Source organism: Hoplias malabaricus, chromosome 6 (assembly GCF_029633855.1).
Source record: "Hoplias malabaricus isolate fHopMal1 chromosome 6, fHopMal1.hap1, whole genome shotgun sequence".
NCBI lineage: Eukaryota > Metazoa > Chordata > Actinopteri > Characiformes > Erythrinidae > Hoplias > Hoplias malabaricus.
In genome coordinates, this window is record NC_089805.1 from 4,410,862 (window position 1) to 4,482,950 (window position 72,089).

At 39.8% G+C, this 72,089-nt stretch overlaps 3 protein-coding genes and 1 long non-coding RNA gene across 6 annotated transcripts in view; 1 reads left to right on the plus strand and 3 right to left on the minus strand.

Annotated features, from left to right (window-relative positions):
- Window positions 1–21,847, minus strand: part of LOC136699811 (protein shisa-6-like) — a 120,000-nt gene extending 98,153 nt beyond the window's left edge. Inside the window, exons 1-2 of the mRNA XM_066674818.1 lie at window positions 21,811–21,847; window positions 19,049–20,111 (exon numbers count right to left, since the gene is read on the minus strand). Coding sequence (XP_066530915.1) covers window positions 19,049–19,623 — 575 coding nt within the window. The 5' untranslated portion in view covers window positions 19,624–20,111; window positions 21,811–21,847. The remainder of the gene's footprint in view (window positions 1–19,048; window positions 20,112–21,810) is intronic.
- Window positions 21,848–38,105: 16,258 nt separating this feature from the next.
- On the plus strand, window positions 38,106–47,119 carry LOC136700143 (uncharacterized). 3 transcript variants are annotated; one of them, XM_066675390.1, is made up of 20 exons: window positions 38,106–38,143; window positions 38,939–39,036; window positions 40,182–40,242; window positions 40,743–40,857; window positions 41,139–41,253; window positions 41,342–41,395; window positions 41,475–41,546; window positions 41,751–42,128; window positions 42,206–42,307; window positions 42,423–42,655; window positions 42,745–42,923; window positions 43,004–43,097; window positions 43,172–43,522; window positions 43,624–43,741; window positions 43,882–43,973; window positions 44,088–44,205; window positions 44,718–44,822; window positions 45,522–45,686; window positions 46,102–46,284; window positions 46,573–47,119. In XM_066675390.1, the coding sequence occupies exons 4-20, from the start codon at window positions 40,753–40,755 to the stop codon at window positions 46,779–46,781; spliced, it is 2,673 nt and encodes an 890-aa protein (XP_066531487.1). In that variant the 5' UTR covers window positions 38,106–38,143; window positions 38,939–39,036; window positions 40,182–40,242; window positions 40,743–40,752; the 3' UTR covers window positions 46,782–47,119. The 3 variants fall into 3 exon arrangements, with proteins under 3 accessions (XP_066531487.1, XP_066531488.1, XP_066531489.1); XM_066675391.1 differs by lacking the exons at window positions 38,106–38,143; window positions 40,182–40,242 and adding an exon at window positions 38,391–38,609; XM_066675392.1 differs by lacking the exons at window positions 38,106–38,143; window positions 38,939–39,036; window positions 40,182–40,242 and having other exon boundaries at window positions 40,799–40,857; window positions 41,131–41,253.
- Window positions 47,120–49,753: 2,634 nt separating this feature from the next.
- Window positions 49,754–52,376, minus strand: LOC136700362 (uncharacterized). Its single transcript, XR_010803729.1, has 3 exons — window positions 52,090–52,376; window positions 51,692–51,835; window positions 49,754–51,606 (listed from the first exon to the last, which is right to left on the minus strand). It is a non-coding gene; the product is annotated as an uncharacterized lncRNA (long non-coding RNA).
- Window positions 52,377–52,650: 274 nt separating this feature from the next.
- LOC136699414 (uncharacterized) lies at window positions 52,651–56,191 on the minus strand. Its single transcript, XM_066674116.1, has 6 exons — window positions 56,040–56,191; window positions 54,085–54,492; window positions 53,636–53,683; window positions 53,250–53,329; window positions 52,929–52,972; window positions 52,651–52,702 (listed from the first exon to the last, which is right to left on the minus strand). The coding sequence occupies exons 1-6, from the start codon at window positions 56,062–56,064 to the stop codon at window positions 52,651–52,653; spliced, it is 657 nt and encodes a 218-aa protein (XP_066530213.1). The 5' UTR covers window positions 56,065–56,191.
- Window positions 56,192–72,089: the final 15,898 nt, after the last annotated feature.

A 72,089-nucleotide genomic window follows, 5' to 3' on the forward strand; every position in this document is an offset into this window, starting at 1 on the left:
ATGAGAACTATGTGGGGCCATACCCTGAAAAGGGTTTTTATGGTTATGACACTATGAACGACAAAGGTAAAAAAGAGTTTGACGAATGGTACGACACAGTCTCAAACGGTGTTTTTGACTTCCAAAAGGAGTTGTATGTTTACGGCAGGAACGACGTTGTTTTACTGCGCGAAGCATGTATCAAGTATCGCGAAGAATTCATTCAGTGCACAAAGCTAGACCCGTTTAATTATACGACATTAGCATCATGTTGTATGGCAGTATACAAAACACATTTTCTACCAAAAGACACGCTGGCGCTGACACACAACAACGCATACATTAACCAGCACAAGACATTCTCTAACGTCTCTATTGAATGGCTTGAGTATGTTAAGCATGTAAGAGATGTTGATATGCACCACGCTTTAACTCACGGGGAAATGAAGTTTGGCGCATATTATGTGGATGGTTATTATGAAAAAGATGGTGTGCGAAAAGCTTTAGAATTTAATGGTTGCATGCATCATGGTCATGAATGTCGTTACAACCCGAACCAGTGCCATCCTATGTCAAAGGTCTTGTATGGAGATTTGCGAATGCGGTTTGATACCAAGGTGGAGACGCTTGTTCGTGCATATGGTCTAGAAGTTGAAGTGATGTGGGAATGTCAGTGGGCATCTGCTAAGAGGGATGATTTGGATGTTGCCACGTTCATTTCTAATTACACAGCTCCTGAAAGGCTCAAACCAAGAGACGCACTTTTTGGTGGTCGAACAAATGCGTATAATTTGTATTACAAAGCAAAGGAGGGTGAGAAGATTAGATATTTGGACTTCACCAGCTTGTACCCATTCTGCCAGGCCCGGAAGAAATACCCAGTAGGGCACCCCCAAATATTTTTCAAAGACTTTCAACCTCTTGAGGATTACTATGGTCTAGTCAAGGCAACAGTATATCCGCCAAGAAAACTCCTTCACCCTGTTTTACCATACCGTTGTAATGGAAAGTTAATGTTCCCGCTGTGCCGCACATGTGCCGAGCACGAAAACCAGTTGCATTCATGTATGCATAGTGATGAAGAGAGATCTATAACGGGGTCATGGGTCAGTATTGAACTAGTGAAGGCTGTTGAGAAAGGGTATGTAGTTGCAAAAATCCATGAAGTTTGGCATTTCCCAGACAGTTCAGAGACATTGTTCTGCGAGTATGTAAAGACGTTTTTACAGTACAAGCAGGAGGCCAGTGGTTATCCAGCACATGCTGTCACAGAGGAAGAGAGGGCCGAATACATCAGGGATTATTTTGAAAAGGAAAATATCCAACTGAATCCTGAAAAGATATGCCTTAACCAGGCGCGTCGCTCTATTAACAAATTGTTGTTAAACAGCTTGTGGGGCCGTTTTTCAATGAGGGAAAACCTGCCCGTGTCTGAAGTGTTAACGGACCCTGAACAGTTTTCACAACACATCTTTGGTGACGGCTATGAGGTTAAACACTTTTCATTTGTGTCCGACACCGCAGCATTGATTCAGTGGTGCTATTCGGCTGGAGACAGCTGTCCAACACGTGATATTAATGTATTCCTCGGCGCATTTACAACAGCGCACGCTCGTTTAGAATTGTATAATCTAATGGATAAATTGGGAGACAGATTGTTGTATAGCGACACTGACAGTGTTATTTTTGTTTCTCGTGAAGGTGATTGGGAACCCCCTCTGGGGCCTTATTTAGGCGATTTGACAGACGAGATTGGTGGTGGTGATTACATTACAGAGTTCTGCTCGGGAGGTCCTAAGACGTACGGTTATCTTACAGCTGGCGGTAAAACATGCATGAAAGCAAAGGGCATTACGCTAAATTCTGAAAACTCAAAAGTTATTAGACTCGACACACTTATTGACCTTGTTGATAATTATGTGACGAATCGCGATACTAGCCGACACATACTTGCTCGCGCTGACGGCATTGTGAGAAATAAAAAGAACCTCACGCTGAAAAACAAATCAGTAGTGAAGCGGTTTAAAGTTGTGTACAACAAACGTGTCCTGTTGCCTGATTTTTCAACACTTCCTTATGGGTACTAAAGACGGTCGAGGTGTGATAGATGTTGACGGGTTTGATTTTAGATTACAACACCCATTTTCGTGTGTAATAAGCGGACCATCAAATTCCGGAAAAACTTTTTTTGTAAAACAGTTGATTGAGCGTTCTGATGAGTTGATTTCAAATAAAATAGAAAATATAGTATACATTTATGACTGCTGGCAACCCCTTTATGATGAAATGTTAAAGATAAGAAATATTATTTTTGTTCAAGGGATACCAACGTCGCTATGTGACGACACACTTTTACCGCTTAACAGAAATAATTTGTTAATAATTGATGATGTTATGAAAGATGCCAGCAATAATGCCGAAGTGGAAAAGGTGTTTACACAGTATGTACATCACAGAAATTTAAGCGCCATTTACTTAATGCAAAATTTGTTTTTTCAAGGAAAGTCTAGTAGGACAATTAGTTTGAATACAAACTATCTCATATTATTTAAAAATCCAAGAGACAACAATCAGGTTTGTGTATTAGGTAGACAGATGTACCCCGGCAACACCAAATTTTTCATGGAATGTTTTCAAAATGCTGTTAGCAAGCCGTTCGGTCACCTTTTAATTGATTATAAAGCTAAGACTCCTGAAAACTTTCGTCTCAGAACAGATCTGCTTTCAAACACGCCTGTTGTTTACATTCCGAAAATACGCAGATAGATCAGCATGTCGGACAGACTATATAGAAACCTGCCGCTTCTTAAACTTTTATTTAAAGCCACACCAGCACAGAGACGTGTTATTTTACAAACGGCGTCTAATGAACTTATCTTAACTCTGTGTGAGGTTGCCCTTAATGTTCTTAATGGCACTGTACCTCTCACATCAACGCAATATCGAGAGTTAAAGAAGAAGAAGTCTGAAATTAAATTTATCGCTGATAAAAAGGTTGGTGTTTCACGGAAAAAGAAAATAATTAATCAGAAAGGCGGCTTTCTTTTACCATTGTTAAGCGTTGCTTTACCATTTATAGCAAGCTTGATAGCGGGGAGATAAACTGAAGACATGGAGTATGCTGAAAAATTATTTTTGGTACCTCAGCACCAGTTGGATAAGTTAAAGAGTGATAACAGTCGGGGCGCTGTCCGACAAATTGTAGAAAATGATTTGGACGTGTCGATCAGAGATATTTTGGCCAGGAGGGATCTCGACCCCCACGAGAAGGCCAAACTTTATACATCCGTGTTACAGAGATATTTAACCATCGCTAAACATGGTGATATGGAGACCAATACTTTAACATTGTCATTGCCGCATGCGGATACTGTTAATAAGGAAATAAATGTTGTCGATCAGACTGGTAACAAACATTCCATACTCGATGATGTTCTTAGAAATGTATCTTCGCGAAGCAGACAGAATGTTCAGTATGTTTTAGATACAATGTCTAAATCAAAAGATGTGTCTTCCTGGAATGAATTAGGAGAATTTGTCTTAAATGGACGTACGATCCCAGGGTCACATATTCTGGACTTGGTGAAAAGCATCACCGCCGCACACCGTGTTAGCGATGATCGTAGACCTCAGGGGTGGAGCGAGTTTCTAGAGGCTTTTGCTGTTTTAAACATCCCTCTTTCTACCATACCAAATAAGTTTGTCAGACAAAAAATTAATTTGTTAAAAAATAAAAAGTCTGCTGATTATGCTACACCAGTGAAAGGCACTTTGCAATCGCCTGTTAAGAGTGTTGAACACCCCAGATTTCACTCCCCCGTTTTAGACAGAAGTGTTTGGTTAAACTTCTAATTGTTATATATTTTATTTTTATTTTATTTGATGTGTGTGTGATTGTGTTGTTTAATTGATTGTTTTGAATATTTTTCACATTGTTTGAAAACTGTCATTTGTTGTTTTATTATTGTTACATGTATATTGTAAATAAACGAACCAGAGTTGAAAATCTTTTTTGAAAATCAGTGTTTTTATTCGTCAGCTTTACACTACACAGGGTTATACAATAAACATCTCCCCTTTTTGAACATGTTGTATACAAATAAACGACCTGTTCTTACAAACACACGGATACAAATGTTTCACAAAGGCTGAAACCATATTGTCATTTTTAGTTAAATTAAAACCATATTTTGACATCACTTCTTCATAATTACACAGTCTAACCATGTGGTATAGAAAAAACACACAATGTTGACCGCATGTAGTTGATGTAAAATCTTGAACTTGTCTGGTAGAATACCTCAAAGTCGTGCAAGTTGTTTTAAGGAAATCACTAATAATTTTAGGGAACTTGTCATAGGTAGGTGCATTTCCAAAACTGTCAAAAAAACACCCGACACGGTCTTCACTTATGTAGATAGCAAGCCAATGTTCGCCAGGAAGATCAGATGAGTGTGTATTGACAATAGCCGTCACAGGTAATTTCCATATACCATTTGTTGGTAATTGGTCACATGCTAACACACCGAGAAAATGTGTGTTAACAGCCACTTTGTCCATTACAGCAGACAGCTCCAACGTATTCATTAGTAATAATCCACTAAAACTTGTCTTCGGTTAGAGATTTCAATGATGCTGTCAAAAACAGCATACACAACCAAATTTACAGTATGCGGGAGCGGCTGTCTGAAACGAACCTCCAGTCTAATATTACCTGATTTGACCAAAGACACGTGTTGACCGCATTCTTCATCAGGTGTGAGGTTAAAAGCATACAGAGTGTAACCCTGTAGGAAATCCTGCCTATCAATTGGCAATGCCTGGTTTTTCAGATGTCTTCCAGATGCAAGCGCTAACTGGAAGAATTCGCGCACGGCGGAACCAGTGTGGAAATCGGGTTGGTGTGGTTTGGCTGGAAATTGTTGGCCGTCTAAATAGACCGCAAGAAACTCCAAGTTGTAATGTTTAAACGCGAAGGGGTTTTTATTATAGGCGCCTGTGAATGCATCATTATCAACCATGGCTATTATCATAGACTTAGGTAGAGTCCCCAAGAACAAATTTTCTTGGTTAGAAACACGTGTTCCAGCAGGTATGGAAAAATTTTTTAGACACACTCTGTCAATGGGGTATTTAGCCGTTGTTGACAACAATGTCTGGGCATGACCCAACCTTACAGCTGGTGACACAGATACTTTTTTGACAAATAACGATGCAGAGAGAATATTCACTTTGTATGCTAACGCGTCATGCCGCATTAGACAGAAATCATCCTTATTACGAGTCATGCGAATTTTTATATCAACACCGTTAAGCATCAATTTCTCCTGAAAAAATATGTCGCTATGAATCGGGGTCAGCAGTTCTACCACATTACTAGCGTTTGTAAATGCGGCCCTCTTTGCCAAACCGCGATTGTTCCTTGCGGGGTTTGTTTCATCCATATGCCCTGCAGTGTCCAGATAAAAGAGGCCTGCAGAGAAGACAGTTTCCAGGGTGTCCCGACCATAGTTGGCGAGACATTCTATCATGCTACGGTATGGGTAGGTACTTGAACTCTGTGATACCAGCCTGTCTCCTAGGGACACGTCGACCTGTGAAAATATTGTAGCTCCAGGATAGTTTATCAACCCCACAGCGGCTCCGTCATCAATGTCGCTTCCGTCAGGTTTTGTGATTTTAAGACGAAGGTATAATAGTGTGTTATTTAGATCCATATAATCTTCACCATGGCCGGCTATGAAAAACTCCAGTGGGGCAGTGTCGGATATTGCTGACAGCGGCGGAATTTCGACATAAGTGTTTTTCTCAATAGCGGTTTGTGTTAAAGGTACTGTAAACAAGTCCAGTTCTGATTTAATACACTCCTCAGACATGCGATGAAGTAGAGCCATGATCAGAAAATGGTTTTAACAGGTTTCCTACAGGTCGAGGTTGTTGTCTGCTTCCCCTTACTCTTTCTTTTTGACACTATGTGTTTTTTCATCTCAAGCTTGGTTTTCTTAGCAGGACGGCCACGCCTCTTACCAGGGGGTCGTTTCACAGATTTTCGAGCCATCACCAACATACCCGACCCATCTTGATTGTGTGCCATCATACGCGTCAGACCGTTACTGACAACATCGCTTACAATGTTTTTAGCAGCTGTTTTTAGATGTGGTTTGGCTATATTAAAACCCTTCTTGAACAACGGTATAGCCATTCTGAATAAATTTCTAAAAATCCCACCAAATCCCGCACCATACATTGTTGGGCTACCTGTATAGCCGGGCATGTGGCCTCCGGCCTGACTTTGATAGTAAGAAACGTAACGTTCAGGATCCATGGCCAGTCTGTTGAAAGATTCCATTTTCAAAACCTAATTCCTTGTTTTACAGGTCTAAAGTGTAGCTTTACAACCACTTTCCCATAAGAAAAATTTACATGCTGGTTCTGATCGGTTTTCACTTCTATAGCGATATCGTTTATCTGTGATTTTGTTGTCGACACGTAGTGTGGCTTACTGTATCTAACTGTGACAATATCATGGTTGTTCCCTGATATATGTACACATCTTAACAGAGGTACAAAACTGTCACCAATTAATTGGTAATCAACAATGTCTGTGTAAACAAACATTGAGTAGAAACCACCATAGATGTCGACAGGGTGTGGCGCGTACTCTTTTTGTACGACATCCGGGTCATTTGTTTTAACTACACACTCTAGTATCACACCCGGTTTAAAACCCAAGATGATGGCTAGTTTACCATTAAATATCAAACCGATATCAGATAACGTCTTAATAAATAACCTGTGACTTATTTGGTCATAAACAAGACCTATTGAATGGTCTGCTAGATGGATATTAATCTCAGCAACTAATGCCGGTATATGGTTATAATACCCTGTAGGTAGTGTTATTTGTGTTGTTTTGCCAGATTTTTTATCAATTACGCTAAATGTGGCATCTAGCTCACAAAAGGTTGTCCACGTTCGTGGGTATTGAAACTCTATCACCCCTACTTCCCAGTCACCTTTTAGATCGATTGGTTTTGCTAGTTTTGTTCTATAATTAGAAATTTGATTATCGGGGTATACCGACATAGACGAATTGCTCGGCAGTGTGACGCAAAAACCATTGTCCCCCATATTTGTCCTTTGATGTAAATGAACTAGTTCACAAAGTACAACACCTTTTAAGGCCTTTGTATGTCCACAACATCATTTTCAGGAACCCAGCTGTTAAATTTTGACGGCCAACCTAACCATTTCACTAAAACCATTGTTTTTTTACCCTGTTTTTTTTTATCCAAAATCTTTTCAACTTTGAATGCTTTTTCTGTAGACATGCGTATTTTTTGCAACTCTTCTTCATAGAAACGGCCGTGTATAATGTCACCGTCATAATCTTTCAATTTATAAACGGGTGGTTGTCGTCGGATACATTCTGATATAGTGAAAAACTCCTGTGTATAGTTCTCCTCATACCCCTTTGTAAACGGACCCCTGACTTTAGAAATACGCACAACGTCACCAGTCTTGTACTTAAATATGGTTTTCTTGTCTAATTTGTTTCTCACACCATACAGCGTTTTAAACACGCTAGATTCGTTTTCTTTCGTCACATCAGCTGGCTTGGTTTTGATACTACGGTGGTAACTATTATTGTAACCGCTCATAATATCTTGTAAAACATCAATGTACCTTTTGGAGTTTACAGCTGTTAGATAACGCCACATACGACTTTTTAGCGTTCTATTAAACCGCTCTATGACACTGGCTTTTAGCTCACTACCTGTAGCAAAATGTGTGATTTTGTTTTTTGATACTAAATTTTGAAAATGTTTGTTGAAAAACTCTTTACCCCTGTCAGTCTGTAACTTTTGAGGAACTCTGCCTTCTTCTAATATGTTCGCAAATGCCTTTGAGACTTCTATACCAGACTTATTTTTTAACAGTCGAGCCCACGCATATTTGCTGAACACGTCAATACATGTCAACATATATTTATATCCGTCATTTTCCCTAGAATACGCACTCATATCAACAAGATCAGCTTGGAATTGAGCGTCAATGCCATATACTATAACCCGGTTTCTTTTGTAATTATGTCGTATGGGTTTGTGGAGTGTGTATGCATCCTCTCCAGATAACCAGTCTGAAACCTGTTGATCAGACAGACACAATCCTGTATTCTCTAAAACACCCCGTTTCAAACGATTTTTACCGCCTAATGAACCAGAATTAGACGGCGTGTAATATACCGTTCTCATAAGATTTGATGTGTCGATAGATGACATTGTTGAAAATAATGACCCCAGATTTGTTTGTTTGACTGTTTTATTCACAATGCATCGATGAAATCTAAAAAGTTTGCACACACATCTACATTTTTCTCAACTAGATATTCAACAAATGTTTCAATCACTTTACAAACATCAATCGGTTTCTTTGTTGAAAGTTTTATCACACAAATGTCTATTATATATGTACATAGACAAAGCACATAACCAATTTTTACCACATTTTCACTCTTAGGCATGAGAGACAGTAATTTACTAATAGTCACAAGGGTTGTTTCGTCAGAATCTATACATAACTGTGTCAAATGACACCAATCATGCGATGTTGATTTAACAATATTCATTTGGTTCTTGAAATTTTGTAAACGTTTAACATTGACATCATACACACTATTAATGAGTGTAAAATCATCCACACTATCGTCAATACATTTATACAACAAACGTGTCAATTCGCAGTTCACACGGTGTTTCAGCACACGCTTTGACAGACTTTGGTGTCCGCAAACTATCCCCATTTTCACTTAAACAGCTCTGCAAGTCTTTGAATCACCTTCCCAACAGTCAACGGCATCGCTGACAAACTGTTCAGAGGTTTGATCAATCAGACTTTCTCTTAGTTCCTGCAGCTTTTCCACAATGTACGGCTCGCATTGTAATTCACAGACGACTGTTTCAACACATCCTTGAATTTTTAGAAGGGGTAGTTCTATTCCAAAACACTTTAGAAGCCCAGCTATGGCATGTTTTAAGGCGGGCGTGAACAATGTCCTTGTTATATCTTTATAGTATTTTTCAAAAAAGAAGATATCAGGTTCAAACAGACACGAATGTCGAAGTTGACTAGGGTGATCCACTTCACAACCAAGACATGTTTCCTTCAGCTTGTTGTTTATGATGTGTTGTAGGATTACAATGACAGTGGACTTTATCAGTTTTAGCGCCGTAGAGCTTACTTGCCCGTCCACCACATCAATCGGAGCAGATATAGCGTTGTCTTCAGGAGCTTCAGCGATTGTCAGTTGTCTAGCCATCAACGTTGCCAAATCATCCACCGGGTCTTGTCGAAAAACATGCGGGTTCGCAATGTCCACACAACTGAGTTCATCACCATATTGACCCAACAAACTGTTGTCTGATACCGCTTTGGCAACCGCCGTCGATTCACCATAGCTGTAGTTTACAACCCCATGACCCGTGTCAATCGGCGTATATTCAATGTCCGACAGTCGATAATTTTCACACCACATAGGTCCACGGGTGTCGGGATGGTCTGCTGGAAGAATGTCCTCAAACATGATGGCTTGCGTGTTGTTCGTGTCTTGACTTCGTGTGGTTTCAGTGTCGGCTTATGTTTCTTTTAACAGACATCACTGGAAGGCGTTGATCCACTTTTGACCATCCCACAAACGTCATAAGCCCGAGAATCAAACAGGTTAATTTTAACATCCCTAAAATATTCGCGAGGGCTGCTACCAAATGCTTTACCACGCCGTTTCTTCCTTGGCGCAAAAGCAACGTTGGTTTCAGAACTAATAGTTGGTGTAACTGCAGATTCTCTTAAAAGAGACTGATTTACACACACTGTAGACATTTTAAAAAGCGTTTAGCCATAGAAATCCACCAGGGTCATTTTAAATACATATGCAAGCACAAACACCCCCAACATGTTGGGGGGGTGAGAGGGTGTCAGGGGGTGGGTGTAGGTGTGAGGGGAAGCCCATATAAGGACATCCTGTACTGACCTGTCACCTGGGTCATAAATCAGGGGTCATAAATCAAGGGGTCATAAATCATTCACAGAGGTGTTTGACAGAAGGTGTAGGATATATACTACTCATGCTGTTGTAACATGTTGTCGGTCTTGTGGTTATGTTTTGTTTTGTGTGTTTGTGTCATGTGATTACCCTTCCCTTGTGTTTCTAGTGTCACGTGTATTGACTAGTTCCCAGGTGTTTCTTGTCTGAGGGATCTTTTAATAGCCCATGGTTCCTGGTTCCATCACCAGGTTTGTTTTGTTTATTGTCTTGGGTTCCTTGTTTAGCATCTCTGTTCAGTGTTTCTCCCCTTGTTCAGTGTTTAGCCCTGTGTTCAGCCTTGTCGCTCTATAGTCCCCTTGTTGATCACTGTCCGTTTTACCTCCAACTTTGTTCCTTGTCCCTTGACCCAACCCTCAACATAGGGTACTCTGCTCCATAGAGTTCATTTATTCATTCATTATCTGTAACCCTTATCCAGTTCAGGGTCGCAGTGGGTCCAGAGCCTACCTGGAATCATTGGGCGCAAGGTGGGAACACACCCTGGAGGGGACGCCAGTCCTTCACAGGGCAACACACACACATTCACTCACACACTCACACCTACGGACACACTTTTGATTCACAAATCCACCTACCAACGTGTGTTTTTGGACTGTGGGAGGAAACCAGAGCACCTGGAGGAAGCCCACGCAGACACAGGGAGAACACACCACACTCCTCACAGACAGTCACCCGGAGGAAACTCACGCAGACACAGGGAGAACACACCACACTCCTCACAGACAGTCACCCGGAGGAAACCCACGCAGACACAGGGAGAACACACAACACTCCTCACAGACAGCCACCCGGAGGAAACCCACGCAGACACAGGGAGAACACACCACACTCCTCACAGACAGTCACCCGGAGGAAACCCACGCAGACACAAGGAGAACACACCACACTCCTCACAGACAGTCACCCGGAGGAAACCCACGCAGACACAAGGAGAACACACCACACTCCTCACAGACAGTCACCCGGAGGAAACCCACGCAGACACAGGGAGAACACACCACACTCCTCACAGACAGTCATCCGGAGGAAACCCACGCAGACACAAGGAGAACACACCACACTCCTCACAGACAGTCACCTGGAGGAAACCCACGCAGACACAGGGAGAACACACCACACTCCTCACAGACAGTCACCTGGAGGAAACCCACGCAGACACAGGGAGAACACAACAAACTCCTCACAGACAGTCATGCGGAGGAAACCCACGCAGACAAACTCTGTGAGAGTGACCTGATATATGTCGTTTTTTTATTTAATTATTTCCATGTGGGAAAAGGCCGATTCACATTATTTAAATGAGGCGCGATCGACCAACGTGGACGGTGTTATCGGCAGGTGGACTGTGATTGATGAACTTGGTCCCCCTGTTTAAGGTTGATATTGTTGAAGGCAAGGTTAGCTATGTATGTGCAAGACAATATGCCCATAAACTTTGTGACATCACAAAAGTGACATATTAATGATGCGGGATCTCTAGCCAAAGCTTTTATACTCCCTCTACCTCTCTTTCTCTTGGGGGTATCTGATCAATAACGTATTCTTGAACGCCCCTCAGATACTCTTGGCTTCCTTCATCTCCTTCAAGGTCAGGACTGAACTGAGGCCACATGGAGCTCGGCCAGTTTCCTCAGCGCTATAAAACAGCTCTTATACAGCGACGTTGTAGCAGTGTTTAACACTTCAGCCTGGTGTTAATACCCTCGTTCTTGTCTGACGGTGTTACGGTCTCCACTGCGGTTCCTGGAGATGTCCTGCTTCCATCAGCTTACCACAGGGATGGGAAAGTCCTACACCTTTCCAGAGGCACGCTGAACAGCTCTGGACTTTCCCTGCAGTCCATCCACACCACTGAAGACCACTTAAGAAAGTAGGACAGCATGTGGTTCTCGTTTCTTCTGAAATTAATAGATGTGAATAGGCATCACACCATATACTGGAACATTTCTCTGAGAATTTGATAGCACCTTGCCACAAGAACTTGAGCTGGGTCCATTCCAAGTCATTCCACGTTTGTTGGACAGAGGTGGAACACAGTTCTATTGGACTACAGTGTATGAGAAAACCTTTCAAAACCACTCTAAACAAGCCACCAGCAAAATATTCCAGACATTCCTTCATTACTGTAGCATTCTCACACCTGAGCCGTAAGTGACTACTTTTGCGTGGCATTCATTAGTGTGGAATAAGGCAAGGAGCATGAAAAAGCCTCCCGTATGTGATGGAAGTGGTTTGTGCCAAAGCTGATTGGAGTGTAGTGGTTTGGACAGAGGCCCAGATTTGGATCTCATTGATTAGTGCCTCTACAAGGAGCTTTTAGTGCATCTTCAAGGTCATTATACTGATACCTCAGTAGAGCTAAGCAGCCAAGACACAAGTTACAGTCGTACAGAGCTCATCTGGTGATCTCATTGGGGTCCTGACCATTGAAGAACAAGGGGAACGTGGGCTAAGATAATTATGCAACAGATGGAAGCCGGTAATTATAGATCTACAAAGTGCAGCTGGAAAAAAATGGACAATGACTATACAAACAAGGGGGTGGTTTTATTGTTATGGCTAATGTACAGCTAGTGAAATCTAACTTTGCCATTTCTCTTTGTGTATTTCACACCTGCTGCTCCAGCTGTTGTCCCAGGCAGAAGAAGCAGCGTCAGATACTCTGACCAAATGCTTGCCGCAGCAATAAAGCAGTGTGATTTCACACAAATCCATGGTTATATCATTGCTGGATGATCTGAGTTTCAGGGTGTTATATTGTCTGAGAGCTGGGAGGCTGCTGGCTAACGGAATCCTTTGATGACTTTAGCGAGAAGCTAAAGCTTAGTAGGCCAGAGGAATATAGTGCTGGTGGTGGTGGTGGTGGGGGGGGGGGGGGGGGGTAGAAAGGGGGTAAATGTAGGACTCCTCATTTTAATATAGCAAAAAACAAACAAACAAACAAATGAATGAATTTAAAAATAGCTAGTAGGCTTTATTAAATTAGTCTGCTCATAAAGCAAGTTGGGGGGAGGGGGGGGCAGTCACAGCGTGTACCATGTGAGAAGGGGTCCTAGAGAAGTTGTAATTTATCCTAAATACTTTGTCTAGGATTATTATTGTCTGTTAGCATACTGTTTAAGTTATTACACATTTGTTACACACTTATTACAATGTAGTTACATATTTCTGCAATAAAATCCAATTTAAAGTCATTAAACTGTTCATATTTGCACTGCTGTCGTAAAAAATAAACGATAAGGTCTGTCATTGCCAACACTGGAGTAGCCACACGTGTTTAACATCACCTCGCCATCCTGTAACATGCCTTTCCGGCCGATTTCCTTGGGATGGCCATCATCTGTGCTGCACTTAACTATGTTTCCTGTACATGGCTGAATGTATAGTATCTGAATGTATGAATCAGACTCTGAAAGCATTTAGAACAATAGAAGGGACAAACAGAGATAAACTAGCTGCCGGGTCCCATAGCTTGGCCCATATAGTGTACAGTCTGAGGTCGAGCTATAATCAAGCTCTGGAATATTAGAGAAAGCAGGGACAGTCTTTAGGGACAGTGATGTACAATAGCCGAGCGAGCGAGGAGAGGACAGAGGGACGTAGTCAAGCAGCTGCTTTGATTGATCTTCCTAATGCGCTTCTCTCTCAGAAGCAAATGCATCTCTGCCTAAACCGGAGCTCACGCACCAGCCAATATCTCATTACCATTAAGAATGCACACAAGCCAGGCACTCCCAGGGGAGACAACATATCAAACAGGCTGTCTTACAAATGAGCTCGACTTAGAACACACACACACACAAAGAACAAACAAAATGCACACACAGGCACACGTTAAATATCCCAGCTCACACACACCACATTCTTACACTGCTGGCATGACAACAGCCTTGGCATTAGGCCAAGATCAGAGAGCGATCCCTCTATTGAAGCGTTTGATTCAGCTGCAAGCGTAGCAGCGATGTAATATGTATAACAGCGACACTGTCCCCTGACGAAATACTAACACACACCAAGTGCCAAAATACGACTACTGCCTACGAACGCTTCTCAGTATTCATGAGAGATGCAGTAAGTACAGGTAAACATAGGTAAATGAAGATGATATGTAATCAACATTTAGGGAACCACTGTTGTACCTTTAGCGTGTACCTTGTACAGATTGAGCCACATGAATACAGGTGAATAAATAAAAGTGCAGGTCAACACAGGTGAGGGCAGGTGATTGCAGGTGAAACAGGTGAGTTTAAGGGAATACAGGTGACAGCAATTTAGCACAGGTGATGAGGGCAGGTGAATGCAGGTGAGCAAAAGTGCATGCATGTAAAGGTGGGTGTATAATGGTTAAGTGCATTATGTACAAGTAAACAAAGGTGTGTATAGGGAATACAGATTCATCTACACAGATACACATGGGGCACAGGTAAAGCACAAGTAGACACCTGTGAGGTTAAGCGAATGCATGCAATACAGGTAAGTGCAGGTGAGGGCACTTGAATGCAACTAAGTACAGGTGAGGGTGAACAGGTGTATACATGTGTGTACAGGTGAATAAATTATGTATGCAGGTGCATACAGGTGTGTACAGGTGAATACAGATAGCTCTAAATAAATGAGTGAGGCACATAAAAAATTCACACACATCCTACGGTTCTCTACCCATAGTTAAAGGTTTTTGTATTTTTGCATTATGCATGCAGGTGAGCTCAGGTGAAGTAAATACAGGTGTGTACAGGTGAATTCAGATAGACCTAGACACATGTAACTGGAGGAACATGAATACAGGTTGGTGTTAGGGTTGGTGAAAACATGTAAGGTGATTGTAAATGAGTGCAAGTGAGTACAGGTGAGGGCAGGTGAATACAGATAAGTGGAGTTGAGGGCAGGTGAGTACAGGTGAGTGTGGAAGAATATAGTTGATTTTTGAAATATAGAAGGGAATGCAGGTGAATACACGTAATCACAAATTAGTGCAGGTGAATGCAGTTGTATGCAAACAATTCCAGCAGAGTGCAGGTGAATGCAGCTGTATGAGATGGTAAACACAGGTGAAAACAGGTGAATACAGGTAAATACAGGTGAATGCAGACAAGTATTCTTGAGAACAGGTAGAAAAAACACAAACACAGGTGAAAGCAGATGGATCCTTGATATGTGAGTGTGAGTAAGTGCAGGTAACGGCAGGCGAGGGAATTTGAACACAGGTGAGTTCTGACAAGTACAGGTGAGTACAGGTGAGTGTGCATTAAGGTAAACAAATACAGGTTATTGCAGGAGGAAACCAGATTGATGTTGAGTGGGTGTAGCAAGAGAACTCAAAATCAATCAAATACCAACGCAAGCAGGTGATGAAATGTTAAGTCATGTACATACAGGTGATGAATACAGGTGATAAACCCAGCTGTGCTCATTCTGTTACAAGAAATATGTCCAAATAAAAACACCCCTCACACTGTTTTGCTGACGCTGATTCAAAGCAATAATTCACAGAGCTTTAAAGGAACAACTAGACCTGAGAGCTACTCCTGTTCTTCATTCGTTCTGATATCATCAGCCGGAATAGATTCACAGATCCATTCATCCATTCAAGCAGAGCATGTCTGGGCACTCAAGTGCAGCATTCACAGCATTTCCTTCAAACCATCAGCAACTCACAAAAGAATCGACAGCTTTATCTGCCAGACGGGATCTAAAATAAAAATAGAAACTACAAGAACTCTGTGAGTAATGTTCAGAATAGAAGACAAATCCAACGTATGGCTGTAGAAATCGTTCCAAAACATATCATTGTTTTGTCAGGTTTCTTCCTGGGATTCTGTACCCAGAGGAACTCGAGTTATTACATTCATTCATCAATAACATTAAAGCAGCCTGGTCTCAAGGTGAACTGGGATAAAAGACCATATCTAGGGAAGTTAAGGTGGATTCCCGGCTAAGTCTGAAGTCTAAACGTAAACACCAAACTAGTTCTTGAGTAACACGATTAACTAAGTCTATCTTTAATGCGAAACTTAAACCTAGCCCTCACTCTAGACCTAAGCCTAAGCTCCTAAAGGTTGAAACTGACTGTGTTCTGTGCAGTATTTAAAATAAATAAATGAATAAACAAATAAATAAAGTATTAATACATAGATATATAAAGATTACAGTGCTGTATCCATAGCTTTTCTTCTGGGTTTGAGTGAATTTAATGAGAGCTTGCTTAGTGAACTTATAATAATTATAAATTATAATGAAAATTGTGATTTTTTGTGGGTTTTTTTTTTCATCTAGGTACTATTTTTCTTATTCAACTAACCTGCACTTGTAATTACATTGTAATAACATTATAATTACACTATTACACAGGTAATTACACAATTGTGTGTAACAAACTGCATTTTTTTATTTTTCCTCTCATTTTTGAGCTATATCAGTTTTACAATGAAGCAATACAACATGCAGTCCATGGATGTATATATTTTGTGATGCCCCTACATTTGTTCACTATTTTGTATATACTCTGTATTATGTATTTACATGAACAACAATGTAGCAAAGAAAAGGTCCAACTGTATTAGCCATCTCAGCTAAGTAGCCCTGACCAAACTCAATGTATGGACTAGATTGCTGCAACAAACTGGCCACTTTTCTTTAGTAAAATGAGAGCACTGGAGCTGTGTGTAGTGTGGCCTACTTCTCCAAACTTCTGACTATACACTGCTGGCTTTATCCCTATAGAACAGGTCATGTATCGTGCTGCTAAAAACACCAACCACTGCGTTCTGCCGCAATCACCCCATTTAGCCCTGCGCACCTGCAGCCCGCAGTGGGACGAGTAAGAGAGAGAGAGAGAGAGAGACACAGAGAGAAAGAGAGAGACAGAGAGAGAGAAAGAGAAAGACAGAGAGAGACACAGAGAGAGAAAGAGAGAGAGAGACAGAGAAACAGAGAGAGAGAGAGACAGAGAAAGAGAGAGAGAGAGAGAGAGAGAGAGAACGAGAGAAAGAGGGAGAGAGAGAGAGAACGAGAAAGAGAGAAAGAGGGAGAGAGAGAGAGAACGAGAAAGAGAGAAAGAGGGAGAGAGAGAGAGAGACAGAGACAGACAGAGAGAGAGAGAATGAGAGAAAGAGAGAAAGAGAGAGAGAGGGAGAGAGAGACAGAGAGAGAGAGAGAGATGCTCTGCATACACTTAAACCTGCCTGCAACTTTATCAGCAACAGAAACTGACCCTCGAACACAGGATGTGAAATTCCAACACGACTGGACCTTACTTTTAACTTTATGTGAGTTTAAAACCTTCATCAACACAATTGATGTCTTTTAGTTAACATTAGTCTTTAGAATGGATGAGGGAACACTGCTATTTTATATATTTATTTACACCACATTCTCTATGAACCCGAAGAACCATTTCAACCTGCAGAACTCATGGTTCTAAGTAGAATCACTGCCTTTACTAACAACCTTTGGGGTCCCACTTACCTGGACCACTATGGGTAGGTACTGACCATTGCATTTACCCCAACAAGTAACACCCCTCAGGATATAGCAATAAAAACCTTGACCATGATCAGGGTCACTCATATCCTAAAGACTGACCTTTTCAAGAACTTCAAGAAGCCATTGTTCACTTTCCATCAAATACAGCCTTGACACGTGCCATGGCAACAAGATAATCAATGTTATTCAATTCACCGATCTAAGGTTTTAATCTTGCGGCTGGTCATCTTATACAACAGCAAAGGTCATGGGGTCAACTTTCCCAGTCTACTTCGCATTATCCCTCAGGGTCTGTTGTGATGGAATGGTCAATAGTGCAATACTCCTTGGTTTGTAAGTAGTAATACGTGCAATCGGATTTCAATGAAACCTTGGGCTCGTTTAACCACTTAAAGTGGGTGTTTAATATCCAATCACTGACCATAGGTTTTAAGGGCATCATGAATAAATAATAATGAACTCTTCTCCATTTTTTATATGTAAACGAATTACAAAACGTATTGTTCACTTTCCCACATTACAATGCCAAAACAGCGTGTTTAGAGTTCATCATGGTAGTGATGTCACAACCATGACTACATTTACATATGACCAGTAATTTTGTTACCTACATTGATTTAGAAATTAATGATTTTTTTCATTATTAACTGATCTTATTACTAAGTAATAGCTATGTATTTACTATGTAACTACTATGTAATTACTAAAAAAAAAATAGGTATTTGTTACAGTGAGGAATTCTGGGGTAAAAATACATATCTATGATTATGCCCCACCCCCACCCCCCCCCCCACACACACACACTTCACTCTCTTTGTTGTTCATCTCTCAGCATTCATCCCTTGGGGCAGCATTGTAACATTAGCCATCATTCACATATTACACATTACTTATTAACTACTGTACATCTGATGTGTAACATATGTACGTGAGGAATTCAAGTATCTTCAAGGTCAGTTTCTGACAGATTAAACTTCAAGGTGTGTTACAATTGTCTTTTAATGGTCATTCACTGTTTCAAAGGATTATCTGTACCAAAGGACTCTACTATCAGAACATTGCGCATTTTTCATTAATTACTATGTAATTGATCTGTAATAACTAGTTATTAAACATATAATAAGAGGTAAGACTTAAATAATGATAATCCTTCGAGGGTTCTTCATTAAAGACAGTAGTTCTGTACAGTACCAAGAGCCTTTAGCATACCTTGAGGATTTCTGCATAATGAAAATGTTCTTCAGACGGATAGAAAATGTGTTGTAAATGGATCTATGTCGAATCCTTCTATAAGGCGCAAGAATGGATTGTCTATACCCAAGCTCAGGGTTGTAACTATAGCAAGAGCAATGTTGGTGCTGTACAGAATCCTATTCAGGACTTTGTATATTGAATTTGAATCTGAAGAATGCTTCACAATGCTAAACATTCTTGTCTTATACATTTTCATGGTTCTTTACCATTTACCATTAGATTCCTCACCTGTGGACGTTCATCTCCTGCGGTGGTCTTGTCGCCTTGTCATAGGCCACCTTAGCAGAGATGCCCAGCAGGACAACAAGGGCGACCACTCCACAGGCAATGTAGACGGTGGTGTTGGTGCGGTCCTTCGCTGGGTCGTACACATCTCCGGTGGGCACTGGGGTGGGCGGCTGGGTTTTGATCCAGTCGGGGGTGTTGTAGTTGGTGCAGGCCCGTTGTTCCAGGCGCTTGGCACGAATCGGGCAGCAGAAGCGTAGGAAGCAGGAGCCGCAGCAGTAGCGGTGGTCAGTGTTGTTGCAGGCAAACTCTTTGTCATACTGACCACTGACATCGTAGTAACCAAGGCATGTGTCGTGGTCTCCTGCTAGGTTGGGTGGTGAGAGTTGCGTCACTCGTCGGGGTGCCGTGCCGGTGCCGCTGCCCGTGGTGGTTTTGAGGACCGCAGGGGCCACGGTGCCGTTCACTTCCCTCACTTTCCCGCTCTTTCTCTGTGGACTCTTGTTCCGTTTGCCCACATTCGAGCCACACAGTGGGTCCAAGTAGATGAGGAGCAGAAGGAGGTGCTGGATGCCCATGTTTTCTTCACGCTCAAGAAAGGAGGCATTAATTGACAACACGGCCACCACTATTTTTGACACATGTTGTGTCAGGCCTTAAAAACAGCAACAAGCTGTAGACATCTTACATATGGCTTGATCAAAAGTCACATTGAGCTTAACCTGGGCATAAAGATGTTGCTTTCAACACATGTGGTTTGAGAGTATACTCTCCGATCCCATTCCTCTACGTCTTGGCTTCACAGGAGAAGACACAGACATGTAAAATGCTCTCCATCTTTCTGCAATCTGATGGTCCATCATGCTCTGGGCTCACTCAAAAGAAAAAAAAAAGAAAGAAAATGGGTTGTCTTTCCTCAGACCCTAGATCAGGTCAGGTCAGATGAGTGAATATCAGACAGCTGAACATGCCTGGGTATTTCTTGTACTTTCTATGTTTTTGCAGTGGCTTCTTTGAGCGCCAAAGTCATCCACTGGGTCAGTTCTCTTCTGTATGTGGTTCTGACCTGTGAAAAATAAAATCTGATTTAAAAAAAATCGAGAAAAATAAATACATTTTCCAAATGTAGCTTTTCATTTTAGGAACTATTGAACATAATAAAGCAAAATTCTATGGAGAGATTTTCTCTGTTTGCTGTGTTAGAGCACGTAGACTACAGGGATTCCAATACAGACCCGTGAAAACATGCATAGACTGAGTCAGTTTGATAATCATGAAACCATGGACAGCACACAATGACTGAGAAAGTTACATTGCACATTTCCCAGCTTAGACAATTGTATAATGCTCTTGGGTAAATTGTGAACTGCACACTCTGCTACTAATACTACCTGCATGTTTAGGATAAGGGTCATGGTTGTATTTAGGCTGCAGGTTAATGCTGAGCTTAGGTTACGGTTTAGTACTTGATTGAGAAATACATTTAGGATTTAAACTCATGTTTGAATTTAGCAATATTGTAGCGCTGTGTGTATTTCAAGCTGTAGTGGCATAAATGCAATTCTGGCACCCCACTTAAACCCAATTACCTGTAAAATCCCATAACACTGCTCATAGCTTAATATCACAATACTGCAGGCATTCCAGTATATGAATAAAGATTTCAGTGTCATGGTAAAAATGAGGAAATTCAATATCCTTTTATTTGTTCAATCTGAGATTCGCCGCAGGCAACAGTGGTAAAAGAATACTCCCTCAGAAAAATCAAGCTTTCAAAAAGTGGATTCTATCCTGCTCTGATTGAAAACTGATTAAATGCACTCTGCACCATGTACAGCACTAAAGGAAAAAATGAAGACTGCCAATGATTTCAGCACCTGCACAATGGACAGCACACTGTGGTTGTCTAATCTACGCAAAGTTTCACATGTACAAACCTCACTACACTAATGAGCACTGAGAATGATTTTGTCACACACTGTGATCTGCGTTGTCTATGAGAGAATGGCTTATAGTTTAATGCCAGGATCATGAGAATGCTGGGAAAAACCACAGCTGAGATTAGTGAACATAAGTTCCCCACCTTTGACAGTGCTGTGGTTTGTGAGAAAGCATGAGATGAACAGCACTACAGTTTTTATAAGGTTTATTAAAAGATACAAAAAAATCTCAATTTAGTACTAATCCAACGGCTATATTATATGTGAAGAAACGTTCAAGTCAACTGACATCAAGTTATAATGCTAACCACCTATAATCTGTGATTATAAGTTGGTGTCAGCACCTTTGCCAACCAACACAATTTATAAGTGCATATGAAATTATTTCAGGACCACGGTCAGCAACACCATTTGTAAGTACATAGAAAACAATTGAACAGTGGAAAACACCAAATGTTAAAGATGAACGTGCGATTATGTCAGGACCTTGGAGAGCACCAAAGTACCCAACTGGATGTCTGGTAATTTCAGTACCACGGACAGCGCTACATTTATCCATATGATTCAAAGCCAACTGAAATCATACTGAAAGCAAATTCAAAGCATTTTTAACAACTATAACATGAGTAAAAGTCTTCACCCAAGTGTGAAAGTAGGGTTAGAAGTGGGAATAGAGAGTTCAGTAATGCTGAATCAGCCAATTGGATTTATGCTTCTCTACAATGTTGTTTTTAAAAAAAACAATGTTAGCCAAATCTAATAGGAAAGAAGTGATAAAAGAGAGGTGGAGTGAAGGATGACGAATGAGAAGAAGGCAGCACTTACTGGCGGACGCGTCCGGCTCTGGGCTGTTCCATCTCTGCCACCGAATGCAGCGCAACTTCACTAACAGGGACGGAGAGAGTGAGCGAGCGAATGAGAGAGAGGGAGTGAGAGAGGGGGAGAGATGGGGAGGCAGAGAGAGGGAGGGAGGCGCGTCAAAGTGGAGAGGAGATTTCTCTCTCCCTCTATTTCTCTCTCTCTCTCGTTTGATTTTTATTTCTCCCTCTGCTTCTCTCTCTCTCTCTCTGTCTCTCTCTCTCTCTCCGTCTTTCTCTCTCTCTTACACACAAACAAGTTACACCAGTTACTACAACTGGCTACAAATTATTCTCTTGTAGCCGAAACCTGGTCATAGCTTGAGGCTCAAAGACAAAGAGAGAGAGAGAGAGAGAGAGAGAGAGAGAGAGAGAGAGAGAGAGAGCTGCTGTTTGATAAAATGAGAGTGTCAGTGTTGCTCACAGTAGAAGACTCCTGCTGATTGCAGGTTTTTTTTTTATTAATGGCCAGAAATCAAACAAGAGGAGAAGGGGAAAAGGAATCACTCACTATCTAGTCCTAATTAGAGAAGCTCATAAGGGTTAAGCCCTAAATATAAGGTCTTATTACTGTGTTATTACCAGGAATTACTATCAATTATTCAGAAAGTGCTGTGAATTATTCAGTAATGAATGCTGTTGCTAGAGCATTGGAGCTTCAAGGCCTTAAACCAATCAAATCAACTAAAACACACCAACCAATTAACCCAGCCACACAATCAAACTGTCCAAACCCAACAATCAATCACTCAACACAACTGAACACAACAAATCATAGACATGAATAATCAAACCATCAAACAATCAAACCAGTCGTATATATATATCTCATTCAGCCAATCACGTTCAAGATTCAAATTCATAAGCCAACAAAGGGTTATATTCAGAAAACTAAGGTCTCTTATTCAAAGTTTCAATCGTGCTCCTCACTGAAGTCTTTACTGCAGCAGTTGGAATATTGCTGTGAGGATCTGATGGTATTCAGCTATAAGAAGATTAGTTTCGGGGCTTGGGGATTTGTTATGGGTTACATAGTGCTCCAATATCACTGCTCCACAGCTCTAAATCCCCCCGGGGGGGGGGGGGGGGGGGGGGGCTTTATACCCCTCTAGCTGACACTTGGCATTGATCGTGGTGACCTTAGGGTCATCAGCAGTGGCTCTAGAGCTTTCAGGATGGATTCACTTATTAACAGGGCTGTGTAAACTATGGAAGATTGAAAATTGTGTTGTTGTTGTTGATTAGAACTAAATCTAAAACCATTTAGGAAGACATTTTTATTATTTATTATTTATTATGTATGTTTTCTTTGTCAGAACTCTGGCCCAGCTTGGATCAGCTCATATTTCCAGCACTGATATCCAATACTGGCCATTTCCAAGCAATCCACCCTGCAGAAGATTTAACCCAGATGTTGTTAAAGCAGTGGGTCAGGGAGAGACATGGAGAACATGACCTGAATCCTGAAAATGGAGAGCAAGCTGAAGGTCGAACTGACTGAAACATGACCTTTTAATCCCAGGATAATGAAGGAGGCTGGGCTTGGAGACCAGAGAAAAATGACAAACACTGGAATGATCTTAGGAAAGACAGACATGTGGTTATTAAAGCAGAGAGAGAGAGAGAGAGAGAGAGAGAGACATGTTTATCTTTCTCTGCCTCTATCTACATCTCTCCTTCTCTCATTATCCCATCCCCATCATCCATCTCTCTCTCTCTCTCTCTCTCTCTCTCTCTCTCCTCTTTGTTCCTTCCAAAGGGAATATTTAAAGCAGTGGGGTCTCTGCTGAGATGGTGCACTACTAGGTTACGGCTTTGTAAGGACAAACGTCAGTGGAGACGTACTGGGTGAGGGTAGGGAGTGGTTTGTGGAGTGATTATGTGAAGTGCCTGTGTGGAGTCATAGCATGAAGAGATCATGGACAGTGGACAGTGTCTGTGAAGATTAATTATGTGGACTGATGGTGTGATCATGCAGTGGGATGGTGCTGAGTTACTGTATACTTTGTGTATCTTTATAGTATAGACAGGGTGGAGAGATGGTGTAAAATGATGGTGTAAAGTGAGATGGTGTAGAGTTTGATGGTGTAGGGTTAGTTAGTGTAGAGCGATGGTGTGGACTGATCGTGTAGAGTGATTGTGTAGATTGATTGTGTAGAGTGATAGTGTAGAGTAGTATATACAGTGATTGTGAAGATTGATTGTCAAGATTGATGGTGTAGAGTGATGGTGTAGAGCGATGGTGTAGAGCGATATATAGAGTGATGTGTACAGTGATTGTAAAGATTGATTGTATAGAGTGATGTGTACATTGATTGTGACGATTGATTTTGTAGATTGATTGTGTAGAGTGATTGTGAGGATTGATTGTGTAGATTGATTGTGTAGAGTGATGGTGAAGAGTGATGGTGTAGAGTGATGGTGTAGAGTGATTGTGTACAGTGATGTGTAAATTGATGGTGTAGAGTGATGGCGTAGAGGGATGTGTACATTGATTGTGACGATTGATTTTGTAGAGTGATGGTGTAGAGTGATTGTATAGAATGATGGTGTAGTGATGTGTAGAGTGATGTGTACATTGATTGTGACGATTGATTGTGTAGAGTGATGTGTACAGTGATTGTGAAGATTGATTGTGTAGAGGGATGGTGTAGAGGGATTGTGTAGAGTGATTGTGTAGAGTGATGTGTACAGTGATGTATACAGTGATGTGTAGATTGATTGTGTAGAGTGATGTGTACATTGATTGTGACGATTGATTTTGTAGATTGATTGTGTAGAGTGATTGTGAGGCTTGATTGTGTAGATTGATTGTGTAGAGTGATGGTGTAGAGTGATTGTGTACAGTGATGTGTAAATTGATGGTGTAGAGTGATGGTGTAGAGGGATGTGTACATTGATTGTGACGATTGATTTTGTAGATTGATGGTGTAGAGTGATGGTGTAGAGTGATTGATGGTGTAGAGGGATGTGTACATTGATTGTGACGATTGATTTTGTAGATTGATTGTGTAGAGTGATGATGTAGAGTGATGGTGTAGAGTGATTGTGTAGAGTGATTGATGGTGTAGAGTGATTGATGGTGTAGAGTGATGGTGTAGGGTGATTGTGAGGATTGATTTTGTAGATTGATTGTGTAGAGTGATGGTGTAGAGTGATTGTGTAGAGGGATGTGTACAGTGATTGTGAGGATTGATTTTGTAGATTGATTGTGTAGAGTGAAGGTGTAGAGTGATTGTGTAGAGTGATTGTGCAGAGTGATTGTGAGGATTGATTTTGTAGATTGATTGTGTAGAGTGATAGTGTAGAGTGATAGTGTAGAGTGATTTTGTAGATTGATGGTGTAGAGTGATGGTGTAGAGTGATTGTGAAGATTGATTTTGTAGATTGATTGTGTAGAGTGAAGGTGTAGAGTGAAGGTGTAGATTGATTGTGCAGAGTGTGAAGATTGATGGTGTAGAGTGATGGTGTAGAGTGATGTGTACAGTGATTGTGAAGATTGATTGTGTAGAGTGATGGTGTAGAGTGATTTTGTAGAATGATGGTGTAGAGCGATATATAGAGTGATGTGTACAGTGATTGTAAAGATTGATTGTATAGAGTGATGGTGGAGAGTGATAGTGTAGAATGATGGTGTAGAGTGATGTATACAGTGATTGTGTAGATTGATTGTGTAGAATGATGGTGTAGTGATGTGTAGAGGGATTGTGTAGAGCGATGTATAGAGTGATGTGTACATTGATTGTGTAGAGTGATGTGTACAGTGATTGTGAAGATTGATTGTGTAGCTTGATTGTGTAGAGTAATGTGTACAGTGATTGTGTAGAGTGATGGTGTAGAGTAATGGTGTAGAGTGATGGTGTAGAGTGATGGTGTAGAGTGATTGTGTAGAGTGATGTGTAGAGTGATGTGTAGAGTGATGTGTACAGTGATGTGTACAGTGATTGTGTAGAGGGATGTGTACAGTGATTGTGAGGATTGATTTTGTAGATTGATTGTGTAGAGTAAAGGTGTAGAGTGAAGGTGTAGAGTGATGTGTACAGTGATTGTGAGGATTGATTTTGTAGATTGATTGTGTAGAGTGATGGTGTAGAGTGATTTTGTAGATTGATGGTGTAGAGTGATGGTGTAGAGTGATTGTGAAGATTGATTTTGTAGAGTGATTGTGTAGATTGTGAAGATTGATGGTGTAGAGTGATGGTGTAGATTGATTGTGACAATTGATTGTGTAGAGTGATGTTGTAGAGTGATGGCGTAGAGTGATGTGTACGGTGATTGTGAAGATTGATTTTGTAGAGTGGTTGTGTAGAGTGGTTGTGTAGAGTGGTTGTGTAGAGTGATGTGTACAGTGATTGTGAAAATTGATTGTGTAGATTGATTGCTCAGAGCAATATATAGAGTGATGTGTAGAGTGATTGTGTAGAGTGATTGTGTAGAGTGATGCGAAGAGTGATGCGTAGAGAGATGTTTAGAATGATAGATCTATCTATTTATGTGGTGTTTATATGAGCTTGTTTTCTCTCTGCAGCAGTAGTGCAGGAGTGTGTGTGTGTGTGTGTGTGTGTGTGTGTGTGTGTGTGTGTGTGTGTGTTTGTTCTCCAGTCTGGAGCTGAAGTTCAGTGTTTGTGAATACAGATCAGCTTGTATATAAACATCACACTTTGAGCACAGCCGCCACTCAAAGCCTGAAAGAAGCTTTTCATCTAAAACTGACCTGAATGTGAGGTCAGAAAAGCTACTGCTCCATATTTATTAACCACAAGTAATGGACTATCTTTGCAAATGAGACCTGTACTGAGATCAGTGTCACTGTTAAACCTGTTTCCTAATATGTAATCCTAATATTTCTTTAGCTCCCTCAAATAAGCTACCCCTAATTGTCTCGTATTTGGACACTAAAATATATGTTCAATATTAAACAGATACTGAACCTTCTGACCCAGGGCTTCCAAAATAAAATCAACTTGGTTTCTAATTTTTGAGAAACTAAATTAATATATTGAGGGATACTATGTCGTTATTTTGAGATACTAAGTTGTTATTTTGAGATACTAAGTCAATATATTGAGATACTAAGTTGTTATTTTGAGATACTAAGTCAATATATTGAGATACTATGTTGTTATTTTGAGATACTAAGTCAATATATTGAGATACTATGTTGTTATTTTGAGATACTATGTCGTTATTTTGAGATACTATGTTGTTATTTTGAGATACTAAGTCAATATATTGAGATACTATGTTGTTATTTTGAGATACTATGTCAATATATTGAGATACTATGTTGTTATTTTGAGATACTATGTCAATATATTGAGATACTATGTCAATATATTGAGATACTATGTTGTTATTTTGAGATACTATGTTGTTATTTTGAGATACTGAGTCAATATATTGAGATACTATTTTGTTATTTTGAGATACTAAGTCAATATATTGAGATACTATGATGTTATTTTGAGATACTAAGTCAATATATTGAGATACTATGTTGTTATTTTGAGATACTAAGTCAATATATTGAGATACTATGTTGTTATTTTGAGATACTAAGTCAATATATTGAGATACTATGTTGTTATTTTGAGATACTAAGTCAATATATTGAGATACTATGTTGTTATTTTGAGATACTAAGTCAATATATTGAGATACTATGTTGTTATTTTGAGATACTAAGTCAATATATTGAGATACTATGTTGTTATTTTGAGATACTAAGTCAATATATTGTTTTAGTATCTCAATATATTGACATAGTTTATGTCCATAGTATTTCAACATATTGACTTAGCATCTCAAACTAATGAGATAGCATCTCGAAAACATGAGATAAAACCTTACATATTAATGAAAAAAGAATTGGTGCATTTTTAATTATTATTTTATGTGGCAGAAATTCCATACCAAACACTAAATATACTAGCTAGCTTATAGCACATTATATCTCTTGTCATCTGTATAAAGGATAGTATGAACTCCAGGTTGAACACAGTTTCTTCTTAAGCCAACAAATTTATCCTTAGCCCAGCAACTAACTCATAAAAAGCACAATGTTAGTTCCAGAAGCAGCCACAATCCCTGAGGAAGAAAGAGCAGTCATCTTTTTTCCTGATACATACAAGACAAGGTGAACCCCTCAAAGTAAGTGTTTAATGTGTGATTTAACTCCCAAGAAACCATTTAATGAAAACTTCAGTAAAATTACTAAAGAAATAAAGTTAATAAGTAACTGGGTAAATGCATTTAAATAAAATATAATGCAAGTCACATGTTAATACCAGGATAAATAGCTAATATCAGTTTGTTCAATTAGGCAACCCCCACTCTGGCATTACAGCAAGGTAGTTTAGGTATTTTAGTCTCGTCAGAATACTTTATGTTCTTGTCCTAATAGAGCTTTGATCAGGATGAGGAATGGGTGCTTCAGGGCGTCCATTTTGAGGTTTTTCCATAATGGCTCAGTGTGAAGATGCTTCATTCAGCACTGAAAATGCATGGCTCCATTTGAGTGTGTTATGTTTGGTTATTTTGTCCAGCTCATCCATGGTCATTAAGCACAGCTGCATTCGGACTACATTCTCTGTGTGTGGACGACACACACACGCATAGGTGGCATTACAGTATCCATTCATTTTGCTGAAACATTCACTTATCCATAATTAACAGCAGCTTAAGCCTAACCTTAAACCCAACTATAAATAAACTTGGCACATAAAGTTTGAACATTTGTGTTTATTCCTTTGTTGTAACAGTGCTTTTTGGCAATAAATCTTATACTGTTGGAAAGCCTGTTAATTTCCCTTTTAAATGGTAGTCAATGAGTCAATGGCAGAATAAGCTGTTTGGCTTTGGCAGAGAGGATTTGGCAAATTTTTCATGGACGCAACCCACATACTCAGGTCTACTGCTCCTCCCCCAAATGCATGTTCCTTACAAATGTGGGACCATTTAAAAGGGCAATTAACAGGCTTTCCAACAGTTTAAGATTTATTGCCAAGAAGCATTGTTATAACAAAGAAATAATCTACCAATCACAAATGTCCTTACTCTTTGTGCTATGTTAATAACCCTAAATGAATATTCAACACCAGAAATTTCATTTCATATGTGATTTTTTAACACAGTGGAACCTTCATTTTGTCTCAACACTCTGGAATCGAAGGAAAACACTGGAAGAGGAAGAGGAAATTGATTCACTGAGTGGGAACGATCATTAATTTATCATATTACTTTAAGCACTGCAACTAAACGTCTCACACACACTGAATCCCAGTCTCCAGAACCACACGAGGAGTTCAGCAGTGCCTTCGAAGGTCACTGGGGGAGTGGGAGGCTCTGCTTCTGCTTGTTGCTCCTCCCATTAAAAGGGAGGCAATCATGACAACGACGCTCTGATTGGTCAGTCTGATTTAAATGCATCCATGAAAAGAAAAGAAAAGAATGGATTCTAATACAAATCTGATGCAGCGCCGGAGTCCGTCAGTTTCAGATCGGAGAGACACCATTAAAATACGTGTTTGTTTTCAAAACCTTAAAATGTCATTATTTATATCACAGAGATCAGTTTGGGCTCCTAAAGGAAGACAAGTTCCTACAAGGTTAGTGTGTCAACATGTTTAAGTCCCCACATCTATATATATATACCTGGCACACACACACACACACACACACACACACACACAGGCCCCCATCAGTAAATGCATCTTGTTGAAACGTCACGCTGGAGCCCACATGAGCATTGGGAAATGAGTAGATTTTATCATCTACTTATCGACTGCAATAAGACCCCGTGTGTGTGTGTGTGTGTGTGTATACCAGTGTACCATGCAAGAACAAGAAAACAGGATCAGCGTAATACTGCACAAACTTGCATTATACTCCTTTTAGAGCAAAATTCATTATCTGTAACCCTTTCAGGATCGCGGTGGGTCCAGACGCTACATAGAATCATTGGGCGCAAAGCAGGAATACACCCTAGAGGGGGCGCCAGTCCTTCACAGGGCAACACAGACACACACACACACATTCACTCACACCTACGGACACTTTTTGAGTCGCCCATCCACCTACCAACGTGTGTTTTTGGACTGTGGGAGGAAACCAGAGCACCCGGAGGAAACCCAGGCAGACACAGGGAGAACACACCACACTCCTCACAGACAGTCACCCGGAGGAAACCCACGCAGACTCAGAGAGAACACACCACACTCCTCACAGACAGTCACCCGGAGGAAACCCACGCAGACTCAGAGAGAACACACCACACTCCTCACAGACAGTCACCCGGAGGAAACCCACGCAGACTCAGAGAGAACACACCACACTCCTCACAGACAGTCACCCGGAGGAAACCCACGCAGACACAAGGAGAACACACCACACTCCTCACAGACAGTCACCTGGAGGAAACCCAGGCGGACACAGAGAGAACACACCACACTCCTCACAGACAGTCACCCGGAGGAAACCCACGCAGACACAGGGAGAACCCACCACACTCCTCACAGACAATCACCTGGAGGAAACCCACGGAGACACAGGGAGAACACACCACACTCCTCACAGACAGTCACCCGGAGGAAACACACGCAGACTCAGAGAGAACACACCACACTCCTCACAGACAGTCACCCGGAGGAAACCCACGCAGACTCAGAGAGAACACACCACACTCCTCACAGACAGTCACCCGGAGGAAACCCACGCAGACACAAGGAGAACACACCACACTCCTCACAGACAGTCACCTGGAGGAAACCCAGGCGGACACAGAGAGAACACACCACACTCCTCACAGACAGTCACCCGGAGGAAACCCACGCAGACACAGGGAGAACCCACCACACTCCTCACAGACAGTCACCCGGAGGAAACCCACGGAGACACAGGGAGAACACACCACACTCCTCACAGACAGTCACCCGGAGGAAACCCACGCAGACACAGGGAGAACACACCACACTCCTCACAGACAGTCACCCGGAGGAAACCCACGCAGACACAGGGAGAACACACCAACTCCTCACAGACAGTCACCCGGAGGAAACCCACGCAGACACAGGGAGAACACACCACACTCCTCACAGACAGTCACCCGGAGGAAACCCACGCAGACACAGGGAGAACACACCACACTCCTCACAGACAGTCACCCGGAGGAAACCCACGCAGACACAGGGAGAACACACCACACTCCTCACAGACAGTCACCCGGAGGAAACCCACGCAGACACAGGGAGAACACACCACACTCCTCACAGACAGTCACCCGGAGGAAACCCACGCAGACACAGGGAGAACACACCACACTCCTCACAGACAGTCACCCGGAGGAAACCCACGCAGACACAGGGAGAACACACCACACTCCTCACAGACAGTCACCCGGAGGTGTAGCACCTTTGTTCTTTTAAGAGCGTAACCCTAAGCCTACATTATACAGGTTATAATCTAAAAGTTCTAATTTCTTCTCGTCACAATCAAAGTAATGCCAACTGGGGGCTTGGTTCAGCCTTAGTCAAATGACGCGGGCTGATGTGGAAATACATATAAGGGCACGATAGATGCCATACATCACTGTTGATGAAGGGAGGTGGATACCTGAGTGGGCTGGACCCTATGTGAACTGGCATTAGTGATTTGAGATCATACCCTGTGTAGAATGACAATTAGTCTCATCAGTCCATTACACTTTACTCATTTCCCTGATGTCCGAGTTCAGCGATGAACTACACCAAAAGATTTCCACCAAAAGATTCAAAGTGAAGAACACCACAATCTATGGACTGCGACATATCCACATGCCCCCGAGCCTCCCTGTAGGAGATGCTGAAACAGTTTCCATGAATATGGATGCAAAAACAGCAGAAACCCCCACTCCGGCAGCGAAAAGGTGTTATTTCTGCACATCTTTGAGTGGGTCAGTCCACGTCTATTCATGAGTGTTTAAAAAAACAGGAACACGCCACTTCGACAGATTCCCCTTGTTAAGTAAACATTAACATCAAAGCACTAACAGGTGCTGATTAGCTCTCTGCGAGTGTGTGTGTGTTGCCATGGCACTGGAGCTGAAAGAGCACCGTGGGAGGGTTGACGTTGCTGTGTGTGTTGAGTTTAGAAGTGTGTGTTTTGTGACAGGGCTTGCTGAATCAGAAAGCTGCCAAAAGAACGGCTCAGTGAAAAATAAGAAAGAAAAAAAACACGGGAATTGCGTTTCCCCCCCCCCGAGTAGAAACTGGGTAAACGCCTAGACACATTTGACGGAATGTATATCTTTCATAAACTAACAAACACTGAAGCTAATGTTTATTTATGAACTAAGGGCAAAACTATACCTCTACATTGCTGTATAACATTGGTATAACCGTGTTATAAATGCGTAACGACAGATGTCATCTCCTGACTTGTCATGTTCTGTAATGTCTTGAGACCACCACTGGTAACTGTCACGACAGCTGCCAAAACGTGATGTCATGACAGTTCATGTCATACTAATTGTTGCTAAGTGTATTCCAGCTAGCTTCTTTATTTATTGGTTCTCACAGTGACAGCTGAGTCTGACTGGGCCACAAGCCAAGGACCTTCTCCCAGCAGTGGTGGGGTTGACTAGGCCTGAGTCAGGTGATGTTTTCACTATGTTGGCAGAGTTCATCCAGAATTCCAAAAGAGCTGTTGCTTAAAACAGTGGATTCAGACTGGAAGACTATCTCTGTGGTAGCAGAGTTGAAGGCATTTGAGCTTCTTGAGATCTTTCTATTTAGGTGATGAAGCTAACTAAGGTTTAGGCCAGGGACCTTCTCACACTAGAGGTGGAGCTGATTAGTTGACTAGCCACATGCTGAGGATGTTCCCACCATGGTTGCAGAGTCAATTAAGCACATGTTGGGAATGTTGCCACTTTGTTGTAGAAAGTACCAGACCTATGCTGAGGATTCTCCATCCACATTAGATTGCTAAACCTATGCTGACAATGTTCCTAATGTGGTTGCAGAATTGACTAGGCCCTGGCTGAGGATGTTCCCACCATTTCTGAGATCACAAGACCTATGCTAAGCATTCTTGCATCATACTTGCAGAGTATGACTAGGCCTAGTCCGGGGAGCTTTTCCATTGTGGCAGTGTGGAGTCGACTACAACTGGGTCAGGGACATTCTCATCAATGAAGCATAGCTAACAAGGTTTCAGCTGTGGTCATTTTCTCCATGGAGGTGGAGTAAACTAGGCATGCCCCAGCAACTTTCTTACAGCAGCAGCAGAGTTGACTGGCAGAAGGCTAGGTGATATTTTTCATCATGGCAACTGGCCCAGGATCTTAATCACTTTTGACAAAGCCTGGACAGGGGATTTGACTTGCCAAGCCTGGTTTACTTTTTCACCATGGCATAAGTAATGTTGTCCAGGCCTGTATTGAGGACTTTCTCACAACAGAGGCTGAGGCAAGGTCTGAGCTGGGGATTGTGAAGTTGGCCTTGAGCATGAAGGAATTTGTCCATGTGGTAGAAGAAAGTTTGCTAGGAATTTTTACCAAAGTAGGTTTTCAGGTGGGGACCAAGTTTCTCACTATGGTAGATCAAAGTTAACTAGGCATGGCTGAGGGACTTACTTATAGCTGTAGCAGAGCTGAAAGGGCATGGACTGGATGAGTCAACTATGCTCTGCCCTGGGACTTTCTCACAGTGGTGGTAAGTCTTCTCACTGTGGTAGATCAAAGTCGACTGGGCACATGGAACACTCTTAAAAGTAACTATGCTACAAATGTTTTTTTAAGAACCAAATTTGGTTCCATAGGGAAAATTATTATAATGCTCCACTAGCCTGTTAAAGAAGAACTGAGCCTCTGTCATAGCTACACCGGGCTCAGCACTGCAGAAACTGCACTATGTAACTTTTGGAGGACACCAGGGAAAATTCGTACCTATTGTTTATTTAAGAAATTCCTTTGTGAGTGTGAAAAACCTTTTAAAGATTTGAAAAATCCATCACTTGGTCATTTTTACCAAATGTTTCTTTACGGAATCAAAAGTGGTTCTTCTATGGCATCGCTCAAAGTACACTTTGTAACACCGTTATTTTTAAGAGTGCAACAAAGATAGCAGAGTTGACGAGTCCTACTCACTTAAAAATTATTGTTCTTCAAGGTTCTCTAGTTGTGGTTCTGTATAGAGTCCTGAAATCTCAAAGAAACCATGCTTCTACTGTTATTGTCAAGTGAATCGTTTTTGGTGCCAAATAGAACCATTAAAGTATGACATTCTCCATTAATCTGAGGTTCTTCAAGTGTTCAGGGTTGTAGAAGAACCTTATAGAACCATTTTCTTTACTAAATTATCCTTGTAGAACCATCATTTTTAAGTGTGTACTCTAAAAACTTTCTTACCGTAGCGGTTGTAGAAAAAAAATCTCTAATTATTACGGAACTGTTACGTTAGTTGGTGGTTGTACAAACTTTAAAAAGTTTCTTAATATAAACGATGTCTTAAGAAATATTGTTCTTCATGCCACTGTGCCAAAGACCCCTTTTTATTTTTAAGAGTCGTTCCTCATGCTGTGGATTTTCTCAGTGCTCCTGAAGCTTTATTTCTTGCTCGTCCCTCATCCCTCCGTGACCTGTGGTTTGAACCTTCCTCGACAAACTCCCCAGCTGCTGCAGCTTTGGAGGTTTAAGGTGCAGATGCTTTTTTTTTCTCTCTCTCTTTCTCACCAAAGCGAGAGTTTAATAACCAGCTGAGCTCAGGCCTGCCACAGATCTTCCTCTAAAATCCAGGTCAGCCTATAATCCCAGTGATCAAATGGCATATTAACCCCACCGACAGGTCCAGCCTTTAGACTTCCACTGTCCACTCATTTTCACACTCTTCTTGACTATTATCTCTATGGTTTGTGATGAATGTGCTCACAGAAATAATTATAGATTTCGGGGTTGTAGTAGTTTATCTAAGCTCCAACATTGTTAAGAGCAGTGCATCAACCAGCATTAGATGCACTGGGGCAGTGCAGATTATGGGTAGAGTACAGTGTCATAGTGGAAGAGTGTTTGTGAGTGTATTCTACATATCAGACCAACTACTCATTGTTGTCTGCCTTTTATCCACTGCAGGGGCGTCCAAACCCTGGGTAACTGCTCTAGCTTCTTGCTAGAACTCTCTTTCTCCACCACAGTTGCCACAGATATGTATATCATAGGTTCAAACATTCAACAGACAAACAAAGGAAAAACAAACAGAGAAACCAGAGAAATCTGACAGATTGTCCTGAAAGTGCTTCAGCTTCTCTCTGGAAGTTCAACCTGTCCACACACTGTGGTTTGTGGCAGAGCAGAAGCTTGTAAATTATTCAGCATCATGTGGAGGGCATGGTGTGACAACTACTTCTTTCCCTCCAGAAATCAACAGCCACTCTCCACTGAGATTTCACAAGAAATATTAATAATAATAATAATAAAAACAGCCTTTATTTAAATAAAGAATGTTAGTGTCTTAAACTAAACTTAAACTAATGAGACAAAGAATGTTGACAGTTCAATGTAAATGTTCCTATATCTAGAGTAAAGAGAGGAATTGGGGGGTGTGGGGGGGGTGTTGTTTAAGTGGTAATTGGTGGGTGAGTGCTTGGGGGACTATATTTGAATGTGCTTAATTGTGTTTACATGAATGTGATTGCGCTGCTGAATGATAACCCTCTGTTTATAAACATATTTGTAACATTCATAATGAACAGAGTTAATGTACTGCATTCATTTGGAGTTTGCATGCGCTATGATTGCTGTGACATTAGCACTGAGAACTAAAGCATGGCTCTATTCACAGTATTAGCTTCATAGCTACGAGTCGTGTGCAACACTGATCCAACGACATGTTTTGTTGACTTCCTGTCTGAAAATACGCATACGCATTCTGTACAGAAATCAGGCATATTGGGCTTTGTATTGTTTTGATGGATAAATTAGCATTAGACTTTTCTCAATACTTGTTGTTTAACCCATTAATCTCCATAGTAACACACTAACACCCAACAAACTCATCCAAATATGTTCATTTTAGTTTGCATTCAAGACGGACAGTGCACCAATACACACAGCAAGACTGGTGAAAGACTGGTTTGATGAACATGAAAGTGAAGTTGAACATCTCCCATGGCCTGCACAGTCACCAGATCTAAATATTATTGAGCCACTTTGGGGTGTTGTGGAGGAGCGAGTCAGGAAAGGTTTTCCTCCACCAGCATCACGTAGAGACCTGGCCACTATCCTGCAAGAAGAATGGCTTCAAATCCCTCTGACCACTGTGCAGGACTTGTGTATGTCATTCCCAAGACGAACTGACGCTGTATCGGCCGCAAAAGGAGGCCCTACACCAATAAATAAATTACTAATAAATTACTGTGGTCTAAAACCAGGTGTTTCACTTTCATTGTCCAACCCCTGTATATATATATAATTTTATATAAAACAGTGCACACATATGTATTGTTTGCATTCTTGTGGTGATCTAAATGTGAGGGGGAGAAGCCTGTCACACACGATGCTCATTAGTTTCTTACTAGTTTCTTTTTGAATTTGACATTCCACCTTAAATGGTGTACCAGAACAAATCTGTCACTCCATTTAAGGTGGAATTTCTGACATCTAACCAGCATTAAAAAGAAACAAAACAATCTTAAAGCTGATCCCCAACTCTACACCTGTTTCTAAGCCTAGCCCTAATCACAACCCTAATATTAACCCTAAATGTAACCATAAATCTAGCTGTAAACTTTTTAAGGCTAGAAAACAAATATATGTTTTTCTTGTGGAACACTCTCACAAACAATTTGCAGCACTGTTCTTTAGTTACATTCATGTGGATTCAGTGAAACAGTGTCACCAGAAAAGAGCTCATTTAGTGAACCTAAAATAACTCATAATACATCATAGTATACAAATGTTAAGAATGATAGTTGCCCTGTGAAGGACTGGCGCCCCCTCCAGGGTGTATTCCTGCCTTGCGCCCAATGATTCCAGGTAGGCTCTGGACCCATGCGACCCTGAATTGGATAAGGGTTACAGATAATGAATGATAGCAAATATTAACTGTAATAACTGGGATATCTTAAAGTCCCCTGTTTCACCCGGCTTCTTTTCATAGCCTTTTCCAAATCAAGTACAGCTTTAAATAGGTTTGTTCTATCGATAATGTTTGACTAAATAAAAAGTGCATCAGAGGCCAGGTTCTGAGAATGAGTCTTGCACTAAACCGACAGGATCACAAAGTAAAATGGGCACAAAAGCCAATTTGGATGCAAACCTGCTGAAGTCATTACTCCACCACTTAATTACTAAAGTTTATGTTGCATTACAATGTTGTTACATTGCTATTACAGAGTTATTGCCAATTATGTTCACTGTTATCTGTCTCTGCTTTACATTGTGCCCCAGAATGCAATTCGGGATGTTGTATAAACCTGTAAACCCACATTTGAAATGTCCATCAACATAAAGTCTGATCTGAAAGGTACTGATAGGGAGTGGCTTTCCTTCAACTCATACAGCAAGTGTAAGGGGTTAAGCAGTAGAGCTTCTGACTGGTTGCCAGATGCTCCACACTTCAGCTTGAACCTGAGTGACGGAGCTAAGATTTGACAGATACGTGCTTTTCACTTTAATCTCTTTAAGTTGCTCAGGTTTCTCCACTGTGCTCCACTGCCTCTTGGAGACTTTGAAACTTCAGCTCAGTGAAGCCTGTAAAGACGTATTGCATTCAGACAGCCCCCGAACGGACATCCAACCCTTATATCGCTCAGTCTCTCCCTCTCTCGGTCTCTTTCCATCTCTGTCCGTCTCTCCTCGTCACTCCTTAAAAGTTCTATCGCTCTCTTCGGGCTGATTAATCAAAAGTGTCAGTGCAGGACTTCCGCTAATAAGCTCAATTAGGCATGAAGGCCTGGACTTTCTCACCTCTCACTGGACAGGACAGATAAAGAGATGGATTGGGGGATTGATAGATGAGTGAGATGGCAGTGGATGGACAGAAAGGTGGGTAGGAAAAAAGAGACAAATTGGAATCAGAATAAGAGAGAAGAGTTATCTGTCTGTCTTCCATCTTTCTTCACCTTATTCGTTTTTCATCCTACTTTACACAGTCCAGACTTGTTCAACAAGATCTCTGAAAATTAGCTCCTTTCCACTGGTGGCGCTGTTTCACTAAATACACTTAAGCTCTGTTATGTAGATGAAGAAGAGCTGCAAAACCAGCACACTTTCCTGATAGTGACTACCCACAAAAACACTGCAGTTTCTAATATTTTGGGGCTTACAGGTTGGTTTTTGGTTAGGGGTTAAGTGTTAGGGGTTAAGTGTTAGGGGTTAAGTGTTAAGGGTTAGGTGTTAGGGGTTACGTGTTAGGGGTTAAGTGTTAAGGGTTAAGTGTTAGGGGTTAAGTGTTAGGGGTTAGGTGTTAGGGGTTAGGCAACCTGGTCTCATGGGTTATACGTACCTCTGAACACTTTTTTGCAGAGGACCAAATACGTACTGACTGGTACATTTTGGTGCCGATTTTAAAAGCAAATGTCCACAGGGGGTGCTAAAGAGAAACGCAGACTAATGAAAAACTGTGATGGTTTTTCTATTAAAACTCTGGTTGGCGTTAGGATTTTTGAAGCTGTTAATCGTCTCTGTTAATTTTTTGTTAACGTTTAGAATAGTTTGGGATCGCCCATGATGACTCTGTTCTGTTCTTGAGTGAGCAAATCAACTAACTATTGCCTCCTTTAACGTAGCATCTGGTACGTGTAGGTGAAGCTATATCGTTTAGTCTGGTTGATGGAGCAGATTGTGCACTTTTTTGCTACCAAACTAAAGGTTCCCATAACCTTTTACCTAGACATATCAGGGAACGAGACGTGCTGTCTACTGATTAAATTATTAAATCGCATGAGTGACTTTTTAAATTACGTGTCTTGTCGTCAGGCGACACCTGAGCAGATACGTAGCTTTAGATACGTTTTGTAGCCTGGTGGCTAATGAGTTGGCGCTTGCTAAATAAAACGGTCAGTGTGTTTCTGTGGCCGTAACGATGTACTTTGTAAACACCATCGCTCTTGTTATGTTACAGGAATGTAAAAGATATCGTGGCTCCGTCAGTGGAAAAATAACAGCGTACTTCGGTTGCTATGGTAACAACGAGTCTATGGCTGTGTCTGAAACTTGAAGGTATGTACCTTGACCTCTTGTTGCCTATGTAGGGCCTTAGAAGGTAGCATTGAGATAAAGGTATTTGAAACCAAATCTCTTTTGGGACACATTCAGCAGGCATTAATTCATTAACAATATTCCAACAGCTTACATCTAGCTCTCAGTGTACATTTAAAAAGTGGCCAAACCGAGTTTTAAAATGCATTAATTAAATATTGGATTTGGGACACTACTTCATACCGTCCTGCTTAGCTTGTGTTGGCAGCATTTCTTCGTCTATTTAGTATTATTATTATTATTATTATTATTATTATTATTATTATTATTATTGTCATTATTATGATTAATGATAATAATAATAATAATAATAATAATAATAATAATACTTTTGTCGCACATTTATAAGCAAATAAATAAACTACATATTCCATTTAAAGAAAATAAGTTAATAGGAAAAAAGAAGCAGAATCTTTTGAAAAAATAAATTTCTTTAGAAATGTAAAATTGAGGCTGTACGGAGTTCCGCATGATTGGTTTTAAGTAGGCCGTTAATCAGTGCAACACCGTGCTTAACGGGAGCAGGAGTGAGCGAGTGTGTAAAACTTTGTCACGTTAGTAATGAATGGTACACATTTATATGAGATTAGTAAGAATTATTAAATGTGTGCTGAACTTTTCTACGCTGTGTTCAACTTAAATACGCTGTTAATGTTACAGCAGTATGTTTACACACGGGACCGATTCCCTCCAGTCCACCTTAAATTCAGCCTTTAAACTACTCGTTTTTATCCATTTTCACATGCTTTATTGTTACGCTCTTTAAATGTTGTGTATAACTGATAACCACATCTCATAAACTTTTCCTGCCCTCAACGTCATATGTAACGTTAACTTAAAATACTTTAAAAACATAATTTAGTGAGTAAGGTGGACATGATTTACTTTTTGCGCGTTTTCATAGACACTTTCGGTGTGCGCATGTGTGAAAATGTGCCTGTGTCTGCTTGTACTTTTGTTTGCGTGTTTGTATTTAAATCGCATGAGTGACTTTTTAAATTAGCCTGGTGGCTAATGAGTTGGCGCTTGCTAAATAAAACGGTCAGTGTGTTTCTGTGGCCGTAACGATGTACTTTGTAAACACCATCGCTCTTGTTATGTTACAGGAATGTAAAAGATATCGTGGCTCCGTCAGTGGAAAAATAACAGCGTACTTCGGTTGCTATGGTAACAACGAGTCTATGGCTGTGTATGTTTGTGTGTCTGCGCGTGCTTGTGCGTTTGTTTGCGTATGTGTACATATACGCCTGTCCATTTATTCGTGTCGTGGATGTACGTACGTTTGCTCATGTTTGTACCTTTGTTTCTTGTGCTCTTGTTTGTGAATGAGCCCGTATGTGTTGAGAGTTGCTGTAAAGTAGTCTCTATATATTTATCCGTATTAAAACCACAGATCCCATGAATCTGCCAAACTATTCGGTACTGTAGTCATAAGAATGTCATAAGAATTAATTGTTTTGGCAGATGATGGACACACAAATCCACTAGTTAGATAAGGTGTGTGTCAGAGGACAAATTTTTATTGTCCCTTGGAAAATAAACGAGGCTTTGTAATCCAGTATTTTTTTAAATGCTGTTCACAAGTAGGAAGTTAATAAAAGTAGGAAGTATAAAATCCACTACTTAAATATTTTAATTTAAAATGTAATTTATCTTGTGACCCTCAGGTGTAAAAACATGGCTGAAAAGAGATCATCTGGTAAACCTGCACAAGAGGACAGAACGGAGGAGGAATTACAACTTGATATTGATGAGCTAATGGCTGATTTGGAAGAGATGAAGGTAATTTGTATGAAAATAATTACTGCATCAAACAGTATTTCACAACTCCTTCTCTGCATGGTCATTTTATAAGTATGTTGTTTCCTTGTTATAATCATTAATTTTGTTCTTGCAAGTATTTGAGGGTCACTAACAATGAAATTACTGCATTCAAAAAAATTATTTATGAATTATTTAGGAATTTAATAGCACTGTTATTAAGTATTTGTGCTTTATGCAAAATGCTATTTTCTGAAATACCACATTGTTCTACCTCTTAAATGTTTATATGAGTAATATAGAATGAAGAAGTAGTTGAACCACCTACCAAAAAAAAGCATGTTGAGCCAAAGGTGCGCTGGAAAAAGAGAAATAAAGAAGGATACTTGGTCTATGAGAGGCGAAAACAAAAGAAGGGTATGTTTAGATGTTTTTGATCCTTTGCTCTTTGTGAATTATTTTAGAACTCATTCAATCATAAACTTTTGGATTTGGTTTACTCTAGATCAGTCTCGACGTTCCATGGCTTTTGCAAGTAACCTACAGGAACTTGAGATTGGTAAGCCATTTTTAATTTATGGTAATGTACAAATGGTAATGTATTTATTGAATTAAAAAAAAAAATCATATAATTCCAGAAACTGCAAGCACATCTATACCTTCAACTAGCAAACAAGACCTGGCAGATGTAGATGTACAACAAGTTATAGGTGAATATTTTTTATACTTAATGTCATTTTATATTTATTGTAGCACTGTGTTCATTAAGTTCCACTGAATTAGTTACTTTCTGTTTGCACTCGAGAAATAATGTATTTTTTAAAATTAAATAGGACTGTTTGTTCTCAATGAACAAGCTCATAATGTAAGGAATTGCTGAATGTTTATTAATTAATTTTATTTATTTTTGCAAGATTTACAACTACAACTACTCCAGGATACACTGGACTGTGATGTTGCAGAACCCAGATCCACAGCATCTCACAATTGGGCATTAAGGCAAACTTTGTCTGAAGATCGCTGGCGGGAAGCAAGACCTAAACTCCTTGACAGTTTGCTAGCTTCAGGTCATGTACATCATGGGTATTGTGATCACTGTAAATCAAAAGAAGCAGTGATCAGATGCAAGGAGTGTTTGCCAAAATCCAGTTTCTGTGGAAATTGTGATATTTCCACACACAAATATCTTGTCTTTCACAACAGAGAGACTTTTGTTGATGGGTTCTATAAAACTCTCCCGCCATCAACTGCTGTGCAAGACATCAGTGGACAAAATGTCCTATTTGAACAAGGTAAGAACTACTTAAAAATTAAAAGCATGTTCATATTTTCCCATTTTTGTAGTCAATATATTATTCCGTTCTGATAGCGTGTTTGATGCCAATTACACAACCAGACAGAATCTGTGATTGTGACACTCACAACCTGTCCATTGATACTGGACGACCAGTTGTACTCATCTGTATTAATGGTATGTGAAACTCAGAGTATTTTTATTGTATATTAGGTTAACCTGCTGACATACAGTATGTGTTGATAATCACTGTGTATGTCCTTTATATTGTTTTCTTTTTAATTGTGTACAGGTCGCTATGATCTCTTTCTGCCTGTAGTGAATTGCAGAACATGTCTTGTGTCATGGACACCTGAGGTACGGGATCTGCTTTTTAGTGGTTACTGGCCAGGAACAGTTGCATTTCAAACTGTATACCAGGTAGACCTTTTCAGGTCTTTTGAGGAACTAAAGATCACTTCACCTGGGCTTTCAAGACAAGCATTTGTAAAAATGTTACAACAGCGCTCACAACTATTTGGAAGGGTAAGACTGTTGGAAGGCTGTATGTCCACTGCAATTGTCCTGTCTGCAGTTTGGCATGTAACTATGTTTCATTATTTTCCTAATTCCAGAGTGGCAACATATGTGGTGATGTCTTCCAAAAAGCTTTTCTTGAATGGACATACTGTCGTCATGAAAAAGAAAAACTCTGTGGAATTGACCACTTCTCTTGCCCAGCTTGCACCCCAGATACAGTTGCTGTGTCTGCTGATGGAAACAGAAAACTATATCGTTTCAGCAAAACAAAGGGGTATATTATAATTGAGAACATTTTCACTGTATAGAACTTGTGACTGTCTCTTGTAGCATTAAAATATTTTCTTTATGTAGGGTAGAGGAGCAACCATTTTTTGATGGTGATTTTCTGGCCAATGACAACGCTGTAGCAACTTTTGTTGACTGTATTCGTGAGAAGACCAAGGCAGTAAGAAATGTCTTTGGACTGTACACAGTAAATCAGTATTTGCATACATATCTTACATTGACATTGTGTTACAGGTACATGGAAAAGGCATCTGTGGAAAATCAACATGGGCTGCAGCTAGGGAGACCTCTAAAAAGACAAACACAAAATGCGATGAAGAGGGCCTAGAGGTCGCAGTTTGCAGACACTGTATATTGCTTAGAGGTCTGAACATGTTTAGGGGGGAAATATTTGCTTACCCTCTGTTTTTGCAAAAAGAACTTGCAGCTAAAACAAATTGCCAGTTCTTCTGCACTGACATAATGTGTCGGTATTGGCCCTATCTGCAAAAGGTGGCTCATGTGTTCCCAGAATTAAAAATCTTGACTCAGATGAAGCCTTTTCTCTCGGTTATGCATGCAAAGGGGCACTCTACAAAATGTGAGGTAATTGTATATTCCTCAACTAACAGGTAAGTTCTTTGACATGTTGATGTTGTTGTTAAACTCGATATTTATATTCTTGACATCTGATGTATATTCTATAGGTTCAGTGGGGTGGCAAAAATCAAACAGGGGCAGGTACTACCCTAGGTGAAGAAGTTGAACAAGTTAACAGCTTTTTGTCACGAGTGGCTCTAACTACGAAGTACATGAGTAAGGCTGGTAAGAGAACCTTTATTTACAGTTCTCATGTATTGTGCTCAGTTTTTGGCATTATTGTTCAAACTGCTTGGTTGTTTCTTTACTCATACTTAGTGACTTGCTTATAGTTGAGCAGCACTTTTATTCTTTCATCATCACAGCACGGGTAGACATGATCACTTTGCATGCCAGGGGATGGAATGAGCGAAAGAAAAGAAACCTGCACAAGTACTTGTATAAACGCTATGTGAAGGTAACTGTGAAAGATTTTATTTATTTCAAACTGACTTAAGTCTGCTAATGATTTTCATACCTAATATAGTATTGCCAAAGCTTTGTTTAACTTTCAATTTATTATACTTTTGAGATTTTACAAACAAGTAAGGAGGTCAAAGAGGACATTGAGGCTATAAAGAAAAGCACAGGAAAATCCGATGAGGAACTACAGCAGTGGGTCACTGATGTAAAACAGTGGGCAGTTGACAGTAAGTATTTACGTGTTGTTGCCTCTTGTGAATTGTAAAGAAGGATCACCATCATCAGTTTTTTTTTTATTTTTTTTTTTTATGTATTTCCATGCCTTAACTGGCTAAAACTATCGTGTGACCATGCCAGACAAAGATGCAATGTGTTGCATGATCAGTAACTGTTTTAAAAAGGTAAACCTAGGTGAGGTAGCTTTCTCATTCAAAACATTGAGATATTTATTAGTCACCATAAAACATAAAGGGCAAACTGTATACATGTTCTCTGATTCTTTGGCAGAAAGTTAGTGAATGTTCTTTTTTGACTTGTTCTTTTTTTTTGACCTGTATTACAATTTCTCTTTATTTTTTGTAATTTAATTAAATTTTTTTTTTTGCTTTTAGATTTGTTAGATTCATATTTAATGTAAATCACTTTTGTCTAAAAAATATAAATTGTGTTATTTTTCTTTTTTGTATATGGCACAGAAAATGCATGATACTGATTAAATACTTATATAAAAATGTTATAGCTCCAGATGACCTCAGCACAGATGATCCAGTGAGGTTGCAACATTTGATTGAAAGCCTCTTTTTGGGTATCCAGCAAAAAAAGCGGGATCTATATAGAGTAACCGGTAAGTATCCATGACCAAATTGCCTTACTGTCATCATGTATTTGGGTGACAATTTTTTTTTAAATGTGAGATATATATGCCCTATACATTTCTAGGAGTACAGAAAGTTACGCTCCATTGACTACATATACGTGGTATGGTATTTGTTGACTACAATAAAACACGCACACACACTAGTGCTTTCTATGGGCTGTGATCACACACCCAAAGTGGGGGGCAACAATCCCGGCACCCGGGGAGCAGTTGTGGGTTCAGTGCCTTGCTCAAGGGCACTTCAGCCCGGTCTCTAACCATTAGGCCACGGCTGCCCTGTCATATTTGAAGTCCTCTGTGGGGGTCCTGACCATTGAAGAAACAGTGTAATATGAGCATTTTGATTTGTTATGGTACACTGTATCAGTGTACACTGAGGAAACAACCCTACCTTCCAATGTCTGGTGTAAAAATAAGCATTCCTATGTTTAACATTACCTGACTGTCTGCACTACTGTTCTTTTTATTACCAGAAATTTATTATAGTGCTGAATTAATAAAAAGTAAAATTTCAGGTATTGAAGTATTCACAATTACTTTCTTAATTACTGATATACAGTATTGTTTATAAGGTGCCTTTTGAGTGTCCACTAATCAAACTTAATGCATATACTCCTGAAACCTCTTTTTAAATTTTTTACATTTTTTTCATGAATTTTGCTGCAGACCGTAACAAACAGCGACACAAGATCCGAAGACGGATTGCAGAGGATAAGATAAAGCTGTCTGATGCCATATCCCAATATAATGATCTTCCGACCAGCACAGAATCTGTAGATTCTGTTGAAGATCTTTTGGTATCAGAAAGTCCTATCTGGCCTTGGGATTCTGGTATGATAATTTTGACATGAATTATTTTAGTGAAACTTTATTGAGTACTTCATTGAACTCTGTCTTTGAAAGGTAAGAAGCCTATGTATTTTTCATTTGTTTTGGACTATAGAAGTGTGTGGATTTCCATGAAAATAAGATTTATATATTTACCCCTTTTTCACATACTTGAACTGTGCCATCCCCCCCATAGAGTGACCATCTCTCACACACTTCAGAAGTGACTCCATGCCTGACTCCTGTGATTATGGTGTCAAGGAGGGTCTCTGTGTTCTTTCTCCACACTTGTTGGCTTGTGTTGTCAGGACAGACAGCTGCACCACTAACATTTGCTTTTACTCCCAAAGGCATTAAGAAGTATTAATTAATGTATTTGAATAGAATATTTATATCAATGTGTTGTTTGTCTTTCTAGAACTTGACACTTCTCTAGGCATGAAGAAGAAAGTTTTTGACAAGGTGATGCAGCTGGAGAGACTGATCGAAGAAGAGGCTATACTTTTGCGAGAAATGAAACAACATTGGAACCATCTTACAAGAACCTGCAAAGCTTTAAGGGACCAGGCTGGTGTAATATCAGAAGACCTGGCAGCACACAGTGAGTATTAATTTCTTAATGTTGTTTGCTCCATATTAGATACATTCTTGAATCACTTTACAGATTATTTTTGCTAGAAATGTCCACATTGAAGCATACTTTATGAACACAACCCAACATTCACAACTAGATCATACTTTTCAAACCCTAATACTATGATCAGATGATTAGGCATGTTATTTGTGTATACTGCTTGACTATATATGTTCTTTCAACCTTGTACCATTTTTTACATTATATTTGGTGTTTAATTGTGCATTGTACTATATATCCCAATTTGATATTTAGGCTACCCTTCAGGAGTTTCTGATCAAGCTTACCATGGCCTGCACAGTGCTGTCCTCCAAAAACTTGAGGAGCTTAAGACTGAGTTGTTAGCTGTGAAAGAAACATACCACCAAATAGTGGTTGGTCATCATGGCACTGTTGTGGAAGAAGAAAATGAAGACCCATATGAGGATGTTTCCACAGATGCATCTACAGATGATGAATTGTAGATTCCATCCACTGCAGTAGCCGAGTACATTTCAGATCTGTTTGCATATGTAAATTTTTTTTCTTAAACTTACATACATGTAAGCATACATATTTTTCACCTGAATAGGATTATGGTTGATTTTGATTATAATCATCTAAGTTTGATTATTTGATTATAGCTGTTGTGTCCAGAGTTAACATATGAGCATTCAACATTTTAGTTGATTATGGACATTTGCATCTATTGAATGATTGCATCTGTTAATATTTTGTCCTCTACATATTTGCTGCATTGACTACATTGATTCAATCAAGATCACATGCATTACATAAACTGTAGCTGAAACTGGGACCCTAATATTGCATGCTCAGTGATGTCCTTTTGATTTTTTTTTTTTCTTAATAAATAAGTATAATGGACGAGGATTGTTTTTGATTATTTATTTATTCTTTTGTGGCACACAATCAAATCATTATGTATACTGACAAAAAACATTAAATGAAGTTCAAATTGTGGGCAGGCTCCAAGGTGCCGTCCCATGTTTTCACTCTAAAAGGCATCATGGATGCAAACAAACTTATTATTTCATATACTGACATTATTTTATTTGAATTTGGTATTATGATTAATTAGGTTCAGTTTTGCAGAAACCTGGTAATAAACTAGTAAAGAAGGAGAATGCATATTTATTAACAAATCAATGCTGGCAAAGGTTCTTAACATAAGGCTTAAGGCAGCCAGCTGATACTTGCCTCTTCTCATCCCTACACACAAACACAGACAAAAACAAGTGTTAGTCATTTCAGCAATGACTGATAAATTTATAATTATACATCCACAGTCAGTTTCAACATCTTGCCTCCTTTTCTCTTTTAAATACAATGCAAAAATCCATATGCATTTCTACTATAGCAGAAAATGTCAGTATTACATGAAATGTCAGTCGGCACTATTCAATTAAAACTCAACAACAAAATGAATTCAATTTTTCAGACTGTTTTTAATACACAGGTATCCTTGTTGCATATGAACATTTAACTACATTCATTCATTCATTATCTGTAACCCTTATCCAGTTCAGGGTCGCGGTGTGTCCAGAGCCTACCTGGAGTCATTCCACATTCACTCACACCTACGGACAGTTTTGAGTCTCCAATCCACCTACCAACGTGTGTTTTTGGACTGTGGGAGGAAACCGGAGCACCCGGAGGAAACCCACGCAGACACAGAGAGAACACACCACACTCCTCACAGACAGTCACCCGGAGAAAACCCACACAGACACAGAGAGAACACACCACACTCCTCACAGACAGTCACCCGGAGAAAACCCACACAGACACAGGGAGAACACACCACACTCCTCACAGACAGTCACCCGGAGCGGGAATCAACATTTAACTACAACATAGCAAATTCATGATTATATTAAAACTATAAATCTTAGTAGAATGTTGATGTGATTTCTTTATATGCCATATGATCCCCCAGTGATGAACTGGAGGTGTTTCTGTGCAGTGCCCAGCCTCAGTGCAGAAAGCATGCAGTTCCTTCACCAATACTGTGGATTTACACTTTGTCATTAAGCTTGCATAATAGTAAATGACCAGGGGCCAGGAAAAATGTGGTATGAAAATGTCAAAAATAATTATTAGCCAAATGAGTAAACTTCTTGACTGGCCATTGACATTAATATGCTGCAATGCCAAAGCCATGCAGGGCAACTCAATATATTGTATCAGTCCTTGGTGTAGTAAAATACAGCAAACCTCTAGCCAGCTAGACCTCTAACCAGCTGTATCGAGCTGTCATTCTCTTCCCTGCCCTTGTCTTACAACAAAAACACAGAACATATGATGAGAACGTATGAGCATGACTTTTCCCCTAGCTCATTAACTCTGCACAACTTCATGCTAAATGTTCACAGCCATACCAAAAGTGTTCCAATGAAGACAACAGATGAACCAATTATATTATCATGGGAACAAAAAGCTCACTGATGCGCATGGGGAGAAAAGGTTAGCGACCTAGCCTAATCCCACAGAAGAGCTACTGCAGGACTACTGAAACGTTTAAGATGGATATGATAGAAATGAGTAAGGACACAAAGTGCATTACAGATTGTTGCATATGAGGCTGCATACCTGCAGACCGGCCAGAGTTCCCAAACTGACATCTGTCCACCACTGGCAGTGCCTACAATGGGCATATGAACAACATAACTAGACCATGGAACAATGGAAGATGGTGAACTTGTTTAATATATCTGGTTTTATTTTATATCATGTGGGAACCTGGGAAGACATGACAAGACGATGCTGGGTGAGGCAGTGTTAGTGAAGCAATGTTTTGCTAGGAAACCTGGGGTCCTGGCATTTACATGGGTGTTACTTTGACACATAGCACCTACATATGCACCTACATACACATTAGCACATAGCAAGAACACCCCTTCCGGACAACAGTAGTTGTAATATTAGGGCTGATCTATGTGTGTCCAAATATATGTGTATTTATTTTAATGCATGCTAAGTTACTTTAAGTTGCACCCATAAGTGACACATATATACAAATACACACACACAGCTTGTCAAGTACCTGTAGAGAAGTATTGCCAATAGAATATGACTTCCTGGAACACATAAACACGAATCTAATAGCACCATATCTAATACCAAGTGTTGTCTAGAGAAGTACAAACACCCCAGCATTGAGGTGTGTGATATTGGGAGATGGGGCTGAGGTGATGGTGGTGATCATCCAACATCTTGGACGCACAAACGCTAATCACTGAATGCAGTCAAATCTTCAAAGCAATGTTCCAAAATCTAGTAAAAAGTCTTCCCTCGACATAAAAAGGAGAAACTCTTTTTAATGTCCTTGATTTCAGAAGAAATAATAAGCAAACCGGTGTCCCAATACTTTTGTCCAAATTGTATTAGTTTATTTTGCATCATACCACACCATCTTACAAAGTCTGTTTTGACCTCTTGAATTGTTATTGTGGCAATCTTAAATATGATTTCATGAAAAAAACTGTTGGCAAGTATAATTTATTCAGTGATTTTCCAGTTACAATTTAATCAAACATTGTAAAGCATATGTGTGTAAGATCAAGAGATTTTACTGTAATTTCAGCTATATACAAGTACACTGTGAAACTAAATAATTTCTTTCAGGAATATTGTATGTCACAAAACATAAGTGCAGGACAGCACAGTATACAGAGTGCAATAATTACAAAGACTTACAGTAAATACAGATCAGGACCAATAGTCAGAAGCCTATAACTATTGAATCTACTAACTAAAGTAGATGTGGAATGAAGTTGTTCATAGAAATATGTAACATGCTACGACATAAGTATTTTCAGACAGTCCACATATATAAGCACAGAAGTCACATGTAGCATCCAGAACATCAGTAATGGAATACAGTACTAGTTAATACAATAATTTAGTGGCAGTAACAGAATACAGTATTAATACAGTACTCTAGGAGAAAACTGTGCAAGGTGCTACAAAATACAGATTTTTGGAATTACAAAAAATACATCTCAGTGTTAAGTACAATAATTGCATTGAAAATAATTTTTAAGTGAAACTGTGTCTATGTGTTGTGTGTTTGAGGGCATGCTTGTGTATGGAGGTTACATAGACATGTCATGTGGTTGTTGTGGCACAGTAGGTAACATCACACTATGTCCCCTTCAGTCCTTGGGTACGACTCCTAATAATACATTGGTCTACCTGCAATACGAATAGCCTTGTATGTCACTCTGGATAAGAGTGCCTGCCAAATGCCATAAATGTAAATTAAAAATGTCTGAAATCTGAGTGAGCAAGTGTGTTTGACAGATAGAGGAGGTTACATAGACGTTAATTAGAGTGTGCATGTGTGTGTTGGGAACTGTCCATTCAGATTCTGGGAATTAAGGAGTATGTTAGTTTGTGGAGGGGAATCAATGTCATACAAAATGTAGCAGTATTGGACTGAATGCTATGGTACCTTCTTCCAGACATAAGTCAGAGCTAACTTCAAATTAAGTAAATTTTGAAAATTCACGTAATCAAATCCTCACAGCAATGTTACAAATCTAATAGAAAGTCTTCCTCAGACAGTAAAGACAGTTATTCCAACAAAAGCAGGAGAAAATCAAACATTTGATGATACAGTGTACATTCAATATTGTAGTGTGCAAAGAGAAATGTGGTCATAACACATAAGTGACTCATGATAAATTCAAGTGATCAGATATATTCAATTGTCCTAGTAGTCCTAATATACAAAGAGCAGTTTGTGATAAGAATAGTCATAGCAAGTTTAGTTAAAATGTTATGCCATCAGGATTTGGGTAGGTGTACAAAGAATTCCCATCATCACCAGCAGTTTTACCAGCATTCTGTCCTACACAACCTCCTACAGTGTGATCTGCTTGGATCCAGTGAGAGACTCAAGTCTTCTTTATGAGTGTATTCAGTCCGTTGGCCTCCTTTGCTGTGTTGCCCTCTCCCCAGCACACCACAACATAGAACATGGTGCTTGCAACAACAGGGTGATAGAACATTTGTAGCATACTGTTGCACACACTGAAGGACCTGGGCATTCTCAGAAACTAAAGCTGGTTCAGGCACTTCTTGTGGATGTCCTCAGTGTTGGTATACCATTCCAATTTTGACCCAGCTGGCCATCAATGTCAACAGTTGTTGATATCTGGGTGAATTTAGGCCTAGACCTCAGAAGACAGATGTCAACAGTTGTCCTTGTACATCACTGCAGCTCTCTCATTGTTCTTATGTGGATCAGGCAGGTGAGAATCTTCTTTGCATTCTCTGTTAGATGTACTTAAGGATGAAAAAGATGTCATTATACAGACATTTAAAATTGGTGAAAAGTATGTACAAAAACAAAGTAAAAGTGAACATTTACTTTGCAGGTTGTCCTTCCTCTGATAGAGAGATAACTTCAGAGAATCACACACACAAGGATCACAAGGTTCTTCTTTCCCTCTTGAAGCTTTGCAACACCAATGACTCTGTGTAAGACCTCTTTTTGTGTGAAAAACACCCAAGCCTGTAAAACATTGATTTGGAAGGTTAAGCCCGCTTACACAAAATATGTACGCTCAGAGACAAATTATCTTGTCAAGTCAATACAAGGAACAACTGTAAATGAATCTTTTGTGGATAAGGAAGGGACTAGTACAGCAGCATATTAGCAGCATGATGTTTGAGCAATGAACTATACAGGTTGATATGACAATGCATGGCAGTATGGACAGTTAATTTAAATGAGATATTCCAATAGCTGTGCAAATATGAACTTACATGTTTGGCTTTGCTGTGTATGTGACACAAATCTGATGACATCTTTGTGATTAGTGATGAAGATAGCTTGCTCCTCAGATCTAAATAAAGACAAAACATAACAGCTTATAATGAACAGTGATAGGTTAGGTATAGTTTGCTGTACAATGCATAATTGTGTAGTTTGTCATTTGTTGATGTAGAGTGTGAATATGTACGTTCTTGAATACCTTGCTATACAATGTAATGATTATGGTTTACATCAACTGAGACCACAAATATTGCTGGGGTGCAGTAAGGACAGCTAAATAGCTTCTTGCAAATGGAATAACTTCATATTGATTATTGTTTAAAATGAACCAAATGCGAAAATGTAACAGTAAATTAACTGTATGTAGTTTATTGAACAGAGAATGTTAGTTAGACCACAAAACTGACACAGCAGGAGTTTGTAAATATCAAAAAAGCTTTTTTTTTCATGAACAGAACAGTTTAGAAAAATCTAACCTCTTAAATTGTAGCCATTATTTTAAAGTAAATAATATATTAATGTACAAAGATTATACAAATGTTATAACAAATTCATTTGTCAATAAAGGATGATGGCTCCCAGGAATCTTTCCATTTGGTCCCACTGTAAACATAAATGAAATACTGTCAGTAATCATATTTAGGTAATTTTTCAAGCTAGCAAATTGTACATGTAAATATTATATTGTACTTTTATACAGTATTATAATTAAAACAAATATTTCAGGAACTATTGATACTTTAGAAATATCACACTGTTTAAACGGTTGTGGATTGTGAGCCCATTACCTATAAAGTTTCAAATGTAACAACTTTATTTACACACATACCAAGACTTGCACGGAACCCATCGAATTAGGACCTCCTTTTTCCCCTATATAATTAAAAAAATAATAAATAAAAAAATGATCATAACACAAGTCTGAAATTTCAGAAAAAAATATCAATATCCAGCTGCATTTGTTTGGCACAATGAATGCATAATACCTCTGCTGTACTTCCTGCAATTGTGGTGGTAATATCAGATACTGATAATAAGATGAATGAAACAGTCTTGTTTATATAACCAAAGAGGATTAAAAAAAAATGAATAATAAGTGAACCTGAGTATATCTATATAAAACCTGTGAAAAGGCTTAAGGAAGACCTACGTTTTTCACTCTTCTTTTCAAAACACTGGAATAAGGAAATTGGTTCTGCATCTTTCTTCTAGTGCATTCAGGACACTCATCTGAAAGACAGGCCATTACAGCCATTACTGGTTTATTACAGTAACAGATAAAAAGAACATACCAAACAGAGCCTGCATACACCAAGTTTTGACTAATGAACACCTTATTAAATTATAATCATACACAGGATAAGATCCTATGCTAATCCATTAGCGCGGCTCTATATTATAATTATATATATACACAACAATTCAGGTATAATTTGACAAAAACTGCATTTTATATCACTATTTCAGGTTTGTGATAATATAATAATGTATATTAATTATGTTAACATATTTTAAAAAAGAGAAAATGTTCATTACGTTTTTGCTTTTTGTTTTTCTTCTCAACTCCTCTTTGCTCGCCTGGCTCTAAATACAATTAATAAGATAAAAGCAATTAATACGAAATAAAACAATATGTAGTGTAACATACAATGCCTTTAGAACGTTTTCAGAACTTTGATTTCGTTATGTTGAGGCTTTGGGCTAAATTTCAAGTGTCATACAAAGGTTCTGAATACTTATGTCCATACAAATTTTATTTTTTGCCTTATAATAAATTTGCAAACATTTCTAATATTCCATATTCACTTTGTGATTGTGGGTAATTGAACGTAGATTCATTGGGGAAAACTTTGTTTTTAATTTTATTTTATCACAAGGCCTCAACATAAAATGTGAAAAAGTGAAAGGGTCTGAAGACTTTCCGATCGCATTGTAACTACTGTGATACACAACACTTTACTGTCTATTAAGAAAATATACTTCACTTCTCGTTCTTTTTTTGGCCTTTTGGCCCTGGGGACCAGCAATATTGCTTCCTTTTGCAGGTCTGGTGGTCAGGTTGGTGGTCTGCAGATGATGGGTTCCTGGGCTGGCAGATTCCAAATCAGAAGTCTGTGCGTCATCAGTCTCTTGACTGGTGACCTGCAAGCCAGAGATTTCCAGACTGGCAGTCTGTGGGTCTTCAGTCTCTTGACTGGTGACCTGCAAGCCAGAGATTTCCAGACTGGCAGTCTGTGGGTCTTCAGTCTCTTGACTGGTGACCTGCAAGCCAGAGATTTCCAGACTGACAGACTGTGGGTCTTCAGTCTCTTGACTGGTGATCTCTGAGCTACCATCCAGGACAGTGGTTTTTGGGCACCCAGTGGCCTTGTCCTTCTCTCTTTGAAAATGAACTTAAAGACAAGACAAATTTAATTAACAAGACAACTCCAACACATTTTGCACATTTTTTTTAACAATTGCACTTTATGCCATAAAATCGATGGCTAATTGGCTAATTATTGATGCTACAAGGAAGGGGCTTGCGAAAACATTTGTTTTGCAATATGGTATAAATTCTTAAAAACAAAGTTTACATTTTTAATTTGTAGTTTACAGGTAAAGATTGGTGGCAGACTGGTTTATTTTGTACTGTGTTTAAACCCCAACACCTTTCTTTTAATTTGATTTTATGCATATATGTTTTTTATACTAAAACAGTTTTCATGAACTTCGGTTCTAAATTGGTTTCTTACAGTGTCATCCGAAAATTCCGGATATCCATGGCAATGAGAGAGGTAGAGTGCTACAGACACAGCTTATTCTATTGGTTGCATATTTAGAAGGGGGATACACAAAATATAAAAAATGCTGGATTCAAACCATTGTTTCCACAGGAGGACCAATGCATTTTATAATTCTCATTTGGTTGAGAAAACAGGAATTGGGTACTGACATGGTACTTGTTTCAGAATTCACTTCTTCAGATTATAAGGTGTACACTGACCAGCCATAACATAAACACCATCTTCTTGTATCTATAGTTTTTGTCCATTTAATCAGTTTCACTTTCCATACAGGTGCACTGTAGTCAATCTGTTTCTCTGCATACTTTGTTAACCCCTTTTAACCCTGTTCTCCTTTACCCCTAAAGGACCACCACAGAGCAGGTATTACAGTATTTGGCTAATAGATTACTGTTAACACTGCAATGACCCTGCTGTGCCTGATCCAATCATACCAGTACGACAAACACAAACAACAGCACCACATCTGTAGAAGTGCACCTGTATGGAAAGTGGAGCTGATGGACTAAAAATAAAAATAGAAGGTTGTGGTGTTAATGCTATAGCTGATCGGTGTAAATATTCATTTGATTTGTAATTTTTTTTCACCAAGAATAATTACATAACCCTTAAGAGGGGAGATTTAGAATAGCTTTATTTTACCATGGAAATACTGTGGTAAATGCTCAGGAAACTATTTTTAAAAAGTAGCAATATTTCATTCATTCATTATCTGTAACCCTTATCCAGTTCAGGGTCGCGGTGGGTCCAGAGCCTACCTGGAATCATTGGGCGCAAGGCAGGAATACACCCTGGAGGGGGCGCCAGTCCTTCACAGGGCAACACACACGCACAGTCACAGTCACTCACACTCACACCTATGGAGTCGCCAATCCACCTACCAACATGTGTTTTTGGAGCGTGGGAGGAAACCGGATCACCCGGAGGAAACCCACACGGACACAGGGAAAACACACAACACTCCTCACAGACAGTCACCCGGAGGAAACCCACACGGACACAGGGAGAACACACCACACTCCTCACATACAGTCACCCAGAGGAAACCCACACAGACACAGTGAGAACACACCACACTCCTCACAGACAGTCACCAGGAGCGGGACTCGAACCCACAGTAGCAATATTTAAAAAAAATATTTTTTTATACTTACTCTTTAACATGGCTTCGTACATCATCTTTAACCTCTGAAGCAAATCATCATCTAGAAGGTAATCCCCACCTAGTACTGCATCTGCCACCAAACTACCTTTGCATTTCTTCCCCAAAAGCAATACAGGGAAGAAATCAAGGGTTGCAAGTTTGTCAAGCTGAAAAAAAGACATTAAATAGCATATAAGATGACTGTCACATCAAATAATATGTGACTAAGTGCCTTTTATACTTCATAACCAAATAATACAAAAATACTGTCTTATTGATCAATTTCTCCTGTACAAAATATTGTGTTCAAAAACCTTAAAACTCATGTATACAATACATAATACAAAAAAAAAAAAAAAAAAAAAAACAGTAAAAGAGAAAACAATTATCTGTGAAATATGACTGGGTAACTGACTTAACTTCTTAAATAGCTGGTAGCACCTTTAGCAATGACCTGACCTTACCAATACATGGCTGCTGTTAAGAACAACAGTCCTGTTGTTGTTCTTTTTGATAGATTTTTTCCACTTGTTTTTATTGTCTTGGAATAATTTTCTCTTTTCCTTAAGTTTGGCTTTATATGGTTGTGGCTCTTTGCAAATTGGGCAAGCTTTGTAGGAGACACTTATCTGACCATTGCACCCTGGGCATATCTTCCTGGTGCTTCCTGGCATTTCTAAACAAATAGAAAGCAAATGGCATTAAAAACCATAACAACTCATTTCTGTTAATGTGACTACTTATATTTGAGCCCCTTAAACAAGAGGCCCAATTATGCATACAAGTTTCGAAATTAAGTAAAGACATCTGTGACTGGCTGGCCTAGCCACCTCAGTTGTTTTCACTGGGGCACCATATTTGCACTGGCCTTTCACAGACTTCTCTACTTTTACACAGAATATGCCATCATGGCAGAGTCATGGCTGCACTTTATTTTATATGAGTGAGCCTAGTTTAATTTATATATTGACATTAAATGTACATAGTAAATTTGTCTGGTTAATAAGATAAAGACTGCAATATTTAAACGGTTTTCTGTGTCCTGAAAACCATCTTCATCATGAACGACACTAATAGATTGACACGTGCATATTTTCACACATGCGCACACCGAAAGTGTCTATGAAAACGCGCAAAAAGTAAATCATGTCCACCTTACTCACTAAATTATGTTTTTAAAGTATTTTAAGTTAACGTTACATATGACGTTGAGGGCAGGAAAAGTTTATGAGATGTGGTTATCAGTTATACACAACATTTAAAGAGCGTAACAATAAAGCATGTGAAAATGGATAAAAACGAGTAGTTTAAAGGCTGAATTTAAGGTGGACTGGAGGGAATCGGTCCCGTGTGTAAACATACTGCTGTAACATTAACAGCGTATTTAAGTTGAACACAGCGTAGAAAAGTTCAGCACACATTTAATAATTCTTACTAATCTCATATAAATGTGTACCATTCATTACTAACGTGACAAAGTTTTACACACTCGCTCACTCCTGCTCCCGTTAAGCACGGTGTTGCACTGATTAACGGCCTACTTAAAACCAATCATGCGGAACTCCGTACAGCCTCAATTTTACATTTCTAAAGAAATTTATTTTTTCAAAAGATTCTGCTTCTTTTTTCCTATTAACTTATTTTCTTTAAATGGAATATGTAGTTTATTTATTTGCTTATAAATGTGCGACAAAAGTATTATTATTATTATTATTATTATTATTATTATTATCATTAATCATAATAATGACAATAATAATAATAATAATAATAATAATAATAATAATAATAATACTAAATAGACGAAGAAATGCTGCCAACACAAGCTAAGCAGGACGGTATGAAGTAGTGTCCCAAATCCAATATTTAATTAATGCATTTTAAAACTCGGTTTGGCCACTTTTTAAATGTACACTGAGAGCTAGATGTAAGCTGTTGGAATATTGTTAATGAATTAATGCCTGCTGAATGTGTCCCAAAAGAGATTTGGTTTCAAATACCTTTATCTCAATGCTACCTTCTAAGGCCCTACATAGGCAACAAGAGGTCAAGGTACATACCTTCAAGTTTCAGACACAGCCATAGACTCGTTGTTACCATAGCAACCGAAGTACGCTGTTATTTTTCCACTGACGGAGCCACGATATCTTTTACATTCCTGTAACATAACAAGAGCGATGGTGTTTACAAAGTACATCGTTACGGCCACAGAAACACACTGACCGTTTTATTTAGCAAGCGCCAACTCATTAGCCACCAGGCTACAAAACGTATCTAAAGCTACGTATCTGCTCAGGTGTCGCCTGACGACAAGACACGTAATTTAAAAAGTCACTCATGCGATTTAATAATTTAATCAGTAGACAGCACGTCTCGTTCCCTGATATGTCTAGGTAAAAGGTTATGGGAACCTTTAGTTTGGTAGCAAAAAAGTGCACAATCTGCTCCATCAACCAGACTAAACGATATAGCTTCACCTACACGTACCAGATGCTACGTTAAAGGAGGCAATAGTTAGTTGATTTGCTCACTCAAGAACAGAACAGAGTCATCATGGGCGATCCCAAACTATTCTAAACGTTAACAAAAAATTAACAGAGACGATTAACAGCTTCAAAAATCCTAACGCCAACCAGAGTTTTAATAGAAAAACCATCACAGTTTTTCATTAGTCTGCGTTTCTCTTTAGCACCCCCTGTGGACATTTGCTTTTAAAATCGGCACCAAAATGTACCAGTCAGTACGTATTTGGTCCTCTGCAAAAAAGTGTTCAGAGGTACGTATAACCCATGAGACCAGGTTGGGGTTAGGGGTTAGAGGTTAGGTGTTAGGGGTTAGGGGTTAGAGGTTAGGTGTTAGGGTTTAGGCTTAGGCATTAGCAATAGCATTAAGCAAGTCCTCACAAATCCCACAATTTCTAACATTTTGTAGCTTCTACTAATGTTTATGTTTAAGATTAGGGGACATTTACAGGTTGATTTTTCACACTCGGTTGCCAGAGATTCAGATAAATATTCACAAACATACACAATAGGTATTTTATGAATGCCAATTCAATTTCGGACACAATTTATGACTCCTGTGTAGGACTTAGTCAAAGATTTAGGTCATTTAGTCAAACTTCATCTTCAGACCATATCATCACTGTCCAATCACAGACCATATCATCACTTTCCAATCACAGACCATATCAGCACTGTCCAATCACAGACCATATCATCACTGTCCAATCACAGACCATATCAGCACTGTCCAATCACAGACCATATCATCACTGTCCAATCACAGACCATATCATCGCTGTCCAATCACAGACCATATCATCACTGTCCAATCACAGACCATATCAGCACTGTCCAATCACAGACCATATCAGCACTGTCCAATCACAGACCATATCATCGCTGTCCAATCACAGACCATATCATCACTGTCCAATCACAGACCATATCATCATATCATCACTGTCCAATCACAGACCATATCATCGCTGTCCAATCACAGACCATATCATCACTGTCCAATCACAGACCATATCATCATATCAGCACTGTCCAATCACAGACCATATCATCACTGTCCAATCACAGACCATATCATCGCTGTCCAATCACAGACCATATCATCACTGTCCAATCACAGACCATATCATCATATCATCACTGTCCAATCACAGACCATATCATCGCTGTCCAATTACAAACGTGTCTCTGTTTTTTTTTAGTTTACTACGTCATTTGAATGAAGAAAGTTCCAAACCAGAATTACTTGGAATAAATGATGTTTTACACCGACTTCCACTGAAAGTTAAGGCTCTTTCTCCTTCTCTAAAGTTACTATTTTGGGGGATACATGTTTTTCACTGGACAGCAATGATTATTAGTTATAAACAGGTTTTAAAGCTCTTGTTATTTTATGGCAAATGTATTAAAATTACAATAGCCATTTTATTAAAACAAATTAAAATGACAAGCGAGAAGAATTGCACTGCATTCGTTATGAGTTCCATCACAGAAAACGTGTGCATCGATTTGTTCTGTTCTTGGGAATGACATTGTATTCAGACGTGAACAGAGAATAATGATATTTCCAATTAAAATATTACATTTTTGAAATGACTACAGACTACAGGTTCAGACCGCACATCTGTAACACCAGAAAATTAGAAAATAGCAGGAGAATGGTGAATTTTTACATACACTTACATGTTAAAAATGTATTAAAACCTAATTGTAAATCTAATATTTAAAAAAACTGACAAACTTCTGGGTTTGTGCTTGTGTGTGTTTTTCTGTATCCCCTCCATTTCTGAGTGACATGGCTGGAGCTCACCAGCTGTAAATATGAGAGCTGTCAACTCACCTGCTGTAAACAACAACAACAACAACAACAAAGAACAGCACTCAGTGGGAGAAAAAAAACTGGGAGCAAACAGAGGCTAAATATTGCACCATCCATCAAAATCTCACTGTCTGTACATCGTTTATGTCTCTCTCTATATATCTCTCTCTCCCTCTCTCTATCTACCTATCTTTCCCTTTGTATCTCTATCTTTCTCTCCCTTTCTGTCATTCTCTCTCTGTCTCTCTCTCTGTCTCTTTCTTATGCCCTAAAGGCTTTACTACCATCACCAATATGGCTAACATTTTGCAAAGGTGAAAACATTCCATTATTATTTTATAGTGCAGGTCCTTTATCTGATCTCTCTCTCTCTCTCTGCCTCTCCTCTCTCTCTCTCTGCCTTTCTCTCTCTCTCTCTCTGCCTCTCCTCTCTCTCTCTTTCTGCCTCTCTCTCTCTCTGCCTCTCCTCTCTCTCTCTCTCTCTGCCTCTCCTCTCTCTCTCTCTGCCTCTCCTCTCTCTCTCTCCCTCTCTCTCTCTCTCTCCCTCTCTCTCTCTCTCTGCCTCTCCTCTCTCTCTCTCTCCCTCTCTCTCTCTGCCTCTCTCTCTCGCTTCCTCTCTCAACATTTATATGTGTATAATACAACCCCAAATCACTAGAACTTGTGACAGTATAAAAATTGCATTTTAAAAAAAGCAAAGATATGGAATGGATGTATATTAACAAATTAAATTAATCTGACGAGGCAAAACGGTAAATATATTGGTGTCAAAAAAAAAAAACAATTATATGAAACTCTGTGCTTTTATTTTGTTTGCATTTTCTTTACTGTTTCAACTGTTTGTGATTTGGGGTATTTTCCAAAATACTTGGGAAGTTTTGCAAAACATAAATAAAAACAGAATGCACAAATATGAAAGTCTTTTAAATCTTGTTCTTCATTGACCACTGGACAAAGACAACATTTGAAAAGTTGAAACTGAGAATTGTAATTTTTTAATAAATATATGACAATTTAAAATTTAATGCCAGCAACAAATTCCAAAAATAAAAGTTGGAACAGTTGGAAGAGACCTGGTCAATCGGTGTAATGCTAAAATGCAGCAAGTCAGGGCTAAACACAACAGGACAGCGTCATGACTGGGTTTTAAATGAACATCACAGAGGCAGAGTCTTTCAGAAAACTTTACCGTTCTGAGAAAGACTGCACAAGCAAATAGTGAAGGAATTCTAGAATAACATTCCTCAAAATAAACACTAAAGGACTTCAGGATTTCATCATCGGTACATAAGGATGCATACATCTAGGATCCGCAGTTCTCTCTGAGAACATTGAGGTGGTTCTGCGCCGGAACTGACTGGTCATTCCTAGTCACATCAGTCAGGTAGGTGGAATGGATAGCGAGCAGGTAAGTAATATTAAAATTCCTAATGTTCCTCCTGACCATCTCTCTACTGCTAGTATGATGAGTAGCATGTCCATGTCACCCACTCTGATTAACGCTAATAAATTTTTCAGCATTGAGACTGTGTCGGTTCCCCGCAAAGCTTGTTATCACAAACGCCCAAAAATCAGTTTTAACAACCTAATTAGAATTAACACCAAGGCACTGCAGCGAACGCAACATTTCAGCACTTCCAGCATTAAATTAGGGCTTTTAAATATACGATCTCTAACATCCAAAGCACTCACTGTCTGTGATATTATTACTGATAACAAACTCTATGCATTATGTCTCTGCGAAACATGGGCTAAAGCCAATGAATACATTGCCCTAAATGAGTCCACTCCCCCTGGCTTCAGCTATTACAGTTGCCCACGAACATCTGGTCGTGGTGGTGGTGTAGCCACAATTTATGACCCTACCATTGACACAACACAAAAATCTAGTTATGATACTAAATCCTTTGAAGTACTTACTCTTAAAGTCACTGCATCAAAAAGGCAGCACTCGTTTATGCTCATCACAATCTATCGTCCTCCTGGCCCTTATACAGAATTTCTTTGTGAATTTGCTGATTTCCTCTCAAGTGTAGTTATCGTATCAGAAAAGGCCTTAATTGTTGGTGATTTCAATATTCACTTTGAGAAGGACCATGATCCACTTAAAATTGCATTTGAATCAATTTTGGATGCGCTAGGGTTCACTCAGAATGTTACTGGGCCCACTCATCAATGCAAACACACATTGGACCTAGTGTTAACACGGGGCATTGAGATAAAGAATCTATCCAATCTCTCGCTACATGAGACCATCTCTGATCACCATCTAATCACATATGAAATTGCGTTAAACTTTGATATTTGTCCACAACCACGCTATATTAGAAAGCGCACTATAACATCCTCAACAGTTAGTGATTTTATCAACAACCTTCCAGACCTTACCACCATTTCTTTTCCAACTCACCCAAATGACCTGGAGCTCATTACAAACAACCTACACCACTTATTGTGTACAAACCTAGATAGTGTTGCACCAGTCAAGACCAAACAATTTAGAGAGAAAAGGCTTGCTCCATGGTACAGTGACAGCACGCGTGCATTAAAACTGGCTGCTCGTAACCATGAACGTAAATGGAGACACACAAAACTAGAATGTTTCCGAATTGCATGGCAGCACAGCCTCACCGACTACAAACATGCCTTATCTAAAGCCAAATCACAGTACATCTCTTCCCTTATAGAAAACAACAAAGACAACCCTAGATTCCTTTTTAGCACTGTATCAAATCTAATTGGAAACAAAAAGGAAATCAACCCCATTGTTCCCTCTGATTTCTGTAGCAATGACTTTATGAGGTTTTTTAATGATAAAATTGCTTGCATTCGCCTCAAAATCCAAAATCAGTCCAAAGTCACATCGGCTCTCGTAGATGAACCCCCTGCCAGCTCTGAGGTGCACTTAGACTACTTGAATTCTGTCGATGAAAATGACTTGCTTAGTTTAATTAGCTCATCTAAATCAACTACATGCTTACTGGATCCTGTACCAACACAATTATTTAAACAAATTTTACCTAAAGTCATTAGACCATTGCTCACAATAATAAACTCATCCCTCAACATTGGATATGTACCAAAACCTCTGAAACTAGCGGTAATCAAACCAATTATTAAAAAACCCAATCTTGACCCTCTTGTACTCGCAAACTACAGGCCAATATCAAACCTCCCTTTTATTGCTAAGATTCTAGAAAAAGTCGTGTCACAGCAGTTGTGCTCTTACCTACAAAACAATGACATTCATGACATTTTTCAATCTGGATTTAGACCAAATCACAGCACAGAAACGGCTCTAACAAGAGTAACTAATGACTTACTCCTTTCACATGATAAGGGCTATATCTCTATTCTGGTGCTGCTTGACCTTAGTGCAGCATTTGATACCATAGATCATGTGATGCTTCTTGATAGGCTGGAAAATCTGGTAGGAATAAAAGGATCTGCCCTCTCTTGGTTCAGATCTTATTTATCCGATCGTTACCAATTTGTTTATCTGAATAATAAATCCTCTAATCATACTTTAGTTAAATATGGTGTCCCACAAGGATCAGTGCTTGGCCCTGTATTGTTCACACTCTACATGCTGCCACTGGGTAGACTAATCCGTAAGCATGGAATTCAATTCCACTGTTATGCTGATGACACATAACTGTATATATCAGCCAAACCCAATGATGTTGCTTGTCTACGTAAAATAACAGAATGTCTAACTGAAATTAAAGACTGGATGATGCAAAACTTTCTCATGTTAAATTCTGATAAAACTGAGGTCTTGTTACTAGGTACAGATACTCAGATACATTCACTCAGAAATGCTGCTATTAATCTTGATAATTCAACAGTAAAACACAATGCCATCATTAAAAACTTAGGTGTAGCCTTTGATTCGACTCTCACATTTGATACCCACATATCCAATACAGTCAAAACCGCCTTCTTCCACCTACGCAATATTGCCAAAATTCGGCATATTTTATCATTAAAAGATGCAGAGAAACTAGTGCATGCTTTTATAACTTCACGTCTAGACTACTGCAATGCGCTCCTGGCAGGGAGCTCGTGCAAAGCGTTACACAAGCTTCAGTTAGTTCAAAATGCAGCAGCCAGGGTGCTCACTAGAGCTAGAAAATTTGAACATATCACCCCAGTTCTCTCGTCCCTACACTGGCTACCTGTAAAATTTCGCATTGACTATAAAATACTCCTCTTAGCTTATAAATCTCTAAACAGTTTAGGCCCGCAGTATCTTACTGAACTTCTCATACCTTATCGCCCGTCACGTACACTTCGTTCACAGGATGCCCATCTACTCTTTGTTCCTCGCATTAAGAAAAACACAGCAGGAGGAAGAGCCTTTTCTCACAAAGCTCCTCAACTCTGGAATAGCCTTCCGGTTACTGTTCGGGGCTCAGACACACTCTCAATCTTTAAATCTAGATTAAAAACCTACCTTTTCAAACAAGCTTTTGGTTAATCACTCACCTTCAGGTTACTCCTTCTATATTGGTGTTCGGGCTGGTTTTCATATTATCACTGTTCTGTATTAATCCTGTCATATCACCATAGCTACAGCATTCTTAGTTAGCTTTGTAGTACCTGCCAACAACGCTGTCTGTCGCTGGGTTCTCTTGCCTGACCAGTGGAAGCTTTTTTTGCAGGACAAATTTCCCCGTTCTTTACCATGACCCTACTAACCTTTTGTATTTTTATTTGTTCCCTTTGTATGGCTTTCTTTCTCCTGTCTCTCTCTCATGCTTTGAGATGTCCTGCTGCTCTCCAGGTTTTGCCCTGATCCAGCCCGTGTCCTGTACAAGATCCTGGCCTTGCTAAGACTCATACATCACTAATATCATCATCCTCACCATTTTCATTTCTACTTCTCCATCATCACTAATATACTACATTTATATTACTATAACCCCTTCACTTTTACTTCTGTTCTCTATTGTGTCTCCGGTGTCGACCCGAGGAGGATGGGTTCCCCGTATGAGTCTTGGTTCCTTCCAAGGTTTCTTCCTCGTGTGCTGAGGGAGTTTTTCCTTGCCACTGTTGCCCCTGGCTTGCTCATAGGAGGCTTGGACCCGGATTTCTGTAAAGCTGCTTTGTGACGACTTTTTGTTGTGAAAAGCGCTATATAAATAAAATTTGATTGATTGATTGATTGACATAACAAAAATTGGAAGTTTCACACGATCTGGAGAAAATTCTGTGTGTATGGGATAAGGCTCAAAGCCAGTATTCGTTGGCTGTGGTCCTTGAGCCCTCAGACAGCACTGAATTCCAAACAGACACGTTTCCATAGTGGTAATCACTGCATGGGCCCAGAAACACTTCCCAAAACCCCTATCTATGAACCAGTGGTGGATGCTGGTCTTTCAAGGAGGGGAAGCTCAATTTCGGCCTACATCATAAAATGTGTCGGTTTATTTATCCGTAAATTCTACCCTTTTTAAGAAAATGCTCTGTGACCCTGTCGTACCAACGAGGCGTCTTTTCCAGGGACTTGACTAGTGTCCTCTCAATGGCCAGCAGAGCTAGGCTGCTTAAACGGCCTTGGCCCATGTGAAGTGTGTCTGCCTGTGCTCCCACGGAGCTTTACACCAAAGGATCGCTGATTCGCTCATTTCGCTGTCAAACAAAAAGGGATTCAGCCTCAGACAGATCATCCAATCATCATGCAGAAGCTGAGCGTCCGGGCCAGCCGAGGCCAGCCCACTGCCCCATAGACCCCCAGAGACGCTGAGAGTCCGATGGGCGGGACAAAGCCCAGCATTTATCCAATGACTCGTCTCGTTTCGCTGCACTTCGCTGCTTCGCTATTGAACTCTGTGGACGCTCAGCGTCTGTTTAAAGCACTGTGAAGCTGTGGGAATGATTGAGAGGAAAGCCGCGTCTTTACCAGTGATAAGAAGCTGATTCTGAACAAAAGTTGAGCGCGTTGTAGTGCATATTTATTCACTGACATGTACACACAACAGTATATATTTGATCACTTATTTTTGTACATTTTAGGGGAAGCTGAGCTCCCCTTGCAGTCTTAGAGCAATCGCCTCTGCTATGAACACAGTTCATTGTTTCATTCCACAAAATGCAAAGAACTGCTCAGAATTTAGATTTCGGACATAACCCCTGAGCAGGACGTGTTGACTTTACACTGGTGACGTCCACCAATGGTTTAGTGCCGCTGTTCATGCTCACGCATTTCTCCTTAGAGTCAATGGAAATGTTATGGAAAGCTTGTAAAATTCCCTAAAGATGGAAAAGACGGAAAGACTGTGTTTGCAGTCAGATCCGTGATTGGCCAATTAGGAAACAAGGCTGTGTCAGGTGTGTTAGAGCAGGGAAACTCTAATCTGTGCAGTGTAGCGGGCTTCGAGAACAGGATTCAGAGATGTCGCTGTAAAAGCATCGGAGATTAGAGCATTCTCTCTTTCTCCCTGAGCCTCCGTCGCTGCCCTCATTACAAAGCCTCTGATGAAAGAACGTACAGTGCGAGGGAGAAAGAGAAAATTAGCAGCCAGCACCAACTGCCTCCCAGCAGAGAGAGAGAGAGAGAGAGAGAGAGAAAAGAGAGTGAGAAACAAAGAGACACTTTGAAAACTAATTGATTTGTGTCTAATGACGCTGAAGTATTAGGCTGGTTATCATCTGCTGCAGGAAATTAATTTTCAATACTCCCCGGCTGATAGATAGACAACTAAGAACCATGTGGAATAAACATGTCTCTCTCTCTCTCTCTGTCTCTGTTTGTCTCTCTGTCTCTCTCTCTCTCTCTCTGTCTGTCTCTCTCTCTGTCTGTCTCTCTCTCTCTCTCTGTCTGCATGTCTTTCTCTCTCTCTCTTTCTCTCTCTGTCTCTGTTTGTCTCTCTGTCTCTCTCTCTCTCTGTCTGTCTCTCTCTCTCTCTCTCTGTCTGTCTGTCTGTCTCTCTTTCTCTGTCTGTCTCTGTCTCTCTCTGTCTGCATGTCTTTCTCTCTCTCTCTCTCTTTCTCTGTCTCTAAGTATATGCCATAGTCAATTTGTAAAGGTGTGGTTATTTGGTCAGATATTTCCATTTTCATCATAATTAAAATTAGGGCTGTGTCCCAATTGTGTACTACACACTAATCCTATACATAATGTACTACACTCTCTGAAAAAAAAGCACATAGAGGTACATTGTCAGTAAATGTACAAACAGTGTACTTTTCACCAGAAGGAGAGGTCATTATTTGTGAACGTTCTATAGATCTGTATAAAATAAAAGAACATATGGCCTGGAGATGAAATGGGGCGTATGAAATCAACACATTTATATCATCTAGAATTAATATTGTTTCTGACAGCGTATGTATTAACCTTAAAGGTGTGAGGTCGGGAGTTTAGTACAGAACATGTAACATACTACACCATTGCTGACTAACAGGATGGAAGGAGCTGTTGCTATGGCAACACACATCAAACCAAGCCGCAGCTGCAATATCTCCCTTCACCCTGCATAGTGCACAGTGTATGTCATAAAATAAAGAGTTCTGCACTAAAATAGCACAGTGTCAGATAATAAAACCAGTCATATTTGATGATGCAAATGAATTAAGTGCCCTGTGTGTAGTATTTATGGTTTTCTGTATCTAGGACAAAACTTTTCCAGAAGTGAGAGGCTCCTCCCATTCTGTTTGCATCAGTAGACAATAGGGTGCATCATTACCATACTCACAGTATGCTCTGTGGACTTTGACACTTGTGACACTAGAATTGGTATTACGTGCACAATTAAGATGCAGCTTATGCTACTTCAACAAAGGCAGGCTATATTCAAAAGTGTGCTACGACAAAAACACACCCGCATGAAACAAAGCTTGTGCAGTTGCAAATAAACACATCCCTTTGAAGTCTGTAACTCTAATGTGGTGGTGAATGAAAAGGAACCTAATGATCTGCCCTTGCCCCTTAGTCGGAGTATCTCCAGTGACATGTCTTTTATGTGACAGCACAAAGACAGGGTTAAAACGTTTTAAACAGATGCAAGAAATGGGAGAAATTATAGAACCAAGCGAGACCAGCTTGAACAAGAACTTGTGTGTCTTCCTTATCGCTGCTGCTCGCTTGGGGGTGAGATGTGTGTGGCTCATTTTTAATTTAAAGGAGCGGGTGCTGAAACCTGTCATTCTGAACAGGGCTGTTTAGACAGAGGGGGAGAATGCTGCTGCGGTGTTGGATCATTGTGGCATTTTGACCTAACAAGCTTACTTTGTAATGATTCTGAAAAGAAACGCTCATATGGTCCCATCACTCACACACACACACACACACACAGGTGACTGAATGGAGATCTTAAGTGTAGAGAGCCTGAGCCTCTAGGGTGTGTTTCAACAGCTCTCACTTCATCTCTCTCTCTCAGTTCTGCTCCAGTGTGGCTGTCTGAACTGGGTCACATCTGTATAGAGACAAACTGTCACCGTCTTTCTCTCTCTCTCTCTCTCTCTCTCTCTCTCTCTCTCTCTCTCCCCGAATGAGGTCTAGGGGAGGAGAGAAGTAGCTCTCGTTTACTTTACGTTTCTCTGTGGTTTGTGGGAGATCAGAGCAGAGAGCCACGGCTGTGTCATAAATCAGTCATTCCACACCGGGGAAATATGCCTCCTACACGCTTTCTTTCTTCCTCCCTTTCTTCCCCTTGTTCTTCCTTGCACTACACCTTTGATTCTTCTTTCTTTTCAGGATCCTTTCTTCTCAAATGTAGGCTGTATGTATTCATTTAATCATATAGAAATAGGGCTGACACGGTGGCGCTGCAGGAGGTGTCACTGCCACAGCTCCAGGATTCAGTCAGGACACTGAGAGAAGGTTGGTATGCTCTCCCTGTGATTGTGTGGGTTTCCTCCAGTTGCCTGGGTTTCAACCCACTGTCCACACACACACACACACACACACATACATGTTGGTAGGTGGATTGGGTGAGTGTGTGAAACTGCCACAAAAGGAAAATAAAGTTTGGAATGGGAAGTTGTTATTGATACATTTGAAAGAACATTTTGGATAGAAATGAAAAACTAATGAGTTTTCATCCTGTGCCTGCTCTTTTTTTTTTTAACATATGCCTTTAATGAAATGCCTGTGACATGCTTTGGTCAAAATATCACAAAGATCAAACACCACAGCAGCAGCGCTCTCCCTGTCCATGTTCTGTACGACCAGTTACAGCTCCTGTTCCTTTCAATAAGAACGAGGCACACACAGCTTTAACTGAAGGTACACACAAGCTCTCGCTCAAGCTGCTTATGTTCAGTTCTTTGGTTAAATTCTTTGGTTTCATTTTCTAAAATCTAGGAATTCTTGGGTTTCATTTGTTAAACATCTAAGAAAACTTGGGCTTCATTTGCTAGAATCTTGGATTTCATGGGCATTGTTTGTTAAAAAAAACATCTTGGAATCTTGTTAAAAAAAACCTAGAAATTCATAGGCTTTCTTCGGTAAAATCTAGGAATTCTTGGGCTTTGTTTGTTAAAAAAACATCTTGGAATTCATAGTCTTCCTTTGTTAATATTTAGGAAATCTTGAGCTTCGTTTGTTAAAAATCTTGGAATTTTTGTGCTTTGTTTGCTAAAATCTAGGAATTCTTAGTCTTTGTTAAAATCTAGGAATTCTTGGGTTTCCTTTGTTAAACTTCTAGGAAAACTTGGGCTTCATTTGCTACAATCTCGGATTTCATGGGCATTGTTTGTTAAAAAAATTCTTGGAATCTTGTTAAAAAACCTAGAAATTCTTAGGCTTCCTTTGTTACAATCTAGGAATTTTTGGGCTTCGTTTGCTAAAATCTAGAAATTCTTGGGCTTTGTTTGTTAAAAAAAATCTTGGAATTCATAGGCTTCATTTGATAAAATCTAGGAATTCATGGTTTTTGATCAAATCTAGGAATTAATGGTTTTTGATCAAATCTAGGAATTCTTGGGTTTCATTTGTTAAAAATCTTGGAATTCTTCTGGTTTATTTGCTAAAATCTAGAAGCTCATGTTTATTTGTTAAAACACTACACAACATCACAGAACCGTAGCTGAATCGGCGGCCCTCGTGCCATCAGCCAAACTCTTCTGGATGATTCAGTGGATCCACAGACGCCGGGCCGAGTGAATGCAGAGAGGAGAAGAGTGGAGGAGGAGACAAACTCAAAGCCTGGGTTTGGACTCACATTAATCACGGATGACAGGATTGGCTGAGAGATCTGTTGCCGCCTGTCAATCAACACAGATCTCACGGCGATATGAGAATACTGAAGAGAGGCAGCGGATATACAAGACACTTGTTCTGCTTGTTCTATGTCCAAAAGTTTGTAGACAGCCCTTTTAAGAGTGAACTCACCAAATGTGGACATAGATGATCAATAACGTACATCTGAAAAGGCAGGTCACAAAATTATTTTGGAGCAGCTGCTGAACCCAGGTTTACCAAACCTAATGCTATGTGTCATCTAGAGGGGTGTAAAGCCCCCAAGAACTTGGCGGTAGAGTAGTGGAATTACATTCTTGGGGTGAAAGAGCACAGCTGTGATGGAAAAGTTGGACGAGCAGGTGTTCACCAACTTTTGCACGAGTGTACCTGCGTCCAGGCACGGGTGGAAATGGAAAGCAGGAGATGGTTTAAGTGGCGGCTGCAGGTTTAAAATATGCGCATATCAATGAGCAGATTGCAGTACATATCTAGTGAGAGCAGTAGATACCAGCGGTCCATTAAAAGAGTTCAGACGGGAAGCAAGAGCCATAGAGAATGACACAGAGGGACAGCAGAAGAGACAGAGATGGACAGACATGCAGATGGACAGAGACAGACTGAGAGGCATTGGGAGAGTGGGCCTGGGAGTATTTATAGAGGCCATCCATGGCCGATTAGAGGCAGTGGTCTGCACGGGATCGATGCGATCTATGGCTGCATCGAGTCGGATACTCGCCCCACAGGCTGGTGCTCCAGCTGCTGATCAATGGCCTTAGTGATCCCATTCAACCCAAAGCAGGACGGCCAATCCCAGCCTGCAGCCTCTAATAACACATCATTACACTTTTAATGGCCTATGGACGGCTTCATTAATCCGCTCTCAAAATGCCTGCACATGCAGGGATGCGCTCTTTTTCACTCATCACTGCTCTACAGCAAATAGGCTGGAAGTGGTGGTTATTTAAACACACTTTATACAAAACATATCTGGACACATCGTCTGGTTCAGCGAGTTCCACAATTTCAAAGTGCACAGGTGTTCACTGAGGTACTCAAACTGGGATACCCAGGAATAGTAGATAGGTGGTTTCCTCTATCCTCCATTCAATGGAAGCTCACAATGCAAAATTGTATGTAGTCCAGGACTAGGTTTAATTCCCTGTCTGGGAAGCCACCCCATAGAGTTAATATAAAATTCCCAAGTATACTTTAGAGTGATGAGTATGCATACTGTAATATTGTCTCAAAATATTAACATGCTGTATGGTATTACCATAGAGTGGGGGTGGGTGCGTGAGCCTCATATCTGTGAAAGTGAAGGGTTTTTGGCGCTGTGCAGTTCGTGACAGTGCACGCCGACACATTGATGATGTCACTAGTGCTGGAGAAACAGAAAAGTTTGAAAATGAGTGAAATAAGACAGGCTTTAAACTGTTTAGAAGTCTAGCTGGCCAGCTAACAGACACTTGTGGTTTAGCACACCGCAGGATATTGTTTTCCAACAAACTGAGGCTCAAATAACACATATTT

Bases quoted from the DNA above. Each gene is read 5' to 3' on its own strand.
- LOC136700143 (XM_066675390.1), top strand. From the start codon at position 40,753: ATGGCTGAAAAGAGATCATCTGGTAAACCTGCACAAGAGGACAGAACG. The intron at 41,547-41,750 runs GTGAATATTTTT...TATTTTTGCAAG, and splicing joins AGATGTACAACAAGTTATAG to ATTTACAACTACAACTACTC. The intron at 42,308-42,422 runs GTATGTGAAACT...AATTGTGTACAG, and splicing joins TGTACTCATCTGTATTAATG to GTCGCTATGATCTCTTTCTG.
- LOC136699414 (XM_066674116.1), bottom strand. From the start codon at position 56,064: ATGATGTACGAAGCCATGTTAAAGA. The intron at 53,684-54,084 runs GTGAAGTATATT...AATTGTATTTAG, and splicing joins GGCCAAAAAAAGAACGAGAA to AGCCAGGCGAGCAAAGAGGA. The intron at 52,703-52,928 runs GTATGTGTGTAA...TTATGTTTACAG, and splicing joins TGGGTTCCGTGCAAGTCTTG to TGGGACCAAATGGAAAGATT.